The sequence below is a fragment of the Triticum urartu genome, chromosome 7A (assembly GCF_056163025.1).
Source record: "Triticum urartu cultivar PI428250 chromosome 7A, HENAU_Tu73, whole genome shotgun sequence".
Lineage (NCBI taxonomy): Eukaryota > Viridiplantae > Streptophyta > Magnoliopsida > Poales > Poaceae > Triticum > Triticum urartu.
The window spans coordinates 101,873,900-101,945,988 of NC_141879.1; the positions used below are offsets into that span (position 1 = coordinate 101,873,900).

The 72,089-nt window shown below is 44.7% G+C and overlaps 4 protein-coding genes, 1 long non-coding RNA gene and 1 other non-coding gene across 6 annotated transcripts; 1 reads left to right on the forward strand and 5 right to left on the reverse strand.

Annotated features, from left to right (window-relative positions):
- Positions 1-19,912: 19,912 nt before the first annotated feature.
- On the reverse strand, positions 19,913-24,860 carry LOC125524042 (putative receptor protein kinase ZmPK1). The gene has a single exon (XM_048689116.2). The coding sequence runs from the start codon at positions 22,789-22,791 to the stop codon at positions 20,356-20,358; it is 2,436 nt and encodes an 811-aa protein (XP_048545073.2). The 5' UTR covers positions 22,792-24,860; the 3' UTR covers positions 19,913-20,355.
- A 3,085-nt stretch (positions 24,861-27,945) lies between these two features.
- LOC125525224 (putative receptor protein kinase ZmPK1) lies at positions 27,946-31,156 on the reverse strand. The gene has a single exon (XM_048690232.2). The coding sequence runs from the start codon at positions 30,860-30,862 to the stop codon at positions 28,421-28,423; it is 2,442 nt and encodes an 813-aa protein (XP_048546189.2). The 5' UTR covers positions 30,863-31,156; the 3' UTR covers positions 27,946-28,420.
- A 430-nt stretch (positions 31,157-31,586) lies between these two features.
- LOC125526237 (small nucleolar RNA U3) lies at positions 31,587-31,717 on the reverse strand. The gene has a single exon (XR_007291646.2). It is a non-coding gene; the product is annotated as a small nucleolar RNA U3 (small nucleolar RNA).
- Positions 31,718-34,890: 3,173 nt separating this feature from the next.
- Positions 34,891-35,370, reverse strand: LOC147958275 (uncharacterized). Its single transcript, XM_087532560.1, has one exon. The coding sequence runs from the start codon at positions 35,368-35,370 to the stop codon at positions 34,891-34,893; it is 480 nt and encodes a 159-aa protein (XP_087388686.1).
- A 2,020-nt stretch (positions 35,371-37,390) lies between these two features.
- Positions 37,391-38,674, forward strand: LOC125524891 (early nodulin-93). Its single transcript, XM_048689924.2, has 4 exons — positions 37,391-37,577; positions 37,701-37,762; positions 37,841-37,916; positions 38,174-38,674. Exons 1-4 carry the CDS (start codon positions 37,514-37,516, stop codon positions 38,263-38,265), a joined length of 294 nt encoding a protein of 97 aa, XP_048545881.1. The 5' UTR covers positions 37,391-37,513; the 3' UTR covers positions 38,266-38,674.
- An 11,920-nt stretch (positions 38,675-50,594) lies between these two features.
- LOC147958276 (uncharacterized) lies at positions 50,595-54,241 on the reverse strand. The gene is made up of 2 exons (XR_015610892.1): positions 53,862-54,241; positions 50,595-50,926 (listed from the first exon to the last, which is right to left on the reverse strand). It is a non-coding gene; the product is annotated as an uncharacterized LOC147958276 (long non-coding RNA).
- Positions 54,242-72,089: the final 17,848 nt, after the last annotated feature.

Sequence of the window (72,089 nt, forward strand, 5' to 3'; positions counted from 1 at the left end):
ATACATCAAGTGTTCTCAAATCTTTAAAGACTCAATCCGATAAGATAACTTCAAAGGGGAAACTCAATTCATTACAAGAGAGTAGAGGGGGGAAGAAACATCATAGGATCCAAATATAATAGCAAAGCTCGCGATACATCAAGATCGTATCACCTCAAGAACACGAGAGAGAGAGAGAGATCAAACACATAGCTACTGGTACATACCCTCAGCCCCGAGGGAGAACTACTCCCTCCTTGTCATGGAGAGCACCGGGATGATGAAGATGGACATCGGAGAGGGATTTACCCCTCCGGCAGGGTACCGGAATGGGTCTAGATTGGCTTTTGGTGGCTACGGAGGCTTCTTGCGGCGGAACTCCTGATCTATTATGCTCACAGATGTTTTTAAGGTATATGGAGATATATAGGCGGAAGAAGTACGTCAGGGGGCCCACGAGGGGCTCACGAGGGTGGAGGGTGCGCCCAAGGGGGTGGGCGCGCCCCCTGCCTCGTGACATCCTCACAGATCCCCCGACATGCACTCCAACTCTTCTGGGCTTCTTTCCTTCCAAAAATGAGTTCCGTGAAGTTTCAGGTCAATTGGACTTCGTTTGATTTTCCTTTTCTTCGAAACCCTAAAACAGGGTAAAAACAGAAACTAGCACTGGGCTCTGGGTTAATAGGTTAGTCCCAAAAATGATATAAAAGTGTATAATAAAGCCCATAAACATTCAAAACAGTAGATAATATAGCATGGAGAAATAAAAAATTATAGATACGTTGGAGACGTATCACACATCCTGACAAATACCGACAGGTATAGCAGTTGATTTATCAGCCATTTGCAAAGATATTTCAGTAGGTGTCAACTTATTCAAATCAAGTCTACGATATAAAGAGAGAGGCATAACACTAACACCGGCTCCAAGATCACATAAAGTAGTTTTAACATAGTTTCTTTTAATGGACCATGGTATAGTGGGTACTCCTGGATCTCCAAGTTTCTTTGGTATTCCACCCTTAAAAGTATAATTAGCAAGCATGGTGGCAATTTCAGCTTCCAGCATCTTTCTTTTATTAATAACAATATCTTTCATATACTTGGCATAAGGATTCAGTTTGAGCATATCAGTTAATCGCATACGCCAAAAGATAGGTCTGATCATTTAAGCAAAGCGCTCCAAATCCTCATCATCCTTTTTCTTGGGTGGTTTGGGAGGAAAAGGCATGGGTTTCTGAACCCAAGGATCTCTTTCCTTACTGGTTTCCTAGCAACAAAGTCTTTCTTATCATAACGTTGATTCTTTGATTGTGGGTTATCAAGATCAACAGCAGGTTCAATTTCTATATCATTATCATTACTAGGTTGAGCATCATCTTGAACATTATCATTAACATTATCACTAGTTTCAGGTTCATTACCAGATTGTGTTTCAGCATCAGAAATATAAATATCATTTGGATTCTCAGGTGTTTCACTAATAGGTTCACTAGAAGCATGCAAAGTCCTATTATTTTTCTTTTTCTTCCTTTTAGAAGGACTAGGTGCATCTATATTATTTCTCTGAGAATCTTGCTCAATTCTCTTAGGATGGCCTTCAGGATACAAAGGTTACTGAGTCATTCTACCACCTCTAGTCAAAACTCTAACAGCATTATCATTATTCTTACTATTCAATTCATTGAGAAAATCATTTTGAGCTTTAAGTACTTGTTATACTTGAGTGGTAACCGTAGAAGCATGTTTACTAATAAGTTTAAGTTCACCTTTAACATTAGCCATATAATCACCCAAGTGCTCAAGCATATTTGAATTGTATTTCAATTGTCTACCAAAATAAGCATTGAAGTCTTCTTGCTTAGCCATAAATTTATCAAACTCATCTAAGCATGGGCTAGCAAACTTAGTAAACGGGATTTCAACTTTATCATATCTATAGAGAGAATTTACCTTTACTACCAGTGTCGGGTTATCAAGACCGTGTACTTCTTCAATAGGTAATGGATTAAGATCATATGTTTATTCAACAAGCGGTAAATTAAGACCATGTATTTCTTCAATAGGAGGTAAATTCTTAACATCTTCAGCTTTAATACCTTTTTCTTTCATAGATTTCTTTGCCTCTTGCATATCTTCAGGGCTGAGAAATAGAATACCCCTCTTCTTCGGAGTTGGTTTAGGAATAGGCTCAGGAGTTGGCTCAGGAAGTGTCCAATTATTTTAATTTGTCAACATATTATTCAATAGAATTTCAGCTTCATCCGGTGTTCTTTCCCTGAAAACAGAACCAACACAACTATCCAGGTAATCTCTGGAAGCATCGGTTAGTCCATTATAAAAGATATCAAGTATTTCGTTTTTCTTAAGAAGATGATCAGGCAAAGCATTAAGTAATTGGAGAAGCCTCCCCCAAGCTTGGGGGAGACTCTCTTCTTCAATTTGCACAAAATTATATATATCCCTTAAAGCAGCGTGTTTCTTATGAGCAGGGAAATATTTAGCAGAGAAGTAATAAATCATATCCTGGGGACTACGCACACAACCAGGATCAAGAGAATTAAACCATATCTTAGCATCACCCTTTAATGAGGACGGAAATATTTTAAGGATAAAAAAGTAGCAGGTTCTCTCATCATTAGTGAACAGGGTGGCTATATCATTTAATTTAGTAAGATGTGCCACAACAGTTTCAGATTCATAGCCATGAAAAGGATCAGATTCAACCAAAGTAATTATATCAGGATCAACAGAGAATTCATAATCCTTATCAGTAACAAAGATAGGTGAAGTAGCAAAAGCAAGGTCAAGTTTCATCCTAGCATTTAGAGATTGCTTATTCCATTTAGCTAATAACCTTTTAAGTTCATATCTATCTTTACAAGCTAAAATAGCTAAAGAAGCTTCTTTATCAAAAACATAACCCTCAGGAATAACAAGTGATTCATGATTAGGGGAAGAGTTTTCATCATCACTTTCATCAATATTATCAGATTCAATATTTTCACTCTCTCTAACCCTAGCAAGTTGTTCATCAAGAAATTCACCAAGTGGCACAGTAGTATCAAGCCTAGAAGTAGTTTCATCATAAGTGTCATGCATAGCAGAAGTGGCATCATCAATAACATGCGACATATCAGAACGAATAGTAGAAGCAGGTTTAGGTGTCGCAAGCTTACTCAAAACAGATGGTAAATCAAGTGCAGAGCTAGATGGCAGTTCCTTACCTCCCCTCGTAGTTGAGGGATAAATCTTGGTTCTTGGATCTTTCAATTTCTTCATAATGATAAACAGATATAAATCCCAAGTGACTCAAAGAATAGAGCTATGCTCCCCGGCAACGATGCCAGAAAATAGTCTTGATAACCCACAAGTATAGGGGATCGCAACAGTTTTCGAGGGTATAGTATTCAAACCAAATTTATGGATTTGACACAAGGGGAGCCAAACAATATTCTCAAGTATTAGCAGCTGAGTTGTCAATTCGACCACACCTGGAAACTTAATATATGCAGCAAAGTATTTAGTAGCAAAGTAATATGATAGTAGTGGTAACGGTAGCAAAAGGTAATGATAGCAAAAGTAATGTTTTTGGTATTTTGTAGTGATGATAGCAATAGCAACGGAAAAGTAAATAAGCGAAGAACAGTATATGGAAAGCTCGTAGGCAATGGATCAGTGATGGAGAATTATGCCGGATGCGGTTCATCATGTAACAATCATAACCTAGGGTGACACAGAACTAGCTCCAGTTCATCAATGTAATGTAGGCATGTATTCTGAATATAGTCATACATGCTTATGGAAAAGAACTTGCATGACATCTTTTGTCCTACCCTCCCGTGGCAGCGGGGTCCTAATGGAAACTAAGGGATATTAAGGCCTCCTTTTAATAGAGTACCGGAACAAAGCATTAGCACATAGTGAATACATGAACTCCTCAAACTATGGTCATCACCGATAAGTATCCCGATTATTGTCACTTCGGGGTTAACGGATCATAACACATAATAGGTGACTATAGACTTGCAAGATAGGATCAAGAACTCTCATATATTGATGAAAACATAATAGGTTCAGATCTGAAATCATGGCACTCGGGCCCTAGTGACAAGCATTAAGCATAGCAAAGTCATAGCAACATCAATCTCAGAACATAGTGGATACTAGGGATCAAACCCTAACAAAACTAACTTGATTACATGATGATTCTCATCCAACCCATCACCGTCCAGCAAGCCTACGATGGAATTACTCACGCACGGCGGTGAGCATCATGAAATTGGTGATGGAGGAAGGTTGACGATGACGATGGCGACGGATTCCCCTCTCCGGAGCCCCGAACGGACTCCAGATCAGCCCTCTCGAGAGGTTTTAGGGCTTGGCGGCGGCTCCGTATCATAAAACGCGATGAATCCTTCTCTCTGATTTTTTTTCTCCCCGAAACCAAATATATAGAGTTGGAGTTGAGGTCGGAGGAGCTCCAGGGGGCCCACGAGGTAGGGGGGCAGGCGCCCCCCCCCCTCGTGGATAGGTGGTGGGCCCCCTGGCCTTCATCTTTTGCGAGGATTTTTTATTATTTCTGAAAAGTTGCTCCGTGAAGTTTCAGGTCATTCCGAGAACGTTTGTTTCTGCACATAAATAACACCATCGCAATTCTGCTGAAAACAGCGTCAGTCCGGGTTAGTTCCATTCAAATCATGCAAGTTAGAGTCCAAAACAAGGGCAAAAGTGTTTGGAAAAGTAGTTAGGACGGAGACGTATCACGTCTCTGGCCAAAGACCAATAGCGGAACCTGAATGCTCATATTGGTTCCCACATATTCTACGAAGATCTTTATCGGTCAAACCGCATAACAACATACGTTGTTCCCTTTGTCATCGGTATGTTACTTTGCCCGAGATTCGATCGTCGGTATCTCAATACCTAGTTCAATCTCGTTACCGGCAAGTCTCTTTACTCGTTCCGTAATGTAACATCCCGCAACTAAATCATTAGTCACATTGCTTGCAAGGCTTATAGTGATGTGCATTACCGAGAGGGCCCAGAGATACCTCTCCGACAATCGGAGTGACAAATCCTATTCTTGATCTATGCCAACTCCACGAGTACTATCAGAGTCACTTGTAGAGCACCTTTATAATCACCCAGTTACGTTGGGACGTTTGGTAGCACACAAAGTGTTCCTCCGTTAATCGGGAGTTGCATAACCTCATAGTCATAGGAACATGTATGAGTCATGAAGAAAGCAATAGAAGTAAACTAAATGATCAAGTGCTAAGCTAACGGAATGGGTCAAGTCAATCACATCAATCTCCTAATGATGTGATCCCGTTAATCAAATGACAACTCATGTCTATGGTTAGGAAACTTAACCATCTTTGATTAATGAGCTAGTCAAGTAGAGGCATACTAGTGACACTCTGTTTGTCTATGTATTCACACATGTACTAAGTTTCCGGTTAATACAATTCTAGCATGAACAATAAACATTTATCATGATATGAGGAAATAAATAATAACTTTATTATTTCCTCCAGGGCATATTTCCTTCAGTCTCCCACTTGCACTAGAGTCAATAATCTAGATTACACAGTAATGATTCTAACACCCATGGAGCCTTGGTGCTGATCATGTTTTGCTCGTGAGAGAGGCTTATTCAATGGGTCTGCAACATTCAGATCCGTATGTATCTTGTAAATAACAACTTTATTATTGCCTCTAGGGCATATTTCCTTCAGAAAGAAGGAGCCCCAGAGGTGAGTGATTTTAGACCCATAAATCTTGTGCATGGGGCAGTGAAGATTTTCAAGAAGGTGCTCGCATGTAGACTGGTTGAGGATCTGCCCAAACTGGTCGGTAGCCATCAAAGTGCTTTTGTCAAGGGCAGATCACTACAAGGAGTCGTACAGCCGTGCAAACCCGCCGCCTGTAGTGAGTCTTCTAGATCTTTTGTCTTCATCAATTCAAATTTCTTCATGTCGCCTGACCACTCACCTACAAAGAAGCGCTTCCCGGGCCAGACGGCAGATGGCGCGCCGACCCTAGGTCATCAATACCAGGCGGACCAGGCGGAAAGTGATGCGGATGACCCTGAGCTGGGGGGCGGCCACCGTGGAGGAGGACGACGCCGCAGGAGGCGGCGGCGAAGGAGCAGGCGACTCCGAAGGAGGCGGCCTTGGGGACTTGCCAGATGACGAGGAGGAGGACGACGAGCCGCGCCGCACCCATGGCGCCGACAGGACGGGCACCGGATCCCCGGGCCCGCCAACTGCAGCAGGCGGCGTGCCGAAGCGTCGGGCCGACGTCGGGCTGTACGGCAGTTGGCCCGAGAAGCCCAAGTCCCCAGTCACCGCAACCAAGCAGCAAGAGGCCGCCGCGAAGGCGACCCTCCTCTAGAAGGCCCCAAAGCGGCTCCCGCTGATGTCCGGGTAAGTACCTTGATTCTCTTTGCGTTTGCTTTTCTTCTTCTTGCAAACCCCTTATTCTCTTTTTCTTGTCTTGCTGAGCAGGGCCCCGCTCTCTCTTTCGCGGGCCCCGTCTGGCTCGGTGGTTGGGGCCGCAGACAGCTCCGCGGACTCTCGCCACGTGGACCCGCTCGCCGCCCTTAAGGAAGCGACAGAGAGGAACGTGCGGGAGGTGCGCGAGGAGCGGGAGGCCGCGGCTCGGGAGAAGGAGCTGGCGGACGTGGCGACGCGAGCGGAGGCCAACGCAGCGGCAAAGGCCCATGCCGACGTGACGACCAAGGAGCAGGCGGACACGGCCGCCAAGGCGCAGGAGGAGGAGTCCCACAGCCGGGCTCCAGAGCCCATCGTCCCACAGCACGCGGATCCGCAGGCGCCGGAGGGTCAGGCGCCGATTACATGAATGATATTCGAGTGAAGCGTTGGTTATCATGTGATGTTCCCTTTTGATTCACGATACTTTAACCCGATGTGCATCAGTATCCTCCTAAGTCATCACCATGCTCACTATACCGTTGCTCCCATTACCGTTTATGTTCTTCTTTCTTGTTGACGTGTTCCTGCATCCCCATAACGTAGTCACCTATGTCTGGCCAGACGATGATGGATGCCGCCAGACCGAGAGGGTCCTAAGAATATCTCTCCATGGCTAGAGGAGCAAATCCCACTCTCAAGCTATCTGGTCACTTGTCAAACTTTCTGGTGAACCTGAAAGTTGTCATTATGATCACCTTGTTACAGATGACGTTAGAGCAACCCCAAAGTCCACCGTCTAGTAGGAAATAACCGAGACACTCCCATGGCCCGAGGAACTAAAACACATGCTAACACTGCATGTTATAACCAATGATTTTCGACGATGTAATCACAAAGTATAACAGACAAGTATTGGGTTGATTCAATATGATCGTTCTTCTAACGTCATACTCCCAATGTTGTTTTAGGACTATCGTTAAACTTAACGATATCCTAAGATCTAGTAAACATGATCACCAACAACACTTGAGCCAGTCTTAGAGGCGAGACCGGGAACCTATTGTTAACCGTTTATCATTTCATACGTGCATATGAGTTCTCCACTAAATCGCATTCTAAGATCATAGTGCTACTTGTGAGATGCGTTGGGATTTCCCCAAAGAGGAGGGGATGATGCACTACAGTAGAAATAAGTATTTCTCTCGATTAGAAACCAATGTTATCAATCCAATAGGAGAATCACGTAACAAATCGTTAGTAGCACCTACACACAAAATAACAAATACTTGCACCCAACGCAAACAAGGGGTTGTCAATGCCTTGGCGGTTAATTGCAAGGATCAAATCTCATAATGATAGATAGATAAATAAATAAATACACAAAATAAAATAACTTGAATAAAAGTGCAGCAATATATTTTTGGATTTTTATATATGATTTAGATAGATCCGGGGGCCATAGTTTTCACTAGAGACTTCTCTCTTGAAAGTAACATATGGTGGGTAAACAAATTACTGTTGGGAAATTGATAGAAAAAAAATAATCATGATGATATCTAAGGCAATGATCATGCATATATGCATCACGTCCGAGACAAGTAGATCGACTCCTGCCTGAATCTACTACTATTACTCCACATATCGACTGCTCCCAGCAAGCAGCTAGAGTATTAAGTTCATAAAGAACGAAGTAACGCCTTAAACAAGATGACATGATGTAGACAAAGTAAACTCAATTAATATGAATAAACCCCATATTTTTATCCTTAATGACAGCGATTCAAATAGGTATCATGTCCCATTCTGTCACTCAGATTGAGCACCACAAGATCGAACCCATCAGAAGCACCTCTCCCATTGCAAGAAAAATCAATCTAGTTGGCAAAATCAAATCAATAGATCGGAGAGATCTCTTCCAATTTCGCACGATCCCACCAAGTGGATCAAATAAAAGCATACATGGCATTTTCATTAATATCAGGATTTATTTTACAAAGCAAAAGTTAAGGGTTTAATCGGTCCTAGTCTAAATCTCTGTCATCTATGGGCATGTCCGTGTCCCGCGTCCCGCTCTTTGTCGGACGTTGGCACAACCGTCTCCCACATCGGAATCCACCGCGTGGCCAAGGACATCGTCAGTGGAGGTGGGGTCATTGATCAATTAGTGTGGAAGGTCTGGCTTTGTGGTTGTTGCTGCCCGACGCGGAGCTGGCGACATTGGCATCACTCCTGTCTGCCATCGCCTGCTGATAACCCACAAGTATAGGGGATCGCAACAGCTTTCGAGGGTAGAGTATTCAACCCAAATTTATTGATTCGACACAAGGGCAGCCAAAGAATATTCTCAAGTATTAGCAGCTGAGTTGTCAATTCAACCACACCTGGAAACTTAGTATCTGCAGCAAAGTGTTTAGTAGCAAAGTAATATGATAGTGATGGTAACGGTAACAAAAGACTAATGAAAGCAAAGTAATGTTTTTGGTATTTTGTAGTGATTGTAACAATAGCAACGGGAAAGTAAATAAGCGTAAACCAGTATATGGAAAGCTCGTAGGCATTGGATCAATGATGGATAATTATGCCAGATGCGGTTCATCATGTAACAGTCATAACAAAGGATGACACAGAACTAGCTCCAATTCGTCAATGTAATGTAGGCATGTATTCCGAATATAGTCATACGTGCTTATGGAAAAGAACTTGCATGACATCTTTTATCCTACCCTCCCATGGCAGCGGGGTCCTAATGGAAACTAAGGGATATTAAGGCCTCCTTTTAATAGAGAACCGGAACAAAGCATTAGCACATAGTGAATACATGAACTCCTCAAACTACGGTCATCGCCGGTAAGTATCCCGATTATTGTCACTTCGGGGTTAACGGATCATAACACATAATAGGTGACTATAGACTTGCAAGATAGGATCAAGAACTCTCATATATTGATGAAAACATAATAGGTTCAGATCTGAAATCATGGCACTCGGGCCCTAGTGACAAGCATTAAGCATAGCAAAGTCATAGCAACATCAATCTCAGAACATAGTGGATACTAGGGATCAAACCCTAACAAAACTAACTCGATTACATGATAATTCTCATCCAACCCATCACCGTCCAGCAAGCCTACGATGGAATTACTCACGCATGGCGGTGAGCATCATGAAATTGGTGATGGAGGATGGTTGATGATGACGACGGCGACGAATCCCCCTCTCCGGAGCCCCGAACGGACTCCAGATCAGCCCTCCTGAGAGGTTTTAGGGCTTGGCGGCGGCTCCGTATCGTAAAACGCGATGATTTCTTCTCTCCTATTTTTTCTCCCCGAAAGCAGTTATATAGAGTTGGAGATGGAGTCGGGAGGTCTCCAGGGGGCCCACGAGGTAGGGGGCGCGCCCTAGGGGGGGGGCGCCCCCCACCCTCGTGGAAAGGGTGTGGGCCCCCTGGTCTTCATCTTTGGCGAGGATTTTTTATTATTTATTGTAAGATATTCCGTGGAGTTTCAGGTCATTCCGAGAACTTTTGTTTTCTGCACATAAAACAACATCATGGCAATTCTGCTGAAAATAGCGCCAGTCCGGGTTAGTTCCATTCAAATCATACAAGTTAGAGTCCAAAACAAGGGCAAAAGTGTTTGGAAAAGTAGATACGACGGAGATGTATCAACTCCCCCAAGCTTAAACCCTTGCTTGTCCTCAAGCAATTCAGGTGACAAACTGAAAGAAATAAAGAAAAACTTTTACAAAGTCTGTTTGCTCTTGTTGTTATAAATATGTCAAGCTAGCATTCAAGTTTTCAGCAAAGATTATAACTAACCACATTTGCAATAATTCTCAGGTCTCAAGTTTACTCATATCAATAGCATAATCAACTAGCGAGCCATAATAATAAATCTCGGATGACAACACTTTCTCAAAACAATCATAATATGATATAACAAGATGGTATCTCGCTAGCCCTTTCTGAGACCACAAAACATAAATGCAGAGCGCCTTTAAAGATCAAGGACTGACTAGACATTGTAATTCATGGTAAAAGAGATCCAATCATAGTCACACCCAATATAAATTAACAATAATGAATTCAAATGACAGCTGCGCTCTCCAGCTAGTGCTTTTTAATAAGAGGGTGATGACTCAACATAAAAGTAAATAGATAGGCCCTTCGCAGAGGGAAGCAGGGATTTGTAGAGGTGCCAGAGCTTGGTTTTGAAATAAAGGTGAATAATATTTTGAGCGGTATACTTTCATTGTCAACATAACAACCAAGAGATGGCGATATCTTCCATGCTACACACATTATAGGCGGTTCCCAAACAGAATGGTAAAGTTTATACTCCCCCTCCTCCAACAAACATAAATCCATCGCTTGCTCGAAACAACGAGTGCCTCCAACATACATCAGGTCCCAGGGGGAGTTTTGTTTGCAATTATTTTGATTTAGTTTGCATAAAGCATGGGACTAGGCATCCCGGTGACCAGCCATTTATCTCATGAGTGAGGAGCGGAGTCCACTACTCTTGAGTATAACCCGCCTAACATGGAAGATACAGACAGCCCTAGTTGATACATGAGCTATTCGAGCATACAAAACAGGATGATTATTTGAAGGTTTAGAGTTTGGCACATACAAATTTACTTGGAACGGCAGGTAGATACCGCATATAGGAAGGTATAGTGGACTCATGTGGAATAACTTTGGGGTTTAAGGAGTTTGGATGCACAAGCAGTATTCCCGCTTAGTACAGGTGAAGGCTAGCAAAAGACTGAGAAGCGACCAACTACATGCGTGAAGGCTAGCAAAAGACCGAGAAGCGACCAACTACATGCGTGAAGGCTATGTACATGCATTAAAATTAATAAACATTGGATGCAAGCATGAGTAGGATATAATCCACCATGAACATAAATATCGTGAAGGCTATGTTGATTTGTGTCAACTACATGTGTGAACATGTGCCAAGTCAAGTCACTTAAATCATTCAGAGGAGGATACCACCCTATCACACCACATCATAACCATTTTAATAGCATGTTGGCACGCAAGGTAAACCATTATAACTCATAGCTAATCAAGCATGGCACAAGCAACTATGATCTCTAATTGTCATTGCAAACATGTTTATTCATAACAAGCTGAATCAAGAACGATGAACTCATCATATTTACAAAAACAAAAGAGGTCGAGTTCGTACCAGCTTTTCTCATCTCAGTCAATCCATCATATATCATCATAATTGCCTTTCACTTGCACGACCGAACGATGTGAATAATAATAAGAGTGCACATGCATTGGACTAAACTAGAATCTGCGAGCATTCAATAAACAGGAGAGGACAAAGCAATATAGGCTCTTGGTTAAATCAACAATAAAGAATATAAGAGCCACTTCAACAATTTAATCATGGTCTTCTCCTACTGACCCCAAAGAAAGAAAAGAAATAAAACTATTTACACGGGAAAGCTCCCAACAAGCAAAAGAAGAACAGGAAATATTTTTGGGTTTTCTTTTTAATTACTACTACAAGCATGGAAAGTAAATTAATTAAAAGCTACAACTATTTTTTTGGTTTTTTTAAGGTTTATTAAACACACAAGAAGAAAGCATAAAAGAAAATAAACTAGCATGGATGATACAATGAAAAAGTATGAGCACCGACATCTAGCAACGAGTGTGTGTGAACATAGATGTAATGTCGGTGAGAAATACGTACTCCCCAAGCTTAGGCTTTTGGCCTAAGTTGGTTTATGGCCACGGCTGGCCTGGCTGATATCCATAATAATAGTTGTTGGGGTCGTACTGTGATGCAGCAGCTATCGCCTCCTGAGCTACAGTGTGGCAAGGAGCGGCCTCCGCTCTCCTCTCGTACTCATTTGCCTCCTCTCTGGTAATAGTATATCCTCCTCTTGCCTGATAATCAAAGAAAGTAGGAGCAGTGAGAGTAATATGGACAACACGGCATCTGTCAAAGATTAGTCGGTACTGGAGAGGTGATTCGTTCCTCTCGACAAAATGGTGGGAAACCATAGAATCAATATCTAAATAAGCAGGAGGCAACTCCATGTCTCCTTCACGAACGTCTATCTCAAGAAATTTAGCTAAGAGGGTTGCATAAATTCCTCCAAAGAAATCTCCATTATGTCTATTATGATGCAACCTACGAGCTACAATGGCTCCCATATGATAAGATTGGTCTCCTGACACAACACTCCTGAGAATGCTAAGGTCAGGGACACACATGTGACATGCTTCATCCTTAGCATTTATGCACCTACCTATGAAGAGAGCAAAATAATGTATAGCAGGAAAGTGAATGCTCCCTATGGTAGCATGCTTTATATCTCTAGATTCCCCTACAGTTATACTAGCAAGAAAGTTTCTAAATTCAGATTTAGGGGGATCCCTAACACTACCCCATTGTGGAAGTTTGCAAGCAAAAGTGAAATCATCTAAGTCCATGGTATAAGATTTGTTATAAAGATCAAACATGACTGAAGGAGAATTAGGCGAAGATGAATACTCAAACCTCCTCACAAAAGAGCTTGTGAGATCATGATACTGGGGGCATTTGTCTGCCTCAAAGTCCTCAAGACCGGCATTACGCACATATGCGTTAAATTCTTCTTCAATTCCCGCTCGATCCATAAAATTTTCAGAAGGCCACTCACAAGGACGCACTGGAGCGTCTCTTGGTGGCTCTTCGTCAGCATCACGCATTGTAAGCCTGGGTCTTTGCTTCCTTGAAGAACCACCTTGGAACATTTTCCTAAGCATATTTCTTCCTTGAAAAAATTCTGAAATTTTTTAGTAACTTCAAAATAAAAGTAAACCAAACTCAATAATATTGGTAGAAACCACTCCTACAAGTGCCTAGGGCCTATATCATGCATCAAAACTACTTTTGACCATATAAATTTGACATGCAAGCTCAAGAATAGGGTCACCTAAGCAGCAAAAATTTGCAATGAATAAAGCACTAGAACAAAAACTAATTGGACCAATGGAGGAGCCACATACCAAGGAACAATCTCCCCAAGCAGTTTTGTGAGAGGTGCTTTGAGCAAGGAGATCGAAAATGGCAGCAAAACGAGCTTGGACTCGGGTTTGAGCTGGTTTTTCGTGTTTGGGAGAGGAAGAAGGAGTGTGTGGGTGAAAGAATAAGTGGAGGAGGGCCACTGTGGGCCCACAAGGCAGGGGGCGCGCCCTCCACCCTCGTGGCAAGGTGGTTGGCCCCCTGGTGTGTTCTTTGTTCCATAAATCCTCAAATATTCTATAAAAAATCATATTTAATTTTCAGGGCAGTTGAAGAACTTTTATTTTCGAGGTATTTTTATGTTGCACGGATAATCAGATAACAGACAGAAAATTATTTATTTTTACTTTATTTTAACTAAATAACAGAAAGTATAGAGATGGTACAGAAGGTTGTGCTTCTAGTTTCATCCATCTCATGCTCATCAAAAGGAATCCACTAACAAGGTTGATCAAGTCTTGTTAACAAACTCATTCCGATTAACATGAAACCGGAGAAATTTTGAATAGCACTAGGTTACCTCAACGGGGATATGCACATCCCCAATAATAAATATATCATATTTCTTCTTGACAGTAGGAAGAGGAAATTCAAAACCTCCAAATATAATCGATGGAATTTTTCCGATAGAATTGATACTATGAATTTGAGGTTGTTTCCTCGGAAAGTGTATCGTATGCTCATTACCATTAACATGAAAAGTGACATTGCCTTTGTTGCAATCAATAACAGCCCCTGTAGTATTAACAAAAGGTCTTCCAAGAATAATAGACATACTATCGTCCTCGGGAATATCAAGAATAACAAAGTCCGTTAAAATAGTAACATTTGCAACTACAACAGGCACATCCTCACAAATACCGACAAGTATAGCAGTTGATTTATCAGCCATTTGCAAAGATATTTTAGTAGGTGTCAACTTATTTAAGTCAAGTCTACGATATAAAGAGAGAGGCATAACACTAACACCGGCTCCAAGATCACATAAAGCAGTTTTAACATAGTTTCTTTTAATGGAGCATGGTATAGTAGGTACTCCTGGATCTCCAAGTTTCTTTGATATTCCACCCTTAAAAGTATAATTAGCAAGCATGGTGGAAATTTCAGCTTCTCGTATCTTTTTTTTATTTGTAATAATATCTTTCATGTACTTAGCAGAAGGATTCATTTTGAGCATATCAGTCAATCGTATACGCAAAAAGATAGGTCTAATCATTTCAGCAAAGCGCTCAAAATCCTCATCATCCTTTTTCTTGGATGGTTTGGGAGGAAAAGGCATGGGTTTCTGAACCCAAGGTTCTCTTTCTTTACCATGTTTCCTAGCAACAAAGTCTTTCTTATCATAACGTTGATTCTTTGATTGTGGGTTATCAAGATCAACAGCAAGTTCAATTTCTACACCATTATCATTACTAGGTTGAGCATCATTATGAACATCATCATTAACATTTTCATTAAGTTCATGTTCATTACCAGATTGAGTTTCAGCATCAGAAATAGAAATATCATTTGGATTATCAGGTGGTTCAGCAATAGGTTCACTAGAAGTTTGCACAGTTCTATCATTCTTCTTTTCCTTCCTTTTAGAAGAACTAGATGCATCCATTTTATTTCTCTGAGAATATTGCTCAATTCTCTTAGGGTGGCCTTCAGGATACAAAGGTTCCTGAGTCATTCTACCAGTTCTAGTAGCCATTTTAACAGCATAATCATTTTTCTTACTATTCATCTCATTGAGCAATTCTTTTTGAGCTTTAAGTAATTTTTCTACTTGAGTGGTAACCATAGAAGCATGTTTGCTAAAAGTTTAAGTTCACCTCTAATATTAGCCATATAATCACCCAAGTATTTAATCATATCAGCATCTTGTTTTAATTGTCCACCAAAATAAGCATTGAAGTCTTCTTGCTTAAACATAAAATTATCAAATTCATCCAAGCATTAGCTAGCAATTTTAGCAGGAGGGATTTCAGCTTTATCATATCTATAGAGAGAATTTACCTTTACTACCTGTATCGGGTTATCGAGGTCTGGAGGTTCTTCAATAAATAAAGGATTAAGATCATATGTTTCTTCAATAGGCGGTAAATTAAGACCAAGTACTTCTTCAATAGAAGTTAAATTCTTAACATCTTCAGCTTTAATACATTTTTCTTTCATAGATTTCTTTGCCTCTTGCATATCTTCGAGACTGAGAAATAGAATACCCCTCTTCTTCGGAGTTGGTTTAGGGATAGGCTCGGGAATTGGATCCGGAGGTGTCCAATTATTTTCATTTGTCAACATATTATTCAATAAGATTTCAGCTTCATCCGGTGTTCTTTCCTTGAAAAGAGAACCAGCACAACTATCCAGGTAATCTCTGGAAGCATCGGTTAGTCCATTATAAAAGATATCAAGTATTTCATTTTTCTTAAGAGGATGATCAGGCAAAGCATTAAGTAACTCGAGAAGCCTCCCCCAAGCTTGTGGGAGACTCTCTTCTTTAATTTGCACAAAGTTGTATATTTCCTTTAAAGCAGCTTGTTTCTTATGAGCAGGGAAATATTTAGCAGAGAAGTAGTAAATCATATCCTGGGGACTACGCACACAACCAGGATCAAGAGAATTAAACCATATCTTAGCATCACCCTTTAATGAGAACAAAAATATTTTAAGGATATAAAAGTAGCGAGATCTCTCATCCTTAGTGAACAGGGTGGCTATATCATTTAATTTAGTAAGATGTGCCACAACAGTTTCAGATTCATAGCCATGAAAAGGATCAGATTCAATCAAAGTAATTATATCAAGATCAACAGAGAATTCATAATCCTTATCAGCAACACAGATAGGTGAAGTAGCAAAAGCAGGGTCAGGTCTCATCCTAGCATTTAGAGATTGCTTATTCCATTTAGCTAATAACCTTTTGAGTTCATATCTATCTTTGCAAGCTAAAATAGCTAAAGAAGCATCTTGATCAAATAAATAACCCTCAGGAATAACAAGTGATTCTTCATCATCACTTTCATCTTCATAATCAGATTCAATATTTTCAATCTCTTTAGCCCTAGCAAGTCGTTCCTCGAGAAAATCACTAAGTGGCACAGTAGTATCAAGCATAGAAGTAGTTTCATCATAGGTATCATGTATAGCAGAAGTAGCATCATCAATAACATGCGACATATCAGAACGAATAGCAGAAGAAGGAATAGGTGTCGCAAGCTTACTCAAAACAGAAGGTGAATCAAGTGCAGAGCTAGATGGCAGTTCCTTACCTCCCCTCGTAGTTGAGGGATAAATTGTTGTCTTAGCGTCTTTCAAATTCTTCATAGTGTCCAGCAGATATAAATCCCAAGTGACTCAAAGAATAGAGCTATGCTCCCCGGCAACGGCGCCAGAAATTAGTCTTGATAACCCACAAGTATAGGGGATCGCAACAGCTTTCGAGGGTAGAGTATTCAACCCAAATTTATTGATTCGACACAAGAGGAGCCAAAGAATATTCTCAAGTGTTAGCAGCTGAGTTGTCAATTCAACCACACCTGGAAACTTAGTATCTGCAGCAAAGTGTTTAGTAGCAAAGTAATATGATAGTGATGGTAACGGTAACAAAAGACTAACGAAAGCAAAGTAATGTTTTTGGTATTTTGTAGTGATTGTAACAATAGCAACGGGAAAGTAAATAAGTGTAAACCAGTATATGGAAAGCTCGTAGGCATTGGATCAATGATGGATAATTATGCCGGATGCGGTTCATCATGTTACAGTCATAACATAGGGTGACACAGAACTAGCTCCAATTCGTCAATGTAATGTAGGCATGTATTCCGAATATAGTCATACGCGCTTATGAAAAATAACTTGCATGACATCTTTTGTCCTACCCTCCCGTGGCAGCGGGGTCCTAATGGAAACTAAGGGATATTAAGGCCTCCTTTTAATAGAGAACCTAACAAAGCATTAGCACATACTGAATACATGAACTCCTCAAACTACGGTCATCACCGGTAAGTATCCCGATTATTGTCACTTCGGAGTTAACGAATCATAACACATAATAGGTGACTATATACTTGCAAGATAGGATCGAGAACTCTCATTTATTGATGAAAACATAATAGGTTCAGATCCGAAATCATGGCACTCGGGCCCTAGTGACAAGCATTAAGCATAGCTAAGTCATAGCAACATCAATCTCAGAACATAGTGGATACTAGGGATCAAACCCTAACAAAACTAACTCGATTACATGACAATTCTCATCCAACCCATCACCGTCCAGCAAGCCTACGATGGAATTACTCACGCACGGCGGTGAGCATCATGAAATTGGTGATGGAGAATGGTTGATGATGATGACGGCGATGAATCCCCCTCTCCGAAGCCCCGAACGGACTCCAGATCAGCCCTCCCGAGAGATTTTAGGGCTTGGTGGCGGCTCCATATCGCAAAACGCGATGATTTCTTCTCTCCTATTTTTTTCTCCCCGAAAGCAGTTATATAGAGTTGGAGTCGGGAGGTCTCCAGGGGGCCCACGAGGTAGGGGGGTGCCCCCACCCTCGTGGCAAGGGTGTGGGCCCCCTGGTCTTCATCTCTGGCGAGGATTTTTATTATTTATTGTAAGATATGCTGTGGAGTTTCAGGTCATTCCGAGAACTTTTGTTTTCTGCACATAAAACAACATCATGGCAATTCTGCTGAAAACAGCGTCAGTCCGGGTTAGTTTCATTCAAATCATACAAGTTAGAGTACAAAACAAGGGCAAACGTGTTTGGAAAAGTAGATACGACAGAGACGTATCACCTGCGCGTCTGTCTCCGTCACGATCTCCTTGAACATGTGGTCGCGCTTTTCGCCTTGTTGATGCGGAGCCGCCACCGCTCGCGGCGAATGGCGCGGGCGTTGCACATGGACTCGTACAACGCCTGTTGCTCATCCACGACGCCCTCCTTGTTTGCTTGCTTGCCAGCGATTTGGCCCTCCGCGAGCTGGTGCTACTCGAGGAGCTACAGGTTGTATCGTTGCTCCTCCTGCAGCATCCTGAACGCGGAAACCGGCTGGGCCACCTGCTGCTCCGGCTGCACCTCCATCATTTTTTTGTAGTGTGCCTCTGCCTGCTGCTGGGTGAACCTGACTGCCGACGCAGGTGCTTGCTCCTCCTCCTTTGCATCATCCATGTCCACCTCGTCCAAGCTCTCCTCTTCTAGAGAGCTCAAAGGTTTTAACGCCATAATGTGCTCCACACGTCAGGTACGCCATGGGTCCACCAAGTCTGTGACTTTGTGGCGGCACCACGATGAAATGGTCTTCCACTGGTCTCACCCATTGTCTAGAGGTCGAACGAAAGAGCTGGTGTGTCGACATAGGTCGAACAGAGGAAGACGAGGCTCGGAGGTGCTGCGGGTTTTTGCCATGACCGACACTGTTCCAATTTCGGGTGCCCGGGCAGGCGGAGCATTGGCTTGAATGCGTGGAGCAGGCGGATTGGACGACTTCTCGTTCACTGAGCTGACGTGAATGTCAAGCAAGCGGACAGACTGTCAACCTGCTTGAATGTGGTACGAAGTCATTCCAACGCCCCGTGCGGCCGCGTCCGGTCTAATATCGGGCATTAACGCGATGCTAAGAGCAAGCGCACACGACCCGATCGATGGGCCAAAACTGGCGTCTTGACTGTCGCACAAGTGTGAATGACGTGCCGTTCGGTTGGCACGCGCTAGTGATTGGTCTCGACCGTCGCATAATTATGAAGATCAAATGAATACTTATATTATACTTCCTCTGTTCGGAATTACTTGTCGCAGAAATGGATAAAAATAGATGTATCTAGAACTAAAATATATCTAGATACATACATTTCTCCAATAAGTATTTCCGGACGGAGGGAGTAAAAAAGAAAATTCTTGATTATTCAACGTAAAATCGAATCATGTCCAATGGTCATTGGAATTTTATCTATCCTTCTATTTTCTTTCAGACCCTATCGAATTGGTGCGCGTCGCCCGTCTCCTCCCAGCGCCGCGCCGCGGCGGCCGTCACCGGCGTCACCGCGCTCTACAGCTCGCTGCCCGACCACTACCTCTCGGGCCTCCTCGGCCCGCCCCTCTACCCCCTTCCTCCCGTCCCCGACCCTCCTCGCCCTCGCTCGCCTTCCTCTCCGAGACTCCGACCAGACCAGCACCTCCTCCTTCTCCTCCTCCCCGCTCCCCTCGGCGGCGCGCTTCGACGGCCGACCGGCGCCTCCTCCCGCATCCCCTCCCTCCCCGCCGGCTTCCGCGGCGAACGAGCTGACCTCGAGGTGCTCAGGCTGCTGACTATGTACAGGAGCTGGAGAAGGGAAGGTGCTTGACCCCGCGCAGTACTTGGTTGGGGATGGAGGCTCCGTTCAACGCCGCGCACAAGGCAATGTGCTGCTCGGTGGCGCTGCCGAGTCCATTGGCAGCATATTGCAACAATAAGCACCGGTGAACTGGTGATTATTTTGACACTTCCTGTCATTGTTGATTCTTTTGATTCATACTATAGCTGTGAGTAACGTATTACATTCTGTTCTTTAATCTTGTGGCTGCATGATAAATCAGGCAATAAAACTGACTATAGGTTGATCCAACCTACTATTATGTTAGATTCGATACATTTCTGTTTGCTATCAATCTAGCTCACCTCACTAGGAACAAAGATTTCTTCAAATAGCTGAAAGTAGATGTGTTCTGTTATATTGAGTTCAGCATCCAAACAGAAAGACAAATTGAAATACTTCTTTCTAGTTAGTACTCCATCTTAAGAAACTAGGTATTGACACAAATCCGGAGGGCCGCTACATATGGCAGGGATAAGGCTTGCAATGATTTTTCTACAGCATCACAGAATATTATTCTTACTTCAGCTAGATGTGAAAATAGTAAATACAATACTGAACATTATTCCACAAGTGAAAGCAGAGTTTCGACCACCTGGCTCATGCTCGGTCTTCTGCTCCTCTCCTCTTGCACACATGATATTGCCATCTTAAGCATTACTATCGCTTTCGAATGGTCGAATTCTCCATCTAGTCTGTGGTCGACAAACTCCAGAAGCCATGACTGGTCTTCGCCTGCTAGTTTCTCTTTAAGAATTTCAGTAGAGCATCTAACAGCCATTTCCACCTCCTCCTCACCCTCAACCAGCCAACTGGAGACCCGAATCCCCTTCACTAACTCAAGAAGCACTACTCCATAGCTGTAAACATCGGCCTTACCAGTGATTGGAAGATTTAGAGCCCATTCCGGTGCAATGTATCCTCTGGTCCCATGTACCTTTGACAACATCAGTGCTCTTGATCCTCGCTTTTGTAGCTTAACCAGTCCAAAATCTGCAATCCTGGGCTCAAAGTCTTTGTCTAACAATATGTTCTCTGGTTTGACATCACAATGCACTATCCATTCAAGGCACTCATGGTGGAGATAGGCGAGTCCTTTTGCCACCCCAAGTGCAATATTATACCTTTGGTTCCATTGGAGCACAGGAGATATGGTCTGATGGTCAAACAGAACTGTGGCTAAAGAACCATTCTCAATGAATTCAGAAACCAAGAGCCTGCGTGTCTTCTCGACACAAAACCCCCAGATTCTGACCAGGTTCATATGATAAATTCTGCCTATGACGCTTACCTCAGACCTGAACTCCTGCTCTGCTTGGAGCACATCATTTAGCTTCTTCACTGCGATCTTCCTTTCATCATCAAGGACTCCCTTGTAAACTGCCCCTGACCCACCACTTCCTAGCTCTTCTTGGAAGCAATTGGTTGCCTTCTGTAACTCCTTGTAGCTAAATATTCGGAACTGGTTGGTCATTATCCTGTAACCTTCATCAGTAATATCTGGTCTTCTCTCCCATTTGTGAACGACCCAACACCCGACGATGGTTAAAGTTACTTCAATGAAAAGCAGCGTTAGTGCAGAAGAAAGGAAGTAGCCAAACTTAGAAGAGCTATCCTTGGACATTGGCGATGAAGTGTTGACCTCTTTTTCATGAACTTTGCATTCATGGGTTACTGTAGAAGCCACTTCTGGCGAATGCAGCAACCCCTTGGGAACTTTCAGATAAATGTCAGTGGATGGATATGTCAAGTTCCTGCCATTGAAAAGGTACACCTTCGTATAACATTCACCTCTTCCCGGATGGTAAGCATAAGCTTGGCAATCAACTTCGTCCAGGCACATGCGTCTGCAATACTGAATCGGCACCTGATCAGCGAAGTCCAGGTCATACCCATAGAACACAGTATCTGCGAGTTTTCTGAATGAGAAATCCTGGGTGGTCGTGATGTTTGTCTCGTTTCTTCTCAGTTTATGTGAGTTGGCTGCTATGTTTGACTTGCGCCTGCACCCTTTGCTCCAGTCGCTTGCATCAACCACCTCGAAGTCTTTGAGGCAAGAGCACTCAAGCTTCGGTAGGTATGTGCAGATGCTATTTTTGCCACACAGTCCATGTATATCGCAGACTCGGCTGAATGCCATCCAAGAGACCAACCAATTGCCTGTTGTCTCGTTTAGGCTGTAGAGCCTAAGGTTGCCGTCGTAATCTAGAGTCAACCTCCTCATGACCTTTTCACCAAGATCACAAGCTTCAAATTTGAAGCTGTCACTCGATACAAACTGGCCTGTCTCTTGCAGAACAGCATAACGGCTACTATTGAAAGTAGTCCTGAGATTTTCCCAAGGTTGGTTGGAAGGATTGGGCCAATATATGCTACTAATCTCAGGGCCATTGTAGAAGAGATTTAGCTCATTGTTAGTGTCAAAGTGTAACGTATAGAACCCTGAATAGAGCAAACCCCTGGCAGATGCTGACACCAGCTTCGTCTGCCAAGTCAGTGGCTGCGATGGCAGAAGCGTGTCGGTCGGCCAGTCGAAGCTCCTCCAGAGGCTCCGACCGTCTGGATCCGCGACGACAAGGTTGCCGCTGTCGAGAAGCTCTGCGTGGCTGGCACGGGTCGCGGTCGTGTTGGTGCTCCAGACGGCCATGCCGCTGTAGTCCAGAAGGGCCAAGCCCCCGTCTTTCCTGAAGGTGAGCCACCCCGAGCCATTCACCGGCCCGTCGCGGTTGGCCGTCCAGGCGACGGTCTTCCCCGATGAGCCGGTGAACCAGATGGAGAAGGCGAAGGCGTTGGTGGCCACCCTGTAGAACCCAGCGGCGAAGGCGCCGCTTGGCGACACCAGGATGGCGGTGGTGGTGCCGTTCTGGATGGAGACCGGCGAGAAGCCTCTCGCAAGGTAGCTGCTGCCATGATCCGCTGAGAGAGCATTTGAGATCAGCATGAAAAGGAAGGAGGTGGATATGAAGATGTTGGCTGCTCTCATGGTCATGGCAATCATTTGGCTCTGGTTACTTCTGATGCTTCAAGTGCAGAGTAGGAAGCAGGCACCTAACCTTGTGTGCTGCAGCCGTATATATACATCAGACTTATGCTGCGCGGCTGTGTGTGCAGGGACAACTTCTGACTAGATTGTAAAGGGATTGGACGGCAGAATCATTTCGGGTATGTTTGTTTGATAGCCAAACTTTACGACAAGTGCGGCACATACTGTCACTTTACGCGTAAAAAAAACATACTGTCACTTTGGTGCACGACTCCATAGCGTATATGTTCCTTTCTTCTGCAATACTCGAGCAGGTATCTCTGTTTGTTAGCGGAGAATCAGAAGTGGAAGTGGAAGTTGGAAACCGGCCAACGTTACTATTACATAAAAATAAGTTGAAAACCAGGCAACCTTTTCCATGCTTTCGATGCTTTGCCGCTTACCCCGAAAAGTGGAATATGCTCGGAAAAACAAGACCGAAGGAAACATTTCCATCTCTCAATTCAATCAAGCAAGCAAGTCCGGATGACACTTGTCTTTATTTAGTGTTTCCCCAGCTATTCAGCCATTACTTACATCTCAGGTTCTTTGTACCTTTTTCAGTGCCATGCGGACTGAGGTTTCAGGCATAACCGAATATTTTGAGAATACCGCTTATTAAGTGAATTTCTTCATCTTGATGTACTCAATCCATTCAAATTCCATAATTCCACCGTTATTGCCGTTTTTGAGTTCCTGTTTAACGACGGACCAAAGAAACCAACCAAGCATACCTTTTCTTTAATGGAGTATCTTGGGTATGGTACTCTCTCTTTATTAGCTTGATGTTCAATCAGCATTCCTTCACGGGGGCCTTGACCTGATGTAAGTCAAGATTGCTATTATCTTATTAAAAGTAGCCGCTTCTTTGACTCTAGAATTCCGCTTCGAACCTTCTCTCTGTCCTTTTCCTTATAATCGAAAAGAACCCCTTCAGATTCACTTCTTCGAGGATCAGATGCTCAAGAATAGCTTTAAACGAGCAAAAGGCATGGGACCAGAGTCCAATGCCACATGCACAAATACAAAATGGCTAGCAGCTCATTCGATTGAATCCTTCGCGATGGAAATCCTTGACATAACCATATAGATTTACTACTTTTCCAGTTTCCTTGCTACACTTTTTTTTCTTGGCAGGAAACGGTTCTGATAGAACACGTCTTGTTTATCTTGAAGAACTAGGGGGATATCTATCCCAATGCCTATTTATTTTTTTACCATGTTTAGCAGCTTTTCAATGGCTTCTCCTGCATTATTAGGAATGAATGGTTTTGTTGCAGAATATGTTCCTTTCTTCCGCAATACTCGAGCAGGTATATTTGTTAGGGGAGAATCACGTACTGGCCACCAGGCTACTTGTAATGGTTGTAATACTTGTAATGGTTGTCACGTACTTGTCAGGTTGTGGTGTTTGTGTCGTGCCGACTTTGATAGTGTACTCTCCATGAATGAATGGCATGCAGCTCTTCTGCATGGTTTATGGTTAGATAAGAAAAAGGCCACTTGTGCCATTTGAATGAGGACCAGGAAGTGGCATAGAAAACGCCGTGGCGATGAATTTTTTTTGCTCTATACATACAAGAAACAAAGTAGCAAACTACTATAAATTATTGACAGTTTCTATAGTAATTAATACTCTTGTTCGCACTTCACCCGATCCATGGATTGAAGTTATCCACGAGAAAAGAGTGCCATATTTTTAGATGAAGTGCCAAATTATTTAGGGTGTTTTTAGCAACTACTCCCTTTGTAAAGAAATATAAGAGTGTTTAAATCACACTGCTTTAGTAATCTAAATGTTTTTATATTTCTTTACGGAGGGAGTATTATTTAGGGTGTGTTTGCACGCTTGTATGGATTTTGCCCCTTTCGCATGAGTGTCCCAGTGTAGCATGGTTGAGGTAATGCAGGCTCTGGGCACGTGAGGGTTAAGGTTGTGAAGATACAGAAATCAAATTCGGCTCTTAGGAGCATATGCTCCTGCCCGTGAATTTTTTTTTTTTAAAATATCTGTTCATTGTCACACCCAAACACTACCTGCAAATTTTTAGTGAAAAAACTTAAGCATTTTAGCTGTGCGGAAAAACAAACAGAACGTCAAATGTTACATTTAATATTCCTTGTCACCGACGAAGCACCATTATCCCGTTTCATATGAAATTTTTAAGCACCCTTGTTAGATTAACATGAACATCCACACAAAAATAATCATAATTTTTAAATTTTATTTACTGTTTGTTTTGAATTTACTATTCATTTAGGAGCATATGCTCTCCAGAGCCAAAACGGCCCTCCTAGATAGATGCAATTACTTGCGTTTGGGTGCTCACGGCTTATTGTTCTGGTCATCCCTTCTCACTAGTGATGACCATTACCACGAATTACACTACACATCCGTGTAACATGCAATATAAAATTAACATCGTTTTGGTTCTATCTACTAAACAAATGACAGTACCAAATCACCAGTCATATGAAGGTGGGGTAGTTCATCATCCTCACCATCTTCTTTTTCGCTGTCGTCTTATTCTTATTCTTTAGATTCTTGCATTATCTCTGTTAGCCCATATTGCATCAGTACACTTTTAACATTTTGCTCTTCCAAGCTTTATTTTCATGTACATCCACACCATGGACATGGTTAACATCATCAACCATCAAATCATCCTCATCCAACACAAACTCATCAAGAGCAAACCCTATGTTCCAGTTATGAAGAATACAACATGCAAGAACAAGCTTAACTTGCTTGGAAATGGCGGAATGCTTTCTGAGAAACCAAATCATGCAGAAAATAGCAATTGACATTGGGCACTAAATTAATAGGCTAGTCCAAATTTATTTCAAAAAAAAGGCTAGTCCAAAAAATAATATAAATTGGTGAAGAAACTATGTCAAAATGATATGAACATGACATTAAACAATCAAAAATTATAAATACGCTTGAAACGTATCAGGCAAAGAGGGAAATGGTTTTTCTGGAAGGAGGGGATAAGATGATTTTTGTGGAGGGAGTGGAGAAGGACACTGTTGATGGAGGGGATTATAAGGGCGCTGCTCTCCATCCTTTTGGGCTGGGCCAAAGTAGAGGCTTTGTGAGTGGCAATGGCTATATGTCAAACATATTTTTTTTTCTAGATTTGTGGTTTTACATTTTTTTGTCTTATGATCCCAAGTTGAGAGTGAGGGGTTATCTAACACGAGGGGTTTTGTTTTATGGTCCAAACTTGAGAGTGAGACAATCTATGTGAGAAAATTCAAATGATAATAATAATTTTAAATTTATGGTATGGGTTTTGGATTTTTTTTAAATATGCTCATGAAGTTTATTTTTTTAAAACTTTGTATGATGTTCGGGTATGACCTTTAAAGGACATGGTTAAAATTTTAGGGTGATTCACACAAATTCTCACATAAATTACTTAAAACTGAAGCATCCCCCGGACTGTGGTTTCAAAGTGAAAGTCTGGCGTGTTGAGACAACTCATAGGCTTATCATCATTTCGAGTTGGCCTGTTCACAAACTCCCATGAAAAATGTTTAAAACACTCAGACTCTTTGTAACTTGGATTTGGATCATAGTTTGTTGGCCTTTTAAAGGGGGGCAGCTTACGAGCCAGGCACTCTCTGACCTGATAACTAGTATCGCCTCCCCGCCCAGCTCTATCAGCAGGCCCATTCTTTTCCAATACTTAAGAAGGTCTCTCATGGCCAAATTCTTATTAAAGCCTTCTCTACCATTGAATTCGGCCTTCAGGGTCAACCCAGTGACTTCTATGAGGAAGGCGGCGCAAAGGAGGCAAGGGCTTGTTAAGGAAGGCGGCTAGGGCTGTTGAAGGGGGGAAACCGAAAGGCGTTTTCTAGTCTCCCCTTCACCTGGGGTGCGCGCGCGCGGGGGGGGGGGGGGGGGGTGCCACGACGAAACAAGGCAATGAAAGGTCGCTTTGCATTGGATGCTCTTTACCCTTCCCACTATGTGGGCTCTGTTGTCTTGGGGAGAGTCAAAGCTTGCTTCTTATCCATACTTTTCTTGGTCATCAATACGACGACCTATTCTTAATAGAACCGATCTTATTTTTTAATTGATGAGCAACTCATAAAAAAATGAGCGCATTGGTGGCGTGGACAATAAGCTCATCACTGCTAGTCAAATCCCGGGTGGTGTGCGGCTTATGTCTGAAGCCATTAGTCATTTTGGTCAGTGGCGTTGATAAATGTGCCGAACAACCAAGCAGCTAAGCCGAGCAACTCCCTTGGGAAAAAAGGACCCTCCTAACCGGTGAACGTTCGCCAGGGGAGGTGACACATGCGAACGATTCGATGACAGTATTAATTGTGATGAAGTGGGGAGAGGTGGCATTTTCTTTAAGGTCTAGCTTTGCCAACTATTTTCAAAGGAAGATTCGAACAGGAAACTAATTCAACGGAAAAGAAAGCTAAGCTCAAGACAGGACTAGAGGAGCGGGCTCCACTCCGCGAGATCTTGTTCCCCCTCTCCGGTAGATCTATCCTTATCTCTACGGTTCCCAGAAGGCATGACAGTTCTCCCTAACCCCAAGAAGGTAGATGCGGTAGTTTGATCTCGTTTTACCCCTAAAACTGACAGGAAAGATGGTTTGCTTGCCATCCCTTACAGCGAACGTTCGCCGGGTACAACTGCCCGAAAAAAAAAAGCAGGTGCGCGTCTCCCTCTCCAGTCTCCACTGTCCCTCCTAGCGCCGCGGCGGCCGTCACCGCGCCGTCCAGCTCGCTGCCCGACCACTACCTCTAGGGCCAGCTCCTCTCACCCCTTCCTCCCGTCCCCAACCCTCCTCGCCCTTGGGCGCCTTCCTCACCGAGAGTCCGGCACCTCCCCCTCCTCCCCTCTCCCCTCCTGCGGCGGCGCGCTTAGAAGGCCGGGGAGGGAAGCTCGTGGCCGGCGCCTCCTCTCCTCCACCGCCGGCTTACGCGTCCACCGCGAGGTCCTAAGGCTGTCGTCCCTGTACAGGAGCTGGAGCAATGCTTGACCCCGCGCAGTACTTGGTTGGGGATGGAGGCGCCGAGGCGGGTACCGGCTCCTGCGCTGGCTCATTCCGGGTGCCGTTCCATGGGGCGGTGGTGCCCGGCTCCTTTCAACGCCGCGCACAAGACAATCTGCCGCTCGCCCGCTCGGTGGCAGCAACAATGAGCGATTGGAGGACGCCCGCCTAGCACCTGGTGAACTGGTCATTGCTGATTCTACTGTATATTGAATCATATAACTTTGATTACATTCTATTCCTTAATCTCTTGGCTGCATGATAAATTGACAGGTTTGATACATCTCTGTTTGCTATCAATCTATCTAGCTCACTAGGATCAAACATTTCTTCAGATAACTGAAGGTAGATGTGTTTTTTTAGGTGGACCTAAGCATCCAAACAGGAAGGCAAAAGTGAAATACTACTTACTGGTTATTGATACAGATCCGGAGAGTCGCTACATATGGCAGGGACAAGGCTTGCAGCAAATTTTCTGCAACATCACAGAGTATTATTCTCACATCAGCTAGATGTAACCATAGTAAATACAATACTGACCCCCCTCAAAAAAAGAAAGAAGGAGTAAATACAATACTGACTGAACATTATTCCACAAGTGAAAGCAGAGTTTCGACCACATGGCTCATGCTCGGTCTTCTGCTCCTCTCCTCTTGCACACATGATATTGCTATCTTAAGCATTACCACCGCTTCTGAATGGTTGAATTCTCCATCCAGTCTGTGGTCAACAAACTCCAGAAGCCATGACTGGTCTTCGCCTGCTAGTTTTTCTTTAAGGATCTCAATGGAGCATACACCAGCCATTTCAACCTCCTCCTCCCCCTCAGCCACCCATCCGGAAAGACGAACCCCCTTCACTAACTCAAGAAGCACCACGCCGTAGCTGTAAACATCGGCCTTACCATTGATTGGAAGATTTAGAGCCCATTCTGGTGCAATGTAGCCTCTAGTCCCATGCACTTTTGACAACATTTGTGCGCTTGATCCTCGCTGTTGTAGCTTCATCAGTCCAAAATCTGCAATCTTGGGCTGAAACTCTCTATCTAACAATATGTTCTCTGGCTTGACATCACAGTGCACAATCCATTCAAGACACTCGTGATGGAGATAGGCCAGTCCTTTTGCCACCCCAAGTGCAATATTGTACCTTTGGCCCCATTGGAGCACAGGAGAAGAGTTGCTCGGGTGATCAAAAAGAACTGTGGCCAAAGAACCATTCTCAATGAACTCAGAAACCAAGAGCCTGTGCGTCTTCTCGACACAAAACCCCCAAATTCTGACCAGATTCATATGATAGATTCTGCCTATGACACTTAGCTCGGACCTGAACTCCTGCTCTCCTTGGATCACATCGTTTAGCTTCTTCACTGCGACCTTCCTTTCATCATCGAGGACTCCCTTATAAACTGCTCCTGACCCACCACTACCTAGCTCTTCTTGGAAGCAATTTGTTGCCTTCTGTAACTCCCTGTAGCTAAATATTCGGAACTGGCTGGAAATTATCGTGTAACCTTCATCTATGATCTCTGGTCTTCCCTCCCATTTGTGAACGACCCAACACCCGGCGATGATTAATATAACTTCAACGAAAAGCAGTGTTAATGCAGAAGAAAGGAAGTAGCCAAACTTGAAGTTAGAAGGGCCATCCTGGAACATTAGCGATGAAGTGTTGGCCTCCTTTTGATGAACTTTGCATTCATGGGTCACTGTAGAAGCCAATTCTGACGAAGACAACACCGCCCTGGGAACTTTGAGATAAATGTCAGTGTGAGGGTTTGGAAAGTTCTTGCCGTTATAAAGATAGACCTTTGTGAAACATTTGCCTTCTCCCTGACGGTAACCAAAGGCTTGGCAATTAGCATTGTCCAAGCACAAATCTTTGCAGTTCCGAATTGTCACCCGCTCCCAGTAGAGCAAGTCATACCCGATGAAATCAGCTCCCGCGACCTTTCTGAATGAGAAATCCTGGGTGGCCCTGAGGTTTGCCTTGCGCCGGCACCCTTTGCTCCAGTCGCTTGCATCGACCACCTCAAAGCCTCTGAGGCAAGCGCACTCGAGCTTGGGTATGTACCTGCAGAGGGTGTTTTTGCCGCAGAGTCCATGAATATTGCAGACTCCGCGGAACACCATCCAAGAGACCGACCAGCCGCCGGTGGTCGCGTTCAGGCTGTAGAGCCTAAGGTTGCCATCGTAATCCAGGGTCAACCTCCTCATAACATGATCACCAAGATCAGAAGCTGCAAATTTGAAGTTGTCGCTCGCGGCGAACCGGCCTGTCTGCTCAAGAACTGCATACTGGCTACTGTTATAGGTAGTCCTGTGATTGACAAGCGGGATGGTGAAAGGGTCAGGCCAGTATACGCTACTGACCTCAGGGCCGTTGTAGATGAGCTTGAGCTGGTTGTCATTGTCAAAGTAGAATGTATACGACCCTGAGGAGAGCAGACCCCTGGCAGACGCAGACACCAGCTTCGTGTGCCGGGTCATCGGCTGCGACGGCAGAAGCGTGTCGGTGGGCGAGTCGAAGCTCCCCCAGAGGCGCCGGCCGTCCGCGTCCGCGACGACGAGGTCGCCGGTGTCGAGGAGCTCCGTGCGGCTGGCGCGGGTCGCGGTCGTGTTGGTGCTCCAGACGGCCGCGCCATTGTAGTCAAGCAGGGCCAGGGCCCCGTCCTTCCGGAAGGCGAGCCTGGACCCCCTGCCGTTCACCGGGGCGTCGCGGTTGGCCGTCCACGCGACGACGGTCTTGGTCTTGGCCGCCGAGCCGGAGAACCAGATGGAGAAGGTGAAGGCGTTGGTGGCCACCCTGTAAAAGCCGCAGGCGAAGGCGCCGTTGGGCGACGCCAGGACGGTGGTGGTGGTGGCGGCGGTGCTGGGGCCGTACTGCTGGATGGACACCGAGGAGCCTCTGGCGAGGTAGCTGGTGCCATGGGTTTGGCCCTTCGCGAGGGCAACGGGGATCGTCAGCAGGAGAAGGAGTGAGATGGATGTGGCGAAGGTGTATGCACTTTTGGTGGCCGCCATCGCCATGGCAGTCGTGGTCTGGTTCTAACTTGTAGTTCTACTGATGAATTCAGTGCTACAGCCATGTATATATCACACACATGAGTGTGTGAAGCTTTGGAAAAAAGAGTGTACAGTACAGGGCCTTGGCTCACGTGTCAAGCCGTCAAGTTGCTGTAGTAGCATGTACAGTACTCAATCTCTCATGCTATGGATCTCGTATAATAACGAGTGAAGATCAAGGTTAGAAAGGCGATGGTTCCAGGCATTGAGCAAGAGCCGGCAAGCTTGACCGTGGCTTGTCTTGAGTGAGACAGAAGCACGTGCTCAGCTTCATCCGCCTGACGGCTCTCATATCTCCCCATTCCGGGCCGTAGGTGAGTGATGTGATAGAACCGAGCGGCGGCTAGCATTCCTCTTGTGCTTCGCTCGAAAACCCGGTGTCCAAGTTGACACGAGCGTGGCTTCGGTGGTTGTGTTGTGTGATAACAGTTTCAGTAATGAAATCAAATTTAGCCTGAGAAATGCTGTGACCTGGCAAGAAAGAAAGAAAGAAAGTCTTGTCTGTCAACAGACCAGTCTCCTTCGGTGCAGAGGCCAGGGACGACTTCCAATGGCCGCTGCATCAAATTAAACGATCACGGACGACTGGACGAGTTCCACTCTGATTTTAAGTCAGCGAAGCATCCAAAGATGAGGACTTGTTCCATTCTGATTACCCCCGGAAAATGGCAGAGAGAGAGAGAGAGACTGTCAGACAACCTGAGAGCCACCCTGGCCAGCTAGAGCTGAACAAGAACGATCCTCTGCAGCCATGGGATCAGTCAGACTGATCTGAGCCGTTAATCACGCTCCGGCACACAGGTCAGATGTCATCAACCAAGCATAAGAGCATCTCCAACACGCGCGCCAAACTAGTGCCGCGCCGCAAAATCCCCCGTTTTAGCACGCGCGCAATCGGAATAGTTGCTCCAGCGGGAGCGCGAAGACAGCGCGCGCGGCATACGTAGTCCAGCGCGCGGGCCGAAACGCAATCGCGCGCCGCTTATTTGCTGCGCCCGCTCCCGGCGCTGGACTCTCGCGCGCTCGCTTGCACCTCCCACCCCCATCCAGCCGCGCCGCCGCCGCCGACCGCGCCACCCGGCGACTATTCCGGCGCTTCCCCGGCCTATCCCCGCCCCGCGCGCTTTTTCTCCGGCCCTCCTCTAGTCCCACCGCCCCGCGCGCGTGCTGGTCCTCCGACAAACAGCGCCCGCGCGCTCGCTGCCGCTCGGCGCCCGCAAGGTGTTCAACAAAAAGCCTGTTTGTTTGAGTTGTAATAAACGAAATTGAACTATTTATTTTTATTTGTTTTGATCTTTTTGCTTCTGTTTCCGAATGCATATGTTGTTTGTGCGAATCGCGCGCGCTGCATTTTTGCGCGCTGCTGGAGCGACGCGCGCTGCATTTTAGTCTACCAGGCGATGGGCGCGTGCTAAAGCTGTTTTTTGCGCGCGCCGCGTTCGGCGCCTGTTGAAGATGCTCTAAGTGCTTGCCTCCTTATTAGTCTACCAATTTTATTTGTACATTAAGAAACACAAAACAAAACTAGTCACATTATATAACACCGATGAACATACATGTACGCACTCATGTCTAATGAAAATGGTCACACTAGACAGCCAATCCGGACACCTAGAAAGGCCTGCACTCATGTTAATTACTCACAGTCTTCGTGCATGTTCTCCAGGTGAAATTACACTCCTGTACATGTTCGATCAATTGGCAACAGACCACATGCATGCATCCATGCATGAGGCTTTCTTCCCAAACTACGGCCCCGGCCGACGACCGTACTCTGCAGCTGTGTGTCGCCATTCGTGTCATGACGTGGGCGCTGAACATGGCGCATGCATGCCGTGGGCGAGGTCAAGGAGAGAGACAGATTAAGCGACGAACATGGTCGCCTTCTTCCCCAATTCCGGCTCCAAGCAAGCCTCGTAGGCGAGGTCCAGGGCCGGCCATCGTCTCTGCCGGCGAGCGTCAAAGACGTACGCCAAGGTGTGGGCGGCGATCCCGTACGTGCAGCCGGGACAGGGGCGGGGTCGATGGAGGCTGCCTGCCAGCCTGCGACGGTGAGGCGGCCTACCTAGCTAGCTAGGAGTACTCCGTAGTTGTCAGCGAGAAGGGAACGGATCGACGTGGAGCTGCCGGCCGGAGCTGCGGCACGGTGAGCGACGGGAACCGAAAGAAGCTCACGGATCGTGTTTGTTTCCGTCCAGCGAACCAACCAACCAAAGAATTAATTTCTTGATCCTAAAAAAAAAGAATTAATCCCTTTGTTTTTGCGCACGCCTAACATTAATTCCTCCTCGCCCTCGATCGTGGAGTGGAGGTCGTGGAGCGGCCGGCAGCCACCGCGCCGCGCGTGTCAAAGACGCCGGTCGAGGTAGCCACGCGCGCGCGCGGCGATTATACCAAGGAAAAAGGCCCAGTGGTTGGCGGCTGCGTGATGCGATGGGCCCGGCGGCGTGCGGCGGGAGGCAGGGCATTCGGTGATAGAGTTCAATTTTACATCACCAAGTGGCATCGTGTTTTGACCCTTTTCTAAAACCTATTCGAAATTTGACCATAGTTTGATTTTTTTTAAAATCTGACCCTTTTGCGTTGATATATGCATACGGAGCGATAGTCTGTGTTTTTGCGTTGATAGTGTGTGCATACAATATAGTCTGTTTTTGTGCTGATAGTGTGTGCATACCATATAGTCTTGCGAGCAAATCTGATGGACGTAAAGTACTCTACATCAAGATGTATTTGCATCATGCTAGTTATGTCCAAACCATCAACACAAGTCTAAAATTGACAAGAAATGAACAACCTTGTTCTGCAGTAGTACCGAAGAAAGAACCGAATTATTGCTAGGTGGCAAAATCAATTTAGTCATTGACCTTCATTTATTTATTTATCAATTGTCTTTCTCATGCCACTAATTAAATTTAGTTGGTTGTCGACATGCATTGCAGTAATTGACTAGCAAATAGAGTCTAGCTGCCTTAAGAAAGCCTACCAATCTGCGTAGTAAGCAGCAATTGACTGGCAGATAGACATGCATTGCAGTAATTGACTAGCAAATAGAGTGTAGCCGCATGGAAGCCAACCAATCTAGTAAGCATCTACTCCCTCCATTCCTAAATATTTGTCTTTCTAGACATTTTAAATGATTATTACATACGGATGTATGTAGACATGTTTTAGAGTGTAGATTCACTCATCTTGCTCCGTATGTAGTCACTTGTTGAAATGCCTAGAAAGACAAGTATTTAGAAACGGAGCGAGTAGTAAGAAGGCATGTCATTATTGATTCACTTTCCCATGAGAAACCCTGTAAAAAATAAATGCACGCCTAGGGATACCCGTTAGCCGGTCAGCGATGGTCTGGCTTGCGCCACCGCAACCTCTTTGTTCTCTTCACCATGCCCTTCACTTAAGACCATCTCTATATATACTAGCAATGGTGATTCATCCGCGTGCGGGGTGCGCGTGTGACTTAGGCGTGAGGCGTGAGGCGATCCTCTCCTGGTGTGGTGGTTCTGCTTCTAGTCATAGTCATGGCCGGTGAGTGATCTATTGACCCAGACCATGTGCTGCCTGAATCTCTTATGAGACTCTGGCGCGCGGGGTGGACCAGGTAAGCTTTTCTGTCCGTGCGACGGCGAGAGCGAGAAACCGAGCAAAAATGGGGATGCAGCCGCAGACAGAGCAAGCGAAGGAAATGGAGGAGCCGCACATTGAGCGGCTTCCCGCCGACCTCCTTGCGCACGTGCTCTCCCTCCTCTCCTCTTTCCACGATCTGGCCGTGTACGGATTACTACCAGTCATGGACGCGCCATGGTTCCCAAGCTTACGGCTCCGTTGTGCTGAGTGATGACTCACTTACAGACAAAAAGCAAACATCCAACACAGGCATTGCACCACAACCCTAAGCAAGCAGCAACATTAATTCTGCTAGAGATCGAGGCAACTAAGACCTATCATAAGATGCACCCTCACGCATGAACTCCACGATGGCATCCTCAAGTGGCGGCGGCGGCTGCGGCGGGCATGGCCACCATCTGGCGCCGGCACATGGGGCAGCTCCCCTTGGCGCGCAGCCACCTCCCGACGCACCGTCCGTGGAACCGGTGCCCGCACGGCGTCTCCTTCCACGCGCCCGTCGCCGCGTCGTCATCGTCGTGGTCCTCCTCCATGCAAATCGGGCAGCCCTGGCCGTCGGACGGCGCCTCCACGGCCTTCAGCGCCTCGGCCACCGCCTCGCCCAACGCCGGGTCGCATGGAGCATCAGGGTCGTCTGTGTCCGCCATGGCCAAATCGGAATTAAAATCAAGCTCGCGAAACAGCGCGTCGGCGTATGCTTGCTGCTGCTGTTGTTGTCGCAGCAGGTGCATGCTGTCGGCGCCGTCCTGGGCGATGCCTTGTGCTAGGCCATCGTCTAGCGATTGCAGCGCTCCGTAGAACAAGTCCCCGGCGGCGATGTCCATGGCAGGCGACGCCATCAAGGGGGACAAGTCGATCGACGATTCCTCTCGCGTAGGTACGTAGGAGTTGGAGTTGGCCAAGTGAGACTGGATCGGGAGCGATCGTGCGACTATGCTATGCGTCTGCCCGGGTGGCGGGTGGTATATTTGTAGTGGCATCGCCTTCGATCTAGGTGCGGGCTAGATTTTCACGTGACTACTTTTTTTTAGGGTTTCACGTGACTACTTGCTAGTACTACAATCGAGTCCGTTGTTCTGTTGGAAATTGAAAATACGCAACAGCGGAATTCCCTATATGACGCACGCTGCGTCAAATTACTGGCGAATCGCAGAGGCACGAGCAGAGTGGGCCGGCCCACTTAACGCAAGCACACGCTTCCTGTGTTTAGGGCCGTTCTGGAAGACTTTCTCCGGTTGTTTTAACTGAGTTTTCCCAGTTTCTGTTTCTTTACTGCTTGATATGGTTTCTTACTGCTTTTTCTTTTCATTTTTTTCCTCTCATGTTTTTTTCGTTTGTTAATAATATTTCACAGTTTTAAAATATGTTCGCGATTTCATAAAAAAATGTCCTTGATTTCCAAAATTTGTTTGAAAATTTTAAAAAATGTTGTCATTTTCAACTTCTTGTCCTGAGTTTGAAAAAATGTTCTTTTTTAAAAAATTGTTCACAGATTGAAATAATATTCTGTTTTCAAATTTTTGTTCACAGTTTCAGAAAATGCTCCCACTATCAAAAATTTGTTCACATATTCAAAAAATGTTCCTGATTTTCAGAAATTTGTTCACATAGTCCACAAATGTTCGTGTTTTTTATTTTTCTTCTCAAATTTAAAAATGTGTTCACTTTTTTGAAAATACAATTACTATTTTCAAAATAAGGTTTGTGTTTGGAATTTGAGAAAATGTTCCAATCTCACATTACCTTTAGGTTAGCGCGCCATATTAAACCAACAAATCTCATTAATTCCGTTGGCTAGCTGCGCTTGTAAGCAACAGGAGGTCCCATGTTCAATCCCTCATTCGAGCACTCATTTTTGGGATTTTTCACTATGTTACGCCAATGGCCGGCCTGGTTGGAGTCGCCTGTGCGTCCGCTCGGCAATTTGCCGCAACGAGCGGCACATATGAGTTCCCCGCAAGGCCGCAACAGCGCCTTCTATGATGCATAGAGTTCCGCTATTTGGGCCGGCCTGCGGCTTTTGTCACGCTCTTCTTATTGGAAAAAGTCCATTTCAAACCTTGAACTCGTAGAGGTCAGGCAGCACAAGAGAGCAACTAGTTAACGAGCGCTCCTTCAGGAGCTAGGCAGTGATCAGCGCCACTTGACGCGCTCTCGCCCATTCACCACATGTCGCGTTCTGGGCACTCCCTCGGATTTTTTTTCTGCACGCGTTTTTGGTTTTGTACACGGTTTTTTCTGGGGTTTTTCGACGTTTTGATTTTCCACAAGTATTTCTTAGATTTTCGATAAAGAAAATTTGAATTCTTTTTATTTTGCACGAAAATACGCGTTTTTTGTGAGAGTCACGATTTTGCTTCGCGAGAGTCACGGCCGTGCCTCTCGGAAACGAAAAAAATACGTTTTCTGTTTCTTTTGCTTCCGCGAGAGGTACGGTTGTGCTTTCGCGAGAGGCACAGCCATGTCTCTCGAAAACGAAAAAAATTGTGTTTTCTGTTTTTTTTCTTTCGTGAGAGTCATGGTTCTGTCTTTTTTTCCGTTTCTAAGAGGGACATCCATGACTCTCGCAAAAGTATAACCGTGCCTCTCATGAAAGAAAAAAAAACGTGTTTCTTCCCGTACCCACAGGTACGCATCGCATCCATAGGGAGTACCGAGTATCTAGTTTGTAAATATGAAAAGTTCACATAGCAGCCCATGTGGGCCCAGCCTTTTTCAGTAGCCGCCCCTGCACATGGGACTGGACTCTTTTTTCTTTTTTTAGGGTTACATGGGACTAGATTCAGTGGATGTTGAATTGGCATCCATGTATATTCAAATACACATCCAGCGAGGTAAGGACACCCGTGTTCCCTTTCGTATTTGATTTAAGAAGTTGCCGGCGGCCATGGCAACTCGGGTCATCACCAACCGCGTCGTTCAATCGGAAGAGGCTATAGGAGAAAGAAGCCGCAAGGGAGGAACAGGACGGAGCGAGGAGCCATGGCCGCCAGGAACTTCTTCGTCCGATCCCCCAAGGAGGAGGAATCCAGCGCCGCCATCCGAGGTACCCAGAAGAGAAAAGACCTCCCACCCTCTTTCAGTTCCACCACCGTCCCGGATCCATCTGGAAACCAATGCTGTTACTGCCTCTTTATGTTTGCTTCCTGCGCGTGTTATCTTGTTGCAGAGGCTGTCCTGTTGGGAGGGAAGAACGCCGCCATTGCAGGCACCGTGGTCGCGGTTCCCACGGTGCGTGTTTTTGTGTGCTGAATTCTTGTGTGCATGCTCGCATATATCCTGACTTCTGTCAGATTTGATCTTGCGCAGTTCGTTGCCTGTCGTGTCCTTCCTTGGGCCAAGCACAATCTGAACTACACCGCGCAGGCGCTCATCATATCGACAGGTACCATCCTACTGAATGATTCAGCCATCCTAGTTACTTGATCAGTGTCGGTGTTCTAGCTTCAGACAGTAGAAGGTGATACCGTACGTTAGATTGATGATGAAAGCCATTTCTTCAAGGATCATGCGTATTGCTTTACCACTATTGGATTTGGAGGTCGTCCGTAGCTCAAAAGGAAGATTATTCTTGTCTGCCATGCTCAAGCAACACAAAATTGGGAGTTTAATTGCTAAACAATATCCCTGTTTATTGGACAGCCTGTGTGGCCGGGTTCTTCATCACCGCGGATAAAACCATTCTACGAAACGCAAGGCAGAACACCATCGGGAGGATCGACGAGTCGACTTGATCCAGGACTGTACAGAATCGCAGGCCCTCTGTTCCATCCATGGATGGTGCTGCATGAGGAAACGTCGGATTAATTTCAGTTTCAGTTTGTATGTACCTGGCAGTGTAAAGAGAGTTGCTGCTTTCTAGAGCAGGAATACCGGTTCGTAGCGCTTACCTCGGAGGCGATATTCCTGGCGATCTAGGGTTGGTGCGTCGCCGCCGCCGGCGGCGGCCGCTGGCCCTGTGACCTCCTCGTCCTCCGGCAGCTACGCTGATCGTGAGTTCTCTTTATAAATCACTCATGTAGGAAATACTTATGTGTGGCTTGCAACATTTTTACTACATAGTTCCTGGAATATGTTTACCTCGATATGGAATTTACCGATGCACTTGAATATTGCTTGGAATACATGAATGGAATTAGTTCATGGAAGCCCGTACATATATGCTGGAAACAATATTTATTAATGTTAGAATATTTATTGTACTAAATGTATATTAGCCCGGGCACAACATATTATGGAATGCCAGGTTGTTCATGGGATTGGCTCCATGAATTGGTAAAGCCTGTGAATTCGAATTGTAATTCAAATTCAGCGTGCGACTCACACGTACGTGCTTATGGGACAGTTTGCAGATGAAACTCCTTGATGGTTACTAATGATCGTGGTTGGTTAAGTTAACCTGGAGTCTTTGTTTAAACAGATTTTATCTGGACATTTATCTGCAGTTTATACAGTTTGAAATTAACTGGAATAGCACTATATAAAGGTCCATAACCCCTAGCCTCAATTGATCATTGTGAGCGGAACCACGGAAAAGGATCGAGAAATAGGGGTTAGACCGTGTGCGTATATCTCTTATATTGGCACCAGAGCCGATTAAGGGTTTGACAATTTTGTTAGTCGTCGAATCAATTACGATCTGGATTAGTATTCCACTACGTACTCTGTCTTTCTTTCCTTAAAAAAGGGAAAGAGATAGGCATGTACGTACACAACAGCTCCACCCAAGATTAGATCGATCTGGCTCGATTCCTCTCGACCGAGCGCCGCCGCCGCATTGCTCGACCTCCACCAATCAGCGCCGCCGCTCCGCTCGCATCAGCGCCCAACGCCGCCGCATCCACCCAACGCCCACATCTCCACCTCTGGTCCGCCTCCCCATCCATCTCGGGCCGACCCTGCCACCGCTCGTGGCCGGCTCCTCCTCGACGTTCGCGCCGTTCCCCATCGACGTTCGCCCCGTCAACCTTGCCGAGCCGGAGGGAGCCCGCCGTGTTCGTCGCCAGCTTACTGCCGCCTCGTCAAGCTCGCCCTGACCAACTCTCGCCGGCCTGCTTCGCGTCCACGGCAAGGACTGCTCCGACATCAACAACGACAGGAACTTCAGGTAACTGAAGAAGAAACCAATTTCAATGGCTTCCAATGGGGTGTCCGCTGAATTACTCCGTGCCTACAAACTTGATGGAACAAACTACACGGTTTGGAAAAGGAAAATCATGTTCTTGCTTACGGCTGAGAATATTGATTATGTTTCTGAAACTCCGGCGCCTAACGAGCCAGCAGAGGATGCTACAGATGAAGAAAAGCAGGAATACAATGATGAACTGAAGCAATGGACCAAGGACAACAAGACTGCCAGAGTTTATATCCTTGGCTCGGTGACTGATTCGTTGGCTGCGGAATATGAGTCGGATAGAACAGCTTATGGAATAATGCTCAGGCTGGAACAAGATTTTGGAGAAGTTTCCCTTGTGAAGGTGCTTAGTCTTGTGAACAAGTTTCTGACATCGAAGATGGGTGATAAAATAGTCAATGAACACTTCAACAAGCTCTGTGTCTTGGCGGAAGAATTAAAAACTGCTGGTTATCCGTTCCAGGAGGAAGTACAAGTCATGGTTGTTCTGAATTCTTTGTCACCATCATGGGAACAGTTCAAGATTTCTTTTTGTCATTCAGAACGCACACTCAATATGAGGAACCTGAGGCAACACTTGCTAATGGAGGAGGATCGCAGGCTTAACTCAGGGAAAGATAAAGCTTCTTATCAGCCAGAGCTTCACCTTGGTGAGTACAAAAACAATGGGAACCGGAGGAATTGGAATAAGAGAGGAGGAGGACCGGACCTAAGGGACAAGATCAATTATAAACGTGACAGGGATCAAAGGAACTACAGAGATGAGAGGAGGGACAGGGGGCAGCATGGAAATAACAACAACAACTCTTTTCAGAAGATTGACAAGAGGAACTACAAGTGCCATAATTGTGGTAATACATGCCACTTCAGGTCAGAATGCACCAAGAGGAGGAAGCCGAACAGCGAAAGGGATAATTTTCACAAGGATGACAGCCGCAAGGGGAATTAATCCCCTGAAGGTATTACCGATGTTTATGTTTGCACTGAATCCTTATTTACTACTACTTTTCAGAATAGTTGGGTAGTAGATTCTGGTGCAACTTCACACATAGCTAGAGAACTTAGCTCTTTTGCCACACTCAAAACAATTCCAAAAGGAACAAGACATGTCTATTTAGGAACTCAAGCTAAAGCAGACATACTAGGAATTGTAAACTATGTGCTTAAACTCCCTGATGGAGGAAACTTAGTGTTGGAAAATGCACTTTATTCACCCGATATGAGAAGGAATCTAGTTTCAGTGTCCAAACTAGAGTCAATTGGATATAAAATTATCTTTGGTGATGGGAAGGCTAAAATTATCTTAAATGGAAGATTAGTACATTCAGGCGATAGACATGATGGACTATATTTTCTAAATGACATCATGGAAAATAATTGCTTAGTAGGCGAAGATAACTCCGTTGTGAGGAGTATAAATGGACAGAATAATTGTTCCGAATCTTACTTGTGGCATTTGCGACTTGGACATATATCTGAGAATAGGATTAAGAGACTTATTAGTTCTGGAATTTTGAACTTTAAGTGGGAGGATTATGGTATTTGTGAAGCATGTATTATGGGTAAAATGACAAGGTCGCCTTTTCCCAAAGCAAATAGATCAACAGAACAGCTTGCCATTGTTCACTCTGACATTTGTGGGGAATTTTCCACACCCACTTTGGGAGGGCAGAAAATCTACTTTATCACTTTCGTAGATGACTATTCAAGGTACGGTTATGTGTATTTGCTTAAACACAAATCGGAAGGATTTGATGCTTTTAAAGTGTTCAAAGCGGAAGTGGAAAATCAGCTAAACAAGAAAATTAAAATACTTAGAACTGACCGTGGTGGTGAATACACGTCAGGAATACTAGATGATTTCTGCAAAGAACATGGTATTATTCATCACTATACCTTGCCATATACCCCACAACAGAATGGAGTGGCGGAAAGAAGGAATAGGACTTCAATGGATATGGTTAGGTCTATGATGGCTTATTCTGACTTGCCATTGTCTTTTTGGGGAGAGGCACTTCACACTGCTGTATATTTGTTGAATCACTCACCTTCTAAAGCTGTAAGGGTAACACCCTATGAGCTTTGGAAGGGAAGGAAGCCCTCACTTCGCCATTTGGCAGTTTGGGGGTGTAATGCTCAAATAAGGATACCTAGCCAGTTGCGCACCAAACTACAATCTAAAAGTACCCCAGGAATTTTTATTGGTTATGCATCAGGTTCTAATGGTTACCGTTTTTGGGATCCTCAAAGAAAGAAATTGATTGAAAGTGGAGATGCAGTTTTTCTTGATTAGGATACACCTCGCCGTGCTAAACGAGCTAGGGTGGAATTATTAGTAGAACCTGAAGATATCTCTTTACCTGAAACTGAACCTCTAGTTCAGGAAAATAATGATGCTAGTCAATCTACTAACTCTATTTCGAATAGCATGCCTAGGAGAAGTGGGAGGAATACACAACCACCTGCATATTTAGATGAGTATTTTGTTTTTCTGGGGGAAGTGCACTCTAAAATTCAGAACTTAGAGGAAGAACCAAAATCATTCAAAGCTGCATTGGCAAGTCCTGAATCAAATCTTTGGATGGAAGCCATGCAGGAAGAATTAAACTCTATGAGGAAAAATAATGTTTGGGAATTAGTTGAATTACCAAACAATCGAAAGTCTATTGGTTCTAAATGGATCTTTAAAAGGAAACTGAATGCGACTGGTCAGGTGGATAAGTATAAAGCAAGGCTTGTTGCTAAAGGATTTACACAAATGGAAGGAGTTGATTTTGTAGAAACCTTTTCTCCCGTTGCTAAATTTACCTCCATACGGATCATTAGTGCATTAACCGCTTATTATGATCTGGAATTGCATCAAATGGATGTTAAAACAACATTCTTAAATGGAATGTTGGAAGAAGAAATATACATGAACCAACCAGAAGGTTTTGTGGAAAGGGGGAATGAAGGGAAGGTCTGTAAATTAAACAGGTCTATATATGGTCTTAAACAAGCCTCACGTCAGTGGTATATTCTTTTCGATAATGCAATCACGTCATATGGTTTTTCAATGACGGAAGGTGACCATTGTATCTATTTTAAGATAATAGGAAATAAATTTGTTTTGTTATCTCTTTATGTTGATGATATTCTCATTGCTTCAAATGATAAATCTACACTGATGGAAGTTAAAACCTGGTTATCCTCTAAATTTGACATGAAGGATATGGGGGAAGCTTCCTATGTTCTGGGAGTGGAAATACGTAGAGATAGAAGGAAGAGAATGTTGGGTTTGTCTCAAAAGGAATATCTCAATAATGTACTTCCGAGATTCTCTATGGAAAATTGCAAGCCTGTTAGAGTACCTATTCTTAGGGGAACTAAACTTAATGAGGAAATGTGTGCTAAAACTCCCGAGGAAAAGAAACAAATGAGCAATATTCCTTATTCATCTGCATTGGGTTCTTTAATGTATGCTATGCTATTTACAAGACCTGATATATGCCATGCCGTGGGTTTGTTGAGTAGATATCAAGTGAACCCTGGACCTGAGCATTGGAAACAGATTAGGAACACTTTGCGTTATGTCAAAGGAACTATGGACTATTTTCTGTGTTTTAATGGACACAATCTTCAGCTGCAGGGGTTTACTGATGCTGATTGGCAAGGGGATCTTGATGACCGGAAATCGACTTCTGGTTATCTGTTTACAATAGCAGGAGGAGCTATTTCCTGGAGTAGCAAGAAGCAAGATTCTGTAGCACTTTCATCTATGGAGGCTGAATATATTGCTGCGTCGGAAGCTGTGAAAGAAGGTGTATGGTTAAAGGGGTTTCTTGCGTCTCTCGTGGTGGTGGAAAGCGCTTCATATCCTGTTATTATTTTCTGTGATAACCAGGCGGCAATCAAGGTCTCAAAGGATCCCAAGTTTCATAGCAAAACCAAACATATTGAGGGAAGATATCATTACATTCGTGACGTCGTTAATAGATTAAGAACAGTTCGTTTAGATTATTTACCTAGTGTGGACATGGTTGCCGATCCACTGACTAAACCTCTTAGTCAGGAAGTATTTTGTAAACATGTTTGCAACATGGGTGTTCGTTTATGGAATTAGAATGTTTTAGCCAAGTGGGAGATGTAGGAAATACTTATGTGTGGCTTGCAACATTTTTACTACATAGTTCCTGGAATATGTTTACCTCGATATGGAATTTACCGATGCACTTGAATATTGCTTGGAATACATGAATGGAATATAGTTCATGGAAGCCGGTACATATATGCTGGAAACAATATTTATTAATGCTGGAATATTTATTGTACTAAATGTATATTAGCCCGGGCACAACATATTATGGAATGCCAGGTTGTTCATGGGATTGGCTCCATGAATTGGTAAAGCCTGTGAATTCGAATTGTAATTCAAATTCAGCGTGCGACTCACACGTACGTGCTTATGGGACAGTTTGCAGATGAAACTCCTTGATGGTTACTAATGATCGTGGTTGGTTAAGTTAACCTGGAGTCTTCGTTTAAACAGATTTTATCTGGACATTTATCTGTAGTTTATACAGTTTAAAATTAACTGGAATAGCACTATATAAAGGTCCCTAACCCCTAGCCTCAATTGATCATTGTGAGCGGAACCACGGAAAAGGATCGAGGAATATGGGTTAGACCGTGTGCGTATATCTCTTACATCCTGCAAAGTTTGATCTTCTGTCCTCCGGCGGCTACGCCGACCGAGAGTTTTTTCATCGTTGATCACCGGATTCACGGCCTTCTCGTCGGAGGCTGTCCGGTCATCATGAAAATTTTAAACTGGAATTGTAACGGGCTCGGAAACGCTGCAGCAGTTCGTGCGTTGTTGGATGTCTAGCGAGCATGCAACCCAGACGTGATGTTTCTGTCAGAGACTCACTTGGAAAGCTACCCGGCTGAATGTTTACGAAGGAGATTAAACATGGATCATAAATTGGTGTGTGCGGGAGATGGTCGGAAAGGTGGTTTGATACTGGTTTGGAAAAAAGAAGTGAAAATACAAAGGATGGAGCTTGACCCCATGTTCGTTGATGTAATGGTAGAAGATGAGAGCAATGTTAAGTGGAGACTGACGGGTATGTATGGCGAGTTCAGATGGGAAGATAAGTATAAAACTTGGGAAAGGATGCGTCGGTTGCATCAGATCAACAATTCACCATGGCTTCTAATTGGGGATTTGAATGAGATCCAGTTCTTGACTGAAAAGGTTGGTGGAAATCCTAGACCGCAATAGTATATGCAAGCTTTTCAATCTGCCATTTATGACTGTGAGCTAAGGGACATGGGTTTCCTGGGGGACCAGTTCACGTGGCAGCGAGGTCGCATTAGAGAGCGGCTGGACCGTGGCCTGATTAATGACTCTTGGGGTGCCCTATACCCCCATGCAGCTTTACAGAATCTAAGTTACAACCATTCTTATCATAGACCCTTGCTTGTGGACACGGAATATTACTTACCTAGCACTGGAAGTGGCAACCAGGTGAAGCTCTTTGAGGCTAGATGGTTGAGAGAAAATAGCTTTGCTGATCTAGTCCAGGAAACATGGCAGAGGGTTGAAACCAATCCGAACCTCACTTCGGTACAGGCCAAACTGGACCGTATGCATGGGATGTTCCATGACTGGGATCAGAGAGTGCTCAAGAAGCCAAAGAAGAGACTTCGGCAGACACAAATGGAGTTGGAAAAATTAATGACTGGCCCTATGAATGATGAGACAGAGGAGAGGAGAAAAGAGCTTTCTGAATTGATTGAGTTTTTGCTAGAACTCGAGGAAATACATTATATGCAAAGATCAAGATCCAACTGGCTCCAGTTCGGTGATCGCAATACGGGTTTTTTTCAGGCATATGCTACGGCAAGACGGAAGAAAATTTTTATTAAAAAATTAAATGACGGACAGGGAAATATATTGGAAGGTACGACTCTTCTTAGTCCACATATACGAAGCTACTTTAATAACTTGTTCAGCTCAGAAGTTCAACAAGTTGATCCGGCGATACTACAAAAGGTCCAGTCCAAAGTGACAGCGCAAATGAATGATTTCTTAATTGCACCGTACACTGCAGATGATGTTCGCAAGACTGTGTTTAGTATTGGTGATCTAAAAGCACCTGGACCGGACGGCCTCCATGCATTATTTTTCAAAAAGTTTTGGCATGTCCTGGGTGATGCCATTACACAGGAGGTATTATTTGCGTTAAATAATCGTCAGATTCCGGTTGAGTGGAACGATACGTCTATTGTGCTGATTCCAAAAATAGACTCACCTGAAATGATTACTCAGTATAGACCAATAACTCTATGCAACGTTTTGTATAAGATCATCTCAAAAATGTTAGCTCTGAGACTGAAGAGTATCCTACCAGAAATTATTTCGCCAACTCAGAGTGCCTTTGTTCCTGGTAGATTGATAACGGATAATGTGTTGATTGTGTATGAGTGTATTCACAAAATCAAGAATAAAAGAGCTGGGCGGACAGGCTTGTGTGCAGTAAAGCTAGATATGCATAAGGCTTATGACCGTGTGGAATGGAACTTTTTGAGAAGCATGATGCAGAAGCTTGGTTTTCATGCACAATGGATTGAGATGATTATGTCTTGTGTTAGCTCTGTGAGATACAAGGTTAGATTTAACTCTCACGAAACAGAAATTTTCACTCCGACGAGGGGTATTAGACAGGGGGACCCTCTCTCTCCATATTTGTTCCTTATTTGTGCAGAAGGACTTTCTAGTATGTTGCAGTATGAAGAAGAAGTTGGTGGCATGGATGGGATTAGGGTGTGTAGAAATGCACCATCAGTTTCACACCTTTTATTTGCTGATGATTCTCTAATTCTCATGAAAGCAGATGTGTTAAATACAACTTCCTTACAGCAGACGCTAGATACCTATTGCCAGAGTTCAGGACAAATGGTGAGTTTGGCTAAGTCAAGTATTTTCTTCAGTCCAAATACAAGTGTAGTGTCAAAAGCGGAGATTTGTGAGATTTTGCACATTGATACAGAAGCATTATCTGACAAATACCTAGGCCTCCCAGCTCTAGTGGGAGCTGATAGAAGTGACTGCTTCAGACATTTTGTAGAGAGAATTAAAATTAGATTATTGGGATGGATGGAAAAAATATTATCTACAGGAGGGAAGGAGATCTTATTAAAAACTGTGGCCCAAGCTATTCCTGTTTTTGCTATGTCTGTTTTCAGCTTGCCGAAGGGAATTTGTAAAGAGATCACGGATGCTATTGCACAATTCTGGTGGGGTGATGATAAGGAGACCAAAAAAATGCATTGGATGGCGTGGTGGAAGTTGTGTATCCCTAAGAGTGAAGGAGGCATGGGGTTCCGTGACCTCTACTCTTTTAACTTGGCAATGTTGTCCAAGCAATGTTGGAGGTTGATCAATGACCCGCATTCTTTGGTTGCGAGAGTTCTCAAGGCAAAATATTACCCAAATGGTTCCCTTATTGATGCTACACCAAAAAATGGGTCGTCCTTCACATGGCAGAGTATTTTGAAGGGGTCGGAAACTTTCAAGAAAGGATACATTTGGAGGATTGGGACTGGTGAACATGTTAACATATGGACGGATCCGTGGATTCCCTCTAGTCCGGATAGAATGGTGATATCACCGAGGGGTCAAACGGTCCTAACCAAAGTTTGTGAATTAATAGATATGGCTAATGGTACGTGGGATGAGGCGCTAATAACAAGTTTATTCAATCCAGTGGATGCCCACAGAATTATTCAGATTCCACTACACTTGCATGGTTTTGATGACTTTGTGGCATGGCACCCGAACAGGACAGGTATTTTCTCAGTAAAGAGTGCATATCATATGCAGTGGATGCATAGTTTTCGGGCGCATGCAAATACGATGGGACACCCCGGTGGCTCTACCACTCGGGCAGTGTGGAATACTCTCTGGAAACTTCAGATTCCACGTAAAGTACAGATTTTTTGTTGGCGAGCACTACGAGGAGTTATCCCACTAAGAGCTATACTTACTAACAGGCACATTGGTTCCAATGGTGCTTGTCCTATCTGTCATCAAGGGGCCGAGGATATCCGTCACTTAATGTTTTTATGCTCGAATGCACGACACTTGTGGACGAAGCTGGGCATCACAAATATCATCGACCAAGCGATCCAGGTTGATAGATCGGGGTCTGCGATCTTGGAATTTATCTTATCATTGCCGTACCAGCAGCTTGAGATGCACCCAATAATTAACTTCAAACAAGTAATAGCCGTTGGGGGTTGGTACCTTTGGTGGATCCGTAGAAAAGTGACGCACAATGAATCAATTCCTCCCCCTTGGAGATGGGCACTCTCTGTGTTATCAATCTCAAGCAACCATCAGAGGGCTACATCGCTGGTGAGAATTTCCCCTGAAGCAAAGTGGTGTAAGCCGGACCCTCGGTTCATTAAGTTAAATGTTGATGTGGCGTACTACTCGGACGAAGGGGTAGGTGCTACGGCGGCTATCCTGCGTGATGACAAAGGTAATTTCTTGGGAGCCCAATGCAAGTTTATACCTGTTGCGGTGGATGCAATAACAATAAAAGCGTTGGCCATGCGAGACGGGCTGATTTTTGCTAACTCCTTTGGGAGTAACCGGGTAGAAGCTGAATCAGATTCTTTGCAAGTAATCAATTATTGTGATGGACAAACCATATGGTGGGACTCGGCGGCGGCAATATTCGCAGAATGTTTGGACACTAGTACTTCAATAGGGAAGGTCATTTATAAGCATTGTTATAGATCTTGTAATCAAGTGGCTCATATGCTAGCTCATTTTAGTTACTGTAATAAGACTTCATTTAGTTGGTTGGACGAGCCCCCTGACTTTATTGTCAGTAAGCTCGTAGACGATGTAAACATTATTTAAGTTTTAATAAAACTAGCCATGATGGCCTTCCCTTTAAAAAAAGAGTTGCTGCTTTCTAGGGCAGTAGATTCCGTTTGCTCCCAGTTGGAAAGTGGAATAAAAGATGGAATGTTTTCCTTGTGCCCATGTGAAGTGTTAAGAGCCTGTTTGGGACTGCTCTGCTTCTTAAAATTCAGCTCCGCTTCAGAAAACACAAGCCAAACGGGGTAGCTCCACGATATGCCGCTCGACAAAAAAACTAGAATCTGAGATACAACTCCCAGTTTTTTATGAAGCTCTTCAGGAGGTGCTCCAAAAAACTCTAAAATCTGGAGTTAGGTGGAAATTACCCATCACTGCCATCAGTAAGTGGATACCCCTTCGTTTTCCCCCCTCAACCAATCAAATAGATCCTTTCCATCAAATTTCTCATTCTTAAAGCTGGAGGTAGATGGCAGCCAAATATTCTTTTTGGTAGTACTACAACTTCTAGATGGAATTGCTCCAGAGTGAATTTAGTGGAGCGAAACCGATTTTTATGAAGTGAAGTAGTCCCAAACAGGCCCTTAGTATGGTGCGGTGTAGTGTACTATTTGGAGTAGGTTTTGATCAAGTAGGCTCTGGATCTGATCCGTTTCTGTTGATTGGGCTGTGTGTTTGTTCACCTGCACCATCCTTGCTGCCGCCATGACTATGTGTCGCATCATGCGAGCGTTTCTTCTGTCCGGCCGAACAGTTTTCACTTTCGACGTAGCTATTTGGCCAGGCCATTTGCGTTTTTTTATCCGCGCTAGGTGACGCGATCGAGTTAGCCTGCTCCGCTTCGTTCATAGTTTTTTTTTTGTATTTACTAGGTTTCTTCGTCTTTTTAGTTTCTCGGTTGATTTTCATCTGTTTCTTTATCGGGTTCCATTGTTTTCCATTTTATTTTATTTGCACTTGTTTCTTTGGTTTTCCTTTTCATAATTTTTTATTTGGTTGTCTTTGTTTTTTGGTTTTCATTGGTTCTTTCATTTTTCTTTGTTTCTTTTACTTTTCATTCTACATTTTTTTATACGTCAAGAGCACTATTCAATTACATGTCTACGATTTTCCAAATTTTCAAGTATAACATTTTTAGTACACTATCAACATTTTTTTGAACGCTAACATTCAAGTACAAGTTTATCATTTCTTTGAGTACATGGTCAACATTTTTTCTACACACATTCTAACCATGTTTTAGATACTTGGTTAAAAAAAATACAAGATTAACATGTTTGAATACATGGTCAACATTTTTCAAATGCTTGATCAACATTTTCAAATACAAGATCAATATTTTCCAAATTTTTTTACATTTTTCTATGTGCATTTAACATTGTGCAAATGATTGATTAACATTTTTCAAATACAATTTTTTTAATACATGCTAAGCATTTTTTATACACATTTAAATTTTTTCAAATGCTCGGTTAACATTTTCAAATACTTATTCAACATTTTTTGAAATGCTTGATTAATATTTTTTAACACGTGATCAATAAATTTAATCATTTTCAATACATGGTCAACATTTTTATACATATTTATCATTTTTATTTAAATGCTCGATTAACATTTTTGAAATACCTGCTTAACATTAACATTTTTATAATACATGGTCAAAAAATTTCTATACACATTTAACATTTCAAATGCTTGATTTACATTTATAAAATAATTATTTACATTTTTTAAAATGCTTGAATTAACTTTTTTAAATACATTTTTCGTATACATGAGAAACATATTCTCTATGCACATTTAACATTTTTCAAATGTTTTATGTAAAGTTTTTATAATATATTTACTTAGAATATTTGAAAGCATAAACGAAAGTTCAAAAAGAAGTAACAAAAACGTGAAAAAAAACAAAAAAAACATGGGTGCGAGGAAAAACCTAATTGGGCTGGCCCATTTTGGGAACGCAAGACATGACACGAGCCATTTGTGACGCCCCCGATTCAATCATACACTAATCATTCACGCAAACGTGTACGATCAAGATCAGGGACTCACGGAAAGATATCACAACACAACTCTACAAAAAATAAGTCATGCAAGCATCATATTACAAGCCAGGGGCCTCGAAGGCTCGAATACAAGAGCTCGATCATAGACAAGTCAGCGGAAGCAACAATATCTGAGTACAGACATAAGTTAAACAAGTTTGCCTTAAGAAGGCTAGCACAAACTGGGATACAGATCGAAAGAGACGCATGCCTCCTGCCTGGGATCCTCCTAAACTACTCCTGGTCGTCGTCAGCGGGCTGCACGTAGTAGTAGGCACCTCCCGAGTAGTAGTAGTCGTCGTCGACGGTGGCGTCTGGCTCCTGGGCTCCAACGTCTGGTCGCAGCAATCGGGTATAGAAAGGGGGAAAAGAGGGAGCAAAGCAACCGTGAGTACTCATCAAAGTACTCGCAAGCAAGGAGCTACACTACATATGTATGCATTGGTATCAAATGGAATAAGGGTATCATATGTGGACTGAACTGTAGAAAGCCGGAATAAAAGGGGGATAGCTAGTCCTTTTGAAGACTGCGCTTCTGGTAACCTCCATCTTGCAGCAGGAGAAGAGAGTAGATGGTAAGTTCTCCAAGTAGCATCGTGTAGCATAATCCTAACCGATGATCCTCCCCTCGTCGCCCTGTGAGAGAGCGATCACCGGTTGTATCTCGCACTTGAAAGGGTGTGTTTTATTAAGTATCCGGTTCTAGTTGTCATAAGGTCAAGGTACAACTCTAAGTCGTCCTGTTACAGAAGATCATGGCTATTCAAATAGATTAACTTCCTTGCAGGGGTGCACCACATAACCCAACACGCTCGATCCCATTTGGTCGGACACACTTTCCTGGGTCATGCCCGGCCTCGGAAGATCAACACGTCGCAGCCCTACCTAGGCACAACAGAGAGGTCAGCACGCTGGTCTAAATCCTATGGCGCAGGGGTCTAGGCCCATCGCCCATTGCACACCTGCACGTTGCGAGGGCGGCCGGAAACAGACCTAGCCTAGCAGGCGTTCCAGTCCAATCCGGCACGCGCCGCTCAGTCGCTGATGTCACGAAGGCTTCGGCTGATACCACGACGTCGAGTGCCCATAACTGTCCCCGCGTAGATGGTTAGTGCATATAGGCCAGTGGCTAGACTCAGATCAAATACCAAGATCTCGTTAAACGTGTTAATTTGAAATAACCGCGAACGCCGACCAGGGCCAGGCCCACCTCTCTCCTAGGTGGTCTCAACCTGCCCTGTCGCTTCGCCACAAAGATCCACACAGAGAGCTGTCGGGAAAGTATGTCCTTCCAGCCCCCAATCCGTGAATCAACCGTGGGTACTCCTCGAGCCAACCCGGCTTTAGCCATCACATGTATCATGTATAAAGTATACAGTATATACTCGTGATCACCTCTCGAGTGATCATGGCCCGATACTATAGCATGGCAGACGGACAAGAATGAATGGCCACTGATTATAAACTAGCATCCTATACTAAGCATTAGGATTGCAGGTAAAGGTAACAACAGTAGTAGCAAGGACAGGCTATGCATCAGGATAGGATTAACGGAAAGCAGTAACATGCTACACTACTCTAATGCAAGCAGTATAGAGGAGAGTATGCGATATCTGGTGATCAAGGGGGGCTTGCCTGGTTGCTTTGGCAAGAGAGAGGGGTCGTCAACACCGTAGTCAAACTGGGGGTTGCCGGGAGTCTCGGGGTCTACCAGAAAGAAGTAACGGAGGGGGAACACAATAAATAATAGAGCAATCAAAGTAACACAAAGCATAACATGGCAATACGCAGTGCTAGGGGTGACCTAACGCAGTAGTAGGCGATACCGGTGAAGGGGGGAAACATCCGGGAAAGTATTCCTGGTGCTTCGCGTTTTCGGACAGATGAATCGGAGGGGGGAAGTTGCGAGTTCGATAGGTTAGGGATGTGTGGCAGACGAACGGACGACATATTCGGATTCGTCTTGTCGTTCTGAGCAACTTTCATGTACAAAGTTTTTTCCATCCGATTTACGGATTATTTTATATTAATTTTTAAAATTTTAATTCATTTTCTGAATTTTTTGAAATTGTTTAAATCGAATTGAAGGCAGAATGTGCATTTGTTACCTAGTGTTACCCTAGCCTATGTGCATGACAGTGGGACCCGAGGGGCTGGTCAACCATTTTACTTTGACTGGTCAAAAGGTGAGGTATGGCCCACATGTCATAGGCATCTAAATTAAATTAGTGTCTAGATTAGAATGGAGCCACATGTCATAGGCTATTAGGCTAATCTAACACTAAACTGATACTAACTAAACAGTAGAATTAATCCTAGGACTAATCTAGCTAATTAAATTAGACCCAACTAGTTTGGGCCGGCCGCACACACTCACACATATGTGCACTCACACGGCACACTCACACACATGCTAGAGGTTAAATCTATTTTCTGTTATCAGAAGATAGCATTTTGTAATTTTCATAGAACTTAAACCATGCATCAAATGTATTTGGTCCAGTGGGATAAAATGGAGTTTGTCAAGTATACTACCTTTCCATATTTTTTTTAGTCCTGTTAACAATTGTTTTGCCGGAGTTTAGGAGCTGTCGAGAGGGTTACTCATCATAGAATTAGAAAAGCTAGCTAGCGCGCTACAGTAACTGAATGTTACTGTAGCAGCAGCAGCAGCACACGCAGAGCAGCAGCTGTAGGCAGCGAGCAACAACGGCAATGGGGCAGCAGCGGCTGCGGGCGGCGAGGCCGGCCGGCCGTGGCTGCGTCAGGCATAGGCAGGCGACGGTCGCGGCAGCCAGCACCAGTTACAAACGGCGGCAGCAGGCGAGAAGCAGCAGCAGAGCAACAGTAGCAAAGGGAGCGGCACTGCAGCAGTCAGCACAGGCACGCGCACGCGAGCGGCAACAGGCGGGCGGGCAGGGGCACGCCGGGCGTGGCCCTGGCGAGCAGCGGGGGCGTGGTCGTGGGGTGAGGACGCGCAACAGGGAGGCGTGCAGGATGCGGCCGGCATTTAACCGCACACGCGCGCAGACGACGATCTTCAGGAGCGGCGACGATGAACGGGAAGGTATTCTACAGGGACCAAAAGGAGCAGCGGTTCGAGCCATTCGAACGAGGACACCACACTACGTCCGTAGATGACGCGAGCTAGGACGGCCGGAAGTGAAAGGGACGGTGACGTCCGACGGCGATGACGACGGTACTATATGGGGACTAGCCTACAGGGCACGGGAAGGAGTAAGGGGAGGTCGAGGAGGAGCGAGGGCTCACAGCGAAGCTCGTGGTGGGGCTCGACGAGGTCGTACGGGCCGGAGACGAGCGGATCGAGGCGGCGACCGTGGTGTCTCAGCCGGGGAAGATGAGGACGATGGCGAGGCTCCAAGGCAGTCCAGCTTGCGATGCTTTGCGTAGGCGACGAGGAGGAAGGCGCGCATCTCCTGGGAATCCTCTCGCCGCTCGGGGACGGCACTAGCCGCGAGGACGATGGCAGCGTTGCCAGGATGGTCGCGGATGACAGCTAAACCGAAGGGGGCGGAACGAGGGGAACGGATTGGGAGGACTAGGGTTTTCAGGGGCGGGGATGGCCTTTATGCGCCGTGGAGGGCCTCTGGATGGCTGCCCTGTGGCCGATCCAAGCCATGGACGCTGGGGGCGCGTCCAACACGCCTGCTGTGAACAGGAGGTAGGAGGGGACCTCCTCCTGGTGGGCTGGGTTAGCTCCTGTAGCACGCAAGCCCAAATGCATAAGGATTGGTTATTCTTTTTCTATTGTTTTCTATGTCTTTTATCTCTTCTCAGTTTTGCAATTTTTATAAATAACAATTGATTTTTTTCCAACATGGTATTTGGCGCATAAATACCAGTCAATATTTCAAGTCTGGACACAAAGTTTGAAGGCAATCGGAGTTAAGTAAATAATTGACTATTTTGAAAAAACCACTTTTAGTTGAGATTGGACCACTTATTAATTTCCTAGAAATTTATTCGTGAGACAATTAAAGTTAGTTTCAACATGACAATGATCAGGGGGATCTAAGGAATAAAGCGGACATTTTAGTTTTATAGTTCGAGAGAAATAATAATTTGACTTGTCTTTTAAATTTGAATTTGGACCGGATCCGAACCAACGCGAGTTTAACACAGTAATCGCGATGACCTGGCGCCATTAACATAGGATTATTGTAGCTTAATTATCCGGGCGTCACACCGTTGTCTCGCTCTAAGTGAGACATATCACCTCCCCCTTGCCACTTTTTCTAGAGTCTAGCACCTCGAGCAATTTATATGTATAAAGCACATCCCAACTGGGCTAAGGGCACCTCCAACGCTGACGCTTAAACCGCTCGCGTCTGTCCGAGCCGAACAGTCCGGCCTTCCTGGTGGAGCCGGTTTAGCGATGACGTTCTTCTCCCATGCGCGTGTGGTGGCGGGGCTTTGCAGGTTGGCGTGATAGTCCTCGGCATTGCGATGGCGGTGGCGGAGCGGGCCGTGGGGAGCCAACGGAGGTGGATGCTTGGCGGCCAGAGGTGTTGGTTGCCATGGGGCTACCTCGTGTGGATCTAGAGTGGATCAGGTCTGATGGGCGATGATCCCCCTCCCGGCAGCACCGGCTGGCAGCCGGCAGCGTGTGCTGACTTCCAGTGATGGGGTTGGACTTGGTCCCCGTGTCAGAGGTTGGTTGCTCCCCGCGCGTGCTCTAGTCCCGCTCTGCCCAGTTGAGGCGGTGTTTTGTTGTTTGGTTGGGGTGTCGACCACGTGTTATGGCGGTGGTGACGAGTTCGCCCGAGGATGCCGCGGTGGCGACACTGGATGGTGGGCTCGATTGCTCTTTTCCGGCAGGCTCCATGGTGGCGGTGGTGGCTGCACCTCTTGGTGATATGAGCGGCAATGGGTGGAGTAGTGGGAGGTTCTGGCTTTCTCCGACATTGCCCAGATCTGGTGTAACTAGCCCTCATTGCAGTGGTGGTACAAGTGAGTGTTCGAGCGAAAGTTTCACGCTTGGAGCCGGTGATGACTGCGCCCATGTTGTCGTTCTCTTCATGATGTTACATGTTGTCGTCGATCTCGACCTTGTGTTAGGCCTCCGGGTGAAAACCATTGCCTTCTTGCTCGGACTTGGCAATGGCGACGCTACGTGTCTTCACCCTCCTGAGGCGTTGTTGTGGAGCCCATGCATCATCGATCGGGCCTCGAGGAGGTGTTAGGCTAGTTCTAGGCTTTATGTTGCATCTTTTAATCTACTTTTGTGGGGGCTTCCCCGTCACATTGTATTGTTCGATCGTGTACTTTTAATGTGTTGCTTTATATACCAAGCGGGACCAAAGCCTGTTTCGAGAGAAGCACATATAGGGACGTGAATTGACATGGTGTATCATGTGCTGGTTTTGTTCCATGGATCGTACGACGATGGGAGCAGTAGGAGAAGGGGAGTGGCCATCACCACTTCGACCATAGCGATGACAGAATGCTCTTTTAACAGTAGAGATATAACAAGCCATGATGTCATTTTTGAAAAATGTTCAAAGTGTATGGTACTCTGCAAGGTTCTGTCGCTAAAATCATTGCCAAGGTTCTGTCGCTACGCCTTGTGCCCCACATGGATGACCTCGTTTCCAATGCCCAGAGTGCTTTCATTAAAAGGAGAAGTATCCACGACAACTCCATGTATGTTCGGAATTTCGCCCGACGTCTACACAAATGCAAGACCCCCGCACTCCTTTTCAAGCTTGATATAAAAAAGGCTTTCGACTCAGTCAAGTGAGGATACATTCTTGAGCTGTTCCAATGGTTGGGCTTCCCTCCAAAATTTCGAGCTTGGATTGCTGCGCTTCTATCCTCTTCTTCATCTCGGATAATGCTAAACGGGCTACCGCCCGGCTGAAAGATCGTGGATGTCGCCTAGAGGAGGGGGGGGGGGTGAATAGGCGCTTCAAAATAATTACGGTTTAGGCTTGAACAAATGCGGAATAAACCTAGCGGTTAATTTGTCAAACACAGAACCTACAACAATTAGGCTCACCTATGTGCACCAACAACTTATACTAAGCAAGATAAACAACTGTGTGATAGCAAGATATATGACAAGAAACAATATGGCTATCACAAAGTAAAGAGCATAAGTAAAGGGCTCGGGTAAGAGATAACCGAGGCACACGGAGACGACGATGTATCCCGAAGTTCACACCCTTGCGGATGCTAATCTCCGTTTGGAGCGGTGTGGAGGCACAATGCTCCCCAAGAAGCCACTAGGGCCACCGTAATCTCCTCACGCCCTCGCACAATGCAAGATGCCGTGATTCCACTAAGGGACCCTTGAGGGCGGTCACCGAACCCGTACAAATGGAAACCCTTGGGGGCGGTCACCGAACCCGTACACTTTGGCAACCCTTGGGGGTGGTCACCAGTACCCGTCAAATTGCTCGGGGCGATCTCCACAACCTAATTGAAGACCCCGACGCTTGCCCGGAGCTTTACACCACAATGATTGAGCTCCAAACACCACCAACCATCTAGGGCGCCCAAGCACCCAAGAGGAACAAGCTCAAGGGTACCAAGCACCCAAGAGTAATAAGATTCTCAACTTTTAACTTTCACGTATCACGTGGAGAACTCAAATCGATGCACCATATGCAATGGCAAGGGCACACGGAGTGCCCAAGTCCTTCTCTCTCAAATCCCACCGAAGCAACTAATGTTAGGGAGAAAAATGAGAGGAAGAACAAGACGGAGAACACCAAGAACTCCAAGATCTAGATCCAAGGGGTTCCCCTCACCTAGAGGAGAAAGTGATTGGTGGAAACGTGGATCTAGATCTCCTCTCTCTTTTCCCTCAAAAACTAGCAAGAATCCATGGAGGGATTGAGAGTTAGCAAGCTCGAAGAAGGTCAACAATGGGGGAAGAACACGAGCTCAAAGGATCAGGTTCAATGGGGAAGAAGACCCCCTTTTATAGATGGGGAAAAATCCAACCGTTATGTTCACAGCCCGCACAGAGCGGTACTACCGCTCCAAGGAGCGGGGTAGTACCCCTTTGAAAAACAACAGCGAGGAGGCAAAAGGCCAGTAGAACCGCCAGAGCGGTACTACCGCTCGTCCTCACGGTACTACCGCTAGGGATCGCGGTACTATCGCAAAGGGTAGCGGTACTACTGCTAGCGAGCGGTACTAAAAAATACATCCGGGCCTACCACCGCAGGACTTGGGACGAGTTTTTGGTCCGGAGCGGTACTACCGCTATAGGAGCCGCGATAGTACCGCTCTGGAGCGGTAGTAAAAAATAACATCCGCTCCAATTCGCGGTAGTACCGCTGCAGCCTTTTCAGAACACCAAAACTGCCACAACTTTTGCAAACGGACTCCGAATTCGATGAAACCAAGTTTGTTGGAAAGCTAACGACAAGGGCTAACACAATCTTGATAGAAATACCAATAAGAAGCAAATAATAAAAGGCCCAAAAGAAAAAGGTGAGAACCCTTCCTCGGATAAGACCGGTAAAACCTCCAACACCGAAAACATCATAGAAGACACATGCAAACTCCGTTTTCGATGAACTCAAGCTTGTCATCAAGATGACCATAAGCTCTAAGACTCACAAAGAGAACCAAACAAGAACCAAGAAACATGATGCAAGGATGCAATGGTTTGAGCTCTCTACTAACGATACGATCAAGCCACCAACTTGAGAGCCCCCCTTGATAGTACGGCAAACGATCCTATAACCCGGTCTCCCAACTACCACCACGAGACCGGTAAAATATAAAGCCTATCAAGGGCAAACCTTTGCCTTGCACATGGTCCACTTGAGCTAGATGATGACGATCTTGACTCCCTCAAGTTGGACCACCTTTCTTGATTGTGTTGGCTCGATGAAGACTAGATGATTGCCCCCCCCATACTCCACTATGGGTGAGCCACTCTTCGGCACATCTTCACAAGTCCATTGACACCACAATGGATGGAAAGCTTCAAGAACTTGATCTCTTCGTGGTGCTCCACCTAAACTTGCACACGGCAATCTTGATGACGATCACCACTTGATGTCATCCTTTCCATGGGTTGTATGGTATCTTCCTCTTGACGCAAGCCCATGGACACGTACCTAACCCCACATAGAACTCTCACATAGACCATGGGTTAGTACATAAAGTGCAATGGACAATGCTTACCATACCATGGGATCACTTGATCCCTCTCGGTACATCTTTTACGCTTTGTGAGTTGATCAACTTGATTCACTCTTGACATAGTCTTGATCAACCTTGAATATTTCCAACTCTCTTCGTTTGGATGATGTCATGAAGGTAAACATGAATGATCACACAATCTTCTTCTTCAAGACATGCTTGCAATAAGCTCAACACCCACATGACCAATCTTTGGATAATTCCTTAATTTCACCTTGGTCAACACATAAACTCCTTGAAACCAACGCATGGACTTCAAGAAATGCCTATGGACAAATCCTTAAAATATAACTCAATGCAATCATTAGTCCATAGAGAATGTCATCAATACCAAAACCACACATGGGGGCACCGCATGTCCTTTCAATCTCCCCCATTTTGGTAATTGATGACAATCACTTTCAAGAGAGTTTATATAAGGAATTATGCATCTCCATGCTATGCAAGAACCAATAATGCATGCATAGGAGATGCGTATGCTTAGGAACAAACCAAAGCTAGAAGCGACAACTCTCTAAACTTCTCCACAAAACTCTCTGAAACTTCTCCCCCATTGGCATCGATTGCCAAAATGGGCGAAAAGCTTAGAAGGCCAATATAAATTGTGGTCCTCCATAAATTGTGTATTTCTTAACAAGTGAGTGAAATGCAACACACAAAACCAAAGGTAAATACTTGGAGGAACACAAACTATATTGAGGCACAAAGATAGCAAAATAATGATAGGCTACAAAGACATAAAAAAAGAGAAACAAGCAATCAGGCAATCAAAATATACCAATTGAAGCAAGCAATCAATGGATATCAATTGAGCCAACTAGAACAATGATCCTACATGCTATATGAATGAAATAAATTATGATATGAGCAAAGGAGTGTTCTAGAGAAACTAGAGAAGCTCCCCATGATTTGTGCACAATTTAGTTTTGTAATTGGATACAATGAGCACAAAATAGGATCGTCACTCCCCCAAGATCAATAGAACCTCACGACAAGTGCAAGAGAGTAACTGAGTGTTCTAAAGACACTAGTGAAGCTCTCCATGATTTGTGCACTCCTTACAACATTTGCATTAGGATACCAGGTGCACAATATAAGATCATCACTCCCCGAAAATCAATAGAAACTCACAACAAGTGCGAGTGAGAATGTAGGAAACAAAGCCTAGCACTTGCAAAAAACACATGGTTGAGCAACATATAAAAGAGGCAACTTAAGAGTAGGCTCAACCAAAATGATGTGTGTGAGTCATGGCAAAGCACTTGAGAAGACTAATGTATGGATGAGCATTAAGCATCAACATAGTCTTGGAAGAATGAGGCACACGGTGCAAGGCCTATCATTCCCACACACAACTAGCAAATGGGCTCACAAGCTTACTAATAAGCATATAGAGAACCTATGCTTGTGACAACCCATGGTGAAGATAGAACAAGAAAGCCTCATCAAGACGAGGGATACCAATTAAGATGGCAAAAGCCTCGTAAAGATAAGCATGAGGAAAATAATCTTAACCACACAAGAGTGCATCAAGATGCAACGAGATACGACACGCACTCAAGGCAAAAGCTTTCACGAAGCCACCAAAGAAATAACAAAAGAGAGACAAGGTGGACGTGAAAGAAAGGATATCATCTAGAGATGTAATTTCTCTCAAGTGTATAAGGTTCTAGGTAGACGAAATCATGATGATATATATCTACAAAGAAGGATGTACACCCGAAATAGTTACAACATGAAGGAACAAGATATCTAAAAGGAAGTCATACATATACCAATAAGATATTTGCTTGAGAGCATAACACAAGGCTAGATATGGTCTTATTGCATATAAATGAATTCCAACCACACGAACATCAAAGACATCACAACTGGCAACAAGACATCATTGTTGGGATGCTTTGAGAAAGGAAACAAGTATCACAAGAGAGAATGGATAACATGCCATGATACAACCTACGAAAGGTTGATGCAAGAAATGTGTGCATGAAGTAGATGATGATACTTGTTACCGAGATACCATTGGATGGATGTAGTAGATACCAATTAAAGGTAGATAGTAGTTCATTAATCATCCTAGCTTGACTCCAATAAGCACATGGTGACACCACCTTCCTTGTGAGTGAGCCGAGCATCCAATGCATCTCCACTTGTTCCTAGAACAACAACACAAACGAAATGGTACCCAAACTCATTGGGACCAAAGAGTTAGAGAACCAACAACACATAGGACAAACTCCACATAAATATGTGCATATAGATATGAAAATGAATTTCATGCACATCTCATCCAATTTGAGACTTGGTGGAGTTCCCCCTATATATTGGGTCAAAGAAAGAAAGCATGCCAAAGAAACTACAAGAAGTAAATATGCATGCTCAAGACTTTCAAGAACCGAGACCAAAAGACAAAGAAATACCAAGCGAAGAAAAGATACCAAATGAATAAATCATCACTTGGAGGATATCCAAAAAGATACATCAAGGAATGAGATATCCATTAATACACTCAAAAAGAAAGATGTCAAACTCCCAAAAGAGAGGATGGTTCCAAACAAACCAAGTGCTCTACAAAGTTTCATGATGGCACAAAGTACCAAAAAGAAACGGTTTGCATTCCACCAACACACACTTGATAAGGATCACAAGGTGAGCGTTCTAAGAAGAATAGGATAGCTCCCCAAGCATTGTGCATTATAGAGAATTTGCATTTGAATACAAAAAGCACAAGATGGGATCACCACTTTCACTATATCTATACAAACACTAGACAAGCTCAAGTAAATAACAAGATCCACAAGTGGTATGGAATACAATGGGAGTTGACACAATCCTAGGCAAGAGATAAAGCAAATAAAAGCAAAGGCCAACGTAAAGATGATCAATAATTTCTACCACACATAAGTGAGTACCAATTGTCAAAAGACAAGAAGTATTTGGAAATAATTCCCGGTGTAGATAGCAAGGATATCCGACATCATCTTCACACCAAACAAAAAGCAAATTGCAACTTGTAGAGCTAACATGCCACCTAGGAACAAGATAATTTAGAATATCAATTCTAGGTGATAATATCTCAAATGTACACATTTTCTAGGCTAGTAATATACACATAGCATATTACTCCCCCATAATGTGATACCAATTAAAGATAAACAAGAGGCAAAAAAATGATCCAACAAGAGATAATTAATGGACAATTTAGAATTTGAATTTCTCATGAGAAGACATACCACATAGCGACTAGATAATCTTGAAATATCAATACTAGATGGTATTACTCATGTACACACATATATAGGATTGTGAGGTGCACAAAGCACATCACTCCCCCATAATGGGATATTCCATTAATCTCTCACAAGAGCCAACTAAGAAATGAACAAGATGCAAAAGGCTCAATGCATGACACACACGTACATGATGTGCAAACCAACACACACATACTTGATTGCTCAAGATAATCAAGTTGGAAGAACAACATATACAAACACATGCAAGGAACAAAACCAAACATGCAAAGGGGTACGTAACTATCAATGTAAACACTTTAAGCACGAGTTACCGCATGGAGGAACATTGGATAAAATATAGAAACTTGATAATCCGAATGACTTGGCTTGAGACAATTAGAATGATGAAGTCCCCTTAATTCTTCATAAAGTAGCCAAGTCTCCAATGCCCTCCAACAACACCTATTGATCAAGTTTGAGCTTGTTGGTCCCCAACCAAGTTGGGTCCTAAGAGGTTAGTCACAATAGGCTTGGCTACCCAAATGGTTCTCTTCTTGACACCACTTTGAGTACCAACAACTTTGGCAAACACATTGCCAACCTTATCCTTCCCAAGAGAATAGATATCATTAATAATAATTGGGTTGGATAAGTTACCACTAGTGCATGAAGAGGCGAGGTGACCTTTCTCACGACATAAGTAGCAACGTCTACTCTTCACTTTGTTCTCACTTGATTTCTCAACTTGAGAAGCATTAGCTTGAGGATTCTTGGGAAGAGGACTTTCTTCAACTTGTGGTTGAGCATGATATCGAACTTGTGGCCGCTTCCCTTGTTGCTTTTCACTAATGGCCTTCTTCTTCAATGGGCAAGATCTAACATGATGCCCTTCTACTTTGCACTTGAAGCAAACAATCTTGGCTGAATTCTTAACTTGTTCTTGGCCCTTCTTTTTGTTCATCTTGGACTTCTTCTTCTTCTTGGAGTTGAATCCAAGTCCACCTTTGTCATCGGGGTATTTTTGCACACTCAAGATATTGTTGAGTGTGAATTTCCCTTCATGACTCTTTTCCAAGTCTTTCTTCAAAGAAGTGACTTGGGCCTTGAGCTCTTTGATTTCCTCTACATGGTTAGTCTCAACACAAGTACTAGATGAAGTATAAGCTTCATTGTTAGAGCAACAAGGCAAGGAGAGCAATTCATCACAAGATGTACCAACATTGTGAGTAGATGAATTACAAGGACTAGCACATGGCAACATAGCATTTTGACTAGAAGTAGTGCTAGTATCCACATGAGGCTCACTAGATGTTACCTTAGCAATCATGGCCTCATGAGCTATCTTTAGCACATTATGGGATACTAGAAGATCATCATGAGAGCTTGAGAGCTTTTCATGACTTTCTTCCAATTTCCCATAATTGCTAGATAGCAACTCAAGTTGAGCCCGTAGCTCAGCATTCTCCTTCAAAATGGATGCTTCACAAGTAATAGAGTTAGTAGCACAAGCATCATCATTAACAACAAGAGGAGAGGACAACTTGGAAAGCTCTTTTAAATAAGAAGCTTCAAGTTGAGCATGAGACTCGGTGAGTTTGATGAGCTCACCCTTAATGACCCTTGAGCCATTTTCGAGGTGCTCAAAATCCTCAAGGAGTCTAGCATGAGAAAATTCAAGCTTAGTATTTTTAGTTTCAAAATCATTGGCCACCACAAGAGCTCTATCACGAGATTCCCTCACTCTAGATAATTCTAGAGCAAAAGTCTCCTCAAGAGACTCCTTGGTGGTTTGTTCAAGTTCAAGAGCTTGAGAGAGGTCCGCAATCTCATTAGCGTAATCACGCTCATGACCTTCCATTTTATCAATGGTGACCTCATGCTCCTCAAGACGAGATTCCAACTCATCAATATATTTATTGCCTCAGTAGCAATAGACATGATTTCCATGAAGTTGGAACGAGCAATTTTATTCTTAAGAAGAGCTTTAAAAATCATTTCCCCTTAATTTTTAAGGAGGCAACATCATCATTCTCTTCATCATAATCAACATCATCATCACTCTTGCCATCATCAATATCATCACAAGATATATTGGGATTCAAAGTGGGAGATACCTTTGAAGCCTTGGCCATAAGGCAAAATGCAATAAATGATGATTTAGGATCCCTTGAAGCACCATCCAAGACCACATCTTGTTCCATGGAGTGTTGGGTTTCCTCTACATTGTTAGCACAACAACTCGAGGAAATACATGCATTTTCATCATGGCAACAAGATATAGCAAGCATATCATCATGAGATTTAGTCAAGCAACTCCTACATGATATGCAAGGACTATCAACACAAGCATGTGAAACATTTGGAGTGCTCGAAGTGCTAAAGTCCAAAGATGAAGCATTGCAATAAGAAAGTGATGAAGGATTATCAACAATGAGCCCACTATCATCATTGCAGTGAACACCACTACTCACCATGTCATTACCTTGTGGCAAACCACACGTAGGTGAAGTAGAAGAAGTTGAGAACACAACACGGCTGGAGGTGGAGGGAGAATAGTCATCCCCACAAAACTTGGACACGCCATATTTATCTTGAAGCTTTGTCCACAACTCATGAGCATCCCGGTACGGCATGAGTTGAAATATAACTACATTGCTCAAAGCATCGAAAAGCACATTAGAAGCTTGACCATTGAGATAAGAGTTTTTCTCATCCTCTAAAGATAATCTTAGGGGATCCTTTGGAGGAGAAAAACCCATATCTACAATTCACTCTAAATTTGGGTCCATGACCCTAAAGAGATTAAGCATGTGAATTACCCAAACATCAAAATTTGTGCCATCGAAACTAAGAGTGTCAGAGAATCCTAATCCCCTAGTCGACATCTTTACTCTCTAGGTGGTTAAGCCTAACAAAGAGAGACGAGGCTCTAATACCAATTGAAAGATCGTGGATGTCGCCTAGAGGGGGGTGAATAGGCGCTTTAAAATAATTACGGTTTAGGCTTGAACAAATGCGGAATAAACCTAGCGGTTAATTTATCAAACACAGAACCTACAACAACTAGGCTCACCTATGTGCACCAACAACTTATACTAAGCAAGATAAACAACTATGTGATAGCAAGATATATGACAAGAAACAATATGGCTATCACAAAGTAAAGAGCATAAGTAAAGGGCTCGAGTAAGAGATAACCGAGGCACACGGAGACAACGATGTATCCCGAAGTTCACACCCTTGCGGATGCTAATCTCCGTTTTGGAGCGGTGTGGAGGCACAATGCTCCCCAAGAAGCCACTAGGGCCACCGTAATCTCCTCACGCCCTCGCACAATGCAAGATGCCGTGATTCCACTAAGGGACCCTTGAGTGCGGTCACCAAACCCGTACAAATGGAAACCCTTGGGGGCGGTCACCGAACCCGTACACTTTGGTAACCCTTGGGGGCGGTCACGGTACCCGTCAAATTGCTCGGGGCGATCTCCACAACCTAATTGGAGACCCCGACGCTTGCCCGGAGCTTTACACCACAATGATTAAGCTCCGAACACCACCAACCATCTAGGGCGCCCAAGCACCCAAGAGGAACAAGCTCAAGGGTACCAAGCACCCAAGAGTAATAAGCTTCTCAACTTTTAACTTCCACGTATCACGTGGAGAACTCAAACCGATGCACCATATGCAATGGCAAGGGCACACGAAGTGCCCAAGTCCTTCTCTCTCAAATCCCACCGAAGCAACTAATGCTAGGGAGGAAAATGAGAGAAAGAACCAGAAGGAGAACACCAAGAACTCCAAGATCTAGATCCAAGGGGTTCCCCTCACCTAGAGGAGAAAGTGATTGGTGGAAACGTGGATCTAGATCTCCTCTCTCTTTTCCCTCAAAAACTAGCAAGAATCCATGGAGGGATTGAGAGTTAGCAAGATCGAAGAAGGTCAACAATGGGGGAAGAACACGAGCTCAAAGGACCAGGTTCAATGGGGAAGAAGACCCCCTTTTATAGGTGGGGAAAAATCCAACCGTTATGCTCACAGTCCGCACAGAGCGGTCTACCGCTCCAAGGAGCGGTACTACCACTAGGGCGGTAGTACCCCTTTGAAAAACAACAGCGAGGAGGCAAAAGGCCAGTAGAACCGCCGGAGCGGTACTACAGCTCGTCCTCACGGTACTACCGCTAGGGATCGCGGTACTACTGCTAGCGAGCGGTACTAAAAAATACATCCAGGCCTACCACCGCAGGACTTGGGACGAGTTTTTGGTCCAGAGCGGTACTACCGCTATAGGAGCCGCGTTAGTAAAAAATTACATCCGCTCCAATTCGCAGTAGTACCGCTGCAGCCTTTTCAGAACACCAAAACTGCCACAACTTTTGCAAACGGACTCCGAATTCGATGAAACCAAGTTTATTGGAAAGCTAGCGACGAGGGCTAACACAATCTTGATAGAAATACCAATAAGAAGCAAATAATAAAAGGCCCAAAAGAAAAAGGTGAGAACCCTTCCTCGGATAAGACCGGTAAAACCTCCAACACCGAAAACATCATAGAAGACGCATGCGAACTCTGTTTTCGATGAACTCAAGCTTGTCATCAAGATGACCATAAGCTCTAAGACTCACAAAGAGAACCAAACAAGAACCAAGAAACATGATGCAAGGATGCAATGGTTTGAGCTCTCTACTAACGATACGATCAAGCCACCAACTTGAGAGCCCCCTTTGATAGTACGGCAAATGATCCTATAACCCGGTCTCCCAACTACCACCACGAGACCGATAAAATAGAAAGCCTATCAAGGGCAAACCTTTGCCTTGCACATGGTCCACTTGAGCTAGATGATGACGATCTTGACTCCCTCAAGTTGGACCACCTTTCTTGATTGTGTTGGCTCGATGAAGACTAGATGATTGCCCCCCCCATACTCCACTATGGGTGAGCCACTCTTCGGCACATCTTCACAAGTCCATTGACACCACAATGGATGGCAAGCTTCAAGAACTTGATCTCTTCGTGGTGATCCACCTGAACTTGCACACGACAATCTTGATGACGATCACCACTTGATGTCATCCTTTCCATGGGTTGTATGATATCTTCCTCTTGACGCAAGCCCATGGACACGTACCTAACCCCACATAGAACTCTCACATAGACCATGGGTTAGTACACAAAGTGCAATGGACAACGCTTACCATACCATGGGATCACTTGATCCCTCTCGGTACATCTTTTACGCTTTGTGAGTTGATCAACTTGATTCACTCTTGACATAGTCTTGATCAACCTTGAATATTTCCAACTCTCTTCGTTTGGATGATGTCATGAAGGTAAACATGAATGATCACACAATCTTCTTCTTCAAGACATGCTTGCAATAAGCTCAACACTCACATGACCAATCTTTGGATAATTCCTTAATAGCACCTTGGTCAACACATAAACTCCTTGAAACCAACACATGGACTCCAAGAAATGCCTATGGACAAATCCTTCAAATATAACTCAATGCAACCATTAGTCCATAGAGAATGTCATCAATTACCAAAACCACACATGAGGGGACCGCATGTCCTTTCATCGGCCCTCCTGTAAAGCATGGTCATGGATTCAGGCAGGGGGACCCCATCTCTCCACTCCTCTTCGTCCTGGCAATTGACCCCTTGCATAAGATCCTAGACTTGGCGACGCGAAAAGGGCTCCTACATAAGATCCGTGGTCGGGGTGCCATGGTGCGCACCTCCCTCTATGCGGATGATGCGGCGGTCTTTGTGGCCCCCATCAAGCGTGACATCGACAAACTTGCCTCTATCCTGAGAGGCTTTGGGGACGTCACAGGACTTTGTTCCAACTTCCAAAAAAGCTCGGTTGTGCCTATTCGCTGCAATCACCTTGACCTCGAGCAAATTCTTCGCAGCATGCCGGCAACACGTGCCTCTTTTTCGGTCAAATACCTAGGACTACCACTCTCTGTTTGGCAACTGAAGAAGGTGGATTTCCAATATCTTGAGGACAAAGAGGCCGGCAAATTGGTCACTTGGGAGGGCCAAAACATCACTACCATCGGTCGGATGACACTTGTTAGGTCGGTCATTACCTCCCAAGCAGTATTCTCCATCACGCCCCTCATCGTGCCTCAGAGCTCTCTCCATAGCCTTAACAAAATTGAGAGAGCCTTCCTTTCGTCAGGCTCGGACAAGACAACGGGAGCCAAATGCAAGGTCAACTGAAGGTGGTTTGTAGACCAAAAGAATATGGTGGCCTCGGGGTGCTCGACACCGACAAGTTTGCACGTGCTTTGCGGCTCCGGTGGCTATGGTATGAATGGACTGAGCCCCGCAGATTATGGGTTGGCCTTGGAAACCCGTGCACGGAGGAGGACCTCGAGTTTTTCTATGCCTCTACGACTATCACTGTAGGGGATGGCGCCAAAACGCCTTTTTGGGGCTCCCCGTGGCTTCTTGGTCGCAAACCCAAGGATATCGCGCCACTCTTGTTTGCGGCCTCGAGAAGAAAGAATTGGAAGGTTTGTGAGTCCCTCGTGGGGAACGCTTGGATCTTCAAGATCAATCATGACATGGACATGGTTGTCTCCATCGCCCACATTAGGGAGTTCTTCACTCTTTGGATGCTCCTTAACGACGTCCACCTTCATGAGCAAACCGAAGACATCATCGTTTGGAAGCATGCGAACGATGGGATCTACATGGCGGCCACCGCATACAAGGCTCAATTCCTAGGCATGACTCCCTCCCCCTTGAATCGCATGGTTTGGAAGGCATGGGCACCTCCAAAGGTTAAGTTTTTTGCTTGGTTGGCATTGCAAGATAGGATTTGGACCGCCGATCGCCTGGAGCATCGAGGTTGGTCGAATTGCGGCCTTTGCAAGCTTTGCAATAGGGAGCAAGAATCGGGAGCCCACCTTTTCTTCAAGTGCCACTACACGATTCGGCTATGGAAGTATCTTATTGAGAAGCTAGGTCTTGCGCACATGGATACATCCGAGTGGCTCATGGACGACTCCGAATTCGATGAAACCAAGTTTGTTGGAAAGCTAACGACAAGGGCTAACACAATCTTGATAGAAATACCAATAAGAAGCAAATAATAAAAGGCCCAAAAGAAAAAGGTGAGAACCCTTCCTCGGATAAGACCGGTAAAACCTCCAACACCAAAAACATCATAGAAGACACATGCAAACTCCATTTTCGATGAACTCAAGCTTGTCATCAAGATGACCATAAGCTCTAAGACTCACAAAGAGAACCAAACAAGAACCAAGAAACATGATGCAAGGATGCAATGGTTTGAGCTCTCTACTAACGATACGATCAAGCCACCAACTTGAGAGCCCCCCTTGATAGTACGACAAACAATCCTATAACCCGATCTCCCAACTACCACCACGAGACCGGTAAAATAGAAAGCCTATCAAGGGCAAACCTTTGCCTTGCACATGGTCCACTTGAGCTAGATGATGACGATCTTGACTCCCTCAAGTTGGACCACCTTTCTTGATTGCGTTGGCTCGATGAAGACTAGATGATTGCTCCCCCATACTCCATGATGGGTGAGCCACTCTTCGGCACATCTTCACAAGTCCATTGACACCACAATGGATGGCAAGTTTCAAGAACTTGATCTCTTCGTGGTGCTCCACCTGAACTTGCACACGACAATCTTGATGACGATCACCACTTGATGTCATCCTTTCCATGGGTTGTATGATATCTTCCTCTTGACGCAAGCCCATGGACACGTACCTAACCCCACATAGAACTCTCACATAGACCATGGGTTAGTACACAAAGTGCAATGGACAATGCTTACCATACCATGGGATCACTTATCCCTCTTGGTACATCTTTTACGCTTTGTGAGTTGATCAATTTGATTCACTCTTGACATAGTCTTGATCAACCTTGAATATTTCCAACTCTCTTCGTTTGGATGATGTCATGAAGGTAAACATGAATGATCACACAATCTTCTTCTTCAAGACATGCTTGCAATAAGCTCAACACTCACATGACCAATCTTTGGATATTTCCTTAATAGCACCTTGGTCAACACATAAACTCCTTGAAAACAACACATGGACTCCAAGAAATGCCTATGGACAAATCCTTCAAATATAACTCAATGCAACCATTAGTCCATAGAGAATGTCATCAATTACCAAAACCACACATGAGGGCACCGCATGTCCTTTCACCGGCCCTCCTGTCAAGCATGGCCGTGGATTCATGCAGGGGGACCCCATCTCTCCACTCCTCTTCGTCCTAGAAATTGACCCCTTGCATAAGATCCTAGACTTGGCGACGCGAAAAGGGCTCCTACATAAGATCCGTGGTCGGGGTGCCATGGTGCGCACCTCCCTCTATGTGGATGATGCGGCGGTCTTTGTGGCCCCCATCAAGCGTGACATCGACAATCTTGCCTCTATCCTGAGAGGCTTTGGGGACGTCACAGGCCTTTGTTCCAACTTCCAAAAAAGCTCGGTTGTGCCTATTCGCTGCAATCACCTTGACCTCGAGCAAATTCTTCGCAGCATGCCGGCAACACGTGCCTCTTTTCCGGTCAAATACCTAGGACTACAACTCTCTGTTTGGCAACTGAAGAAGGTGGATTTCCAATATCTTGAGGACAAAGAGGCCGGCAAATTGGTCACTTGGGAGGGCCAAAACATCACTACCATCGGTCGTACGACACTTGTTAGGTCGGTCATTACCTCCCAAGCAGTATTCTCCTTCACGCCCCTCATCGTGCCTCAGAGCTCTCTCCATAGCCTTAACAGAATTGAGAGAGCCTTCCTTTCGTCCGGCTCGGACAAGACAACGGGAGCCAAATGCAAGGTCAACTAGAAGGTGGTTTGTAGACCAAAAGAATATGGTGGCCTCGGGGTGCTCGACACCGACAAGTTTGCACGTGCTTTGCGGCTCCGATGGCTATGGTATGAATGGACTGAGCCCCACAGATTATGGGTTGGCCTTGGGAACCCGTGCACGGAGGAGGACCTCGAGTTTTTCTATGCCTCTATGACTATCACTGTAGGGGATGGCGCCAAAACGCCCTTTTGGGGTTCCCCATGGCTTCTTGGTCGCAAACCCAAGGATATCGCGCCACTCTTGTTTGCGGCCTCGAGAAGAAAGAATTGGAAGGTCTGTGAGTCCCTCGCGAGGAACGCTTGGATCTTCAAGATCAATCATGACATGGACACGGTTGTCTCCATCGCCCACATTAGGGAGTTCTTCACTCTTTGGATGCTCCTTAACGATGTCCACCTTCATGAGCAAACCGAAGACGTCATCATTTGGAAGCATGCGAACGATGGGATCTACACGGTGGCCACCGCATACAAGGCTCAATTCCTAGGCATGACTCTCTCCCCCTTGGATCGCATGGTTTGGAAGGCATGGGCACCTCCAAAGGTTAAGTTTTTTTGCTTGGTTGGCGTTGCAAGATAGGATTTGGACCTCCGATCGCTTGGAGCGTCGAGGTTGGTCGAACTGTGGCCTTTGCAAGCTTTGCAATAGGGAGCAAGAATCGGGAGCCCACCTTTTCTTCAAGTGTCGCTACACGATTCGGCTATGGAAGTATCTTATTGAGAAGCTAGGTCTTGCGCACATGGATACATCCGAGTGGCTCATGGACGACTCCGTCTACCAGTGGTGGGACAAGAGAACCGACAACCGCAACCCTAACCGGCAAGCCATGGCCTCCCTAACCATGCTCGTCTCGTGGACCATTTGGAATGAAAGAAAAGCACGCGTGTTCCGCCACAAAAGTGCACCGCCAACCATCCTACTCATCGCCATCATCGACGAGGCCAAGCTTTTGATGGCCGCGGGCGCAAAGAAATTAGGGAATATTTTTTTGGGCGAGTAATTGTCATGCCGAATGTGTGGGTGCGCTGTAATTCTCTAAACTCTATTCTCTCCTTATTTAATAGACGAGGCAAATCTTATAACTCCGTTTTGAAAAAATAAATAAACATACTAGTCACTCGCCTATTGTGTCTTTAATCAACGAGAACCAACAAAGAGACACTAGATGCATTTGAGATGAACTTACGAATCTTT

Bases quoted from the DNA above. Each gene is read 5' to 3' on its own strand.
- LOC125524042 (XM_048689116.2), bottom strand. From the start codon at position 22,791: ATGATTGCCATGACCATGAGAGCAGCCAACATCTTCATATCCACCTCC.
- LOC125525224 (XM_048690232.2), bottom strand. From the start codon at position 30,862: ATGGCGATGGCGGCCACCAAAAGTGCATACACCTTCGCCACATCCATC.
- LOC147958275 (XM_087532560.1), bottom strand. From the start codon at position 35,370: ATGGCGTCGCCTGCCATGGACATCGCCGCCGGGGACTTGTTCTACGGA.
- LOC125524891 (XM_048689924.2), top strand. From the start codon at position 37,514: ATGGCCGCCAGGAACTTCTTCGTCCGATCCCCCAAGGAGGAGGAATCC. The intron at 37,578-37,700 runs GTACCCAGAAGA...ATCTTGTTGCAG, and splicing joins ATCCAGCGCCGCCATCCGAG to AGGCTGTCCTGTTGGGAGGG. The intron at 37,917-38,173 runs GTACCATCCTAC...TTTATTGGACAG, and splicing joins GGCGCTCATCATATCGACAG to CCTGTGTGGCCGGGTTCTTC.